At 39.4% G+C, this 71,932-nt stretch overlaps 2 protein-coding genes and 1 long non-coding RNA gene across 3 annotated transcripts; 2 read left to right on the forward strand and 1 right to left on the reverse strand.

Annotated features, from left to right (window-relative positions):
* The first annotated feature begins 1,431 nt into the window (after positions 1-1,431).
* Positions 1,432-9,894, forward strand: HSPA13 (heat shock protein family A (Hsp70) member 13). The gene is made up of 5 exons (XM_014872983.2): positions 1,432-1,499; positions 2,987-3,327; positions 4,646-4,859; positions 5,439-5,606; positions 6,506-9,894. Exons 1-5 carry the CDS (start codon positions 1,475-1,477, stop codon positions 7,174-7,176), a joined length of 1,419 nt encoding a protein of 472 aa, XP_014728469.1. The 5' UTR covers positions 1,432-1,474; the 3' UTR covers positions 7,177-9,894.
* A 2,305-nt stretch (positions 9,895-12,199) lies between these two features.
* On the reverse strand, positions 12,200-15,987 carry LOC106851204 (uncharacterized). Its single transcript, XR_015801925.1, has 3 exons — positions 15,852-15,987; positions 13,120-14,968; positions 12,200-12,605 (listed from the first exon to the last, which is right to left on the reverse strand). It is a non-coding gene; the product is annotated as an uncharacterized LOC106851204 (long non-coding RNA).
* A 5,440-nt stretch (positions 15,988-21,427) lies between these two features.
* On the forward strand, positions 21,428-37,864 carry LIPI (lipase I). Its single transcript, XM_014872984.2, has 10 exons — positions 21,428-21,693; positions 24,754-25,130; positions 26,705-26,813; positions 27,470-27,571; positions 28,601-28,690; positions 29,800-29,967; positions 31,371-31,463; positions 32,893-33,004; positions 33,355-33,528; positions 37,051-37,864. Exons 1-10 carry the CDS (start codon positions 21,645-21,647, stop codon positions 37,136-37,138), a joined length of 1,362 nt encoding a protein of 453 aa, XP_014728470.2. The 5' UTR covers positions 21,428-21,644; the 3' UTR covers positions 37,139-37,864.
* The last annotated feature ends 34,068 nt before the right edge of the window (positions 37,865-71,932 follow it).

A 71,932-nucleotide genomic window follows, 5' to 3' on the forward strand; every position in this document is an offset into this window, starting at 1 on the left:
TTGTACACCCTGTTTGTGCTAAACCTTTCTTTCTGCTCACCATCCACTGACAGTGGCATAAAAGACAAAGTGTCTGCTCATGAGTTACATGGATGAAGAAATATTGTAAACAACAACTAGGAGTTTTCCTCCACTTAAAAATGAGCACAGTTACAATGGTCCCACTTCAAGAAACATGATTAAAGTAGCCAAAATAAATTAAGAAAAGAAATTAAGTTACCTAAGTCATTAGAAAACAGTCAGATCATGACTCATTAAGGAGGCTGAATGGTTTAACCTTCTCTTCCCTTTCCAAAGAAGTTTCCACTGTCTCACACTGAGAATGAAGCACATCACTATATGCTAACCATAAGTGGAGGATGAACCCAGTTTTTACTATTAAGTTAAAGCAGTACCACTTTCTTTGCATATAAAAGAAGCTTTTAAGAAGTGAGCTCCTGGGAATTACTTCTGGGTTATGTGTTCTTCCATCACTTAGGAGAAACAGAGATGCTGGAGAACTGCAATAGGACTTAGTCTAACTTTATTTCCACTATGCTATTTGCTACCAGCTACTCATTTATGAATATTTTCTATTTAAAAAGCTTCTAACTTAAACTTCTCCCTGAAACAGAAAGCTGCTCTGCAAAAACCCGAAAATCCATTACTCCTTATGAGAGTGGAGCAGAGCAGAGGAGTGGGACAAGTGATGAAAAAAAGCCACCTAGTGCTTCACACTGCATTTCTGAGTGGTTACCAATTCTGTCCCTCCGGGTCAGGCCTGGGGGACAGGTTTCACCTGCATTCTCCTCAACTCTCTAAATGCCAGCTGCGCCAGAAGGAAATCCCTCCTCACCATCAGTAAGAGAACTAGGTAACTTGTAGCCAGTGAACTGTGGTTTGTTTGCTGAAATGAAAATTTATTGTGAAGTTTTGAGAATCGGTGTGCTTGATTTGTGGAAAGGTTCTACTCTTCACCCTGCGCAGAACAAACAATGTATCCTTTCCGAACCTGGCTTTCACCGTGTGAAAGACACAGCACCAGGCTCTCTCGAAACCCTTGCAGAGGAGGGAACTCGGTACTTTCTAGCTGAAAACCGAGCAAGATAAATGAAGGTGTCCTGCTCCGGCACTGCCACAGCCGCGGTCTCTGACGCCGCACGCCGGCGAGAAGCCGCAGAACACCATGGCACCGGGGCCGGCGAGACTACAGCTCCCAGCAGCCACCACGACCGCCCCACCCCCCCGAGCCCGCGCATGCGCCCCTGCGAGGGCACACACCACCTCCCCTGCTAACGGGTAAAGTGCCTCCCGGCCCATTGGCTGGTACCTGCCGGAACCGGCTGCGCCGCGATGTGTACTGGGAGTTGTGGTTTTCTAGCCCCCAGCAGCAGCAGCTGACGTGAGCGGGGAGGGACGGATACGAGTACTACCGTTCCCGGCGTGCCCCGCGCGGCCCGGAAAGAGCCGTCAGCGGCTGGAGCCACGGGCAGACATGGCGGGGCAGATGGCTGTGCTGGGTGAGGCGGTGGTGCGGCTGGGCTGGGAGGTTTGGGGGAGTTTTGCTTCCGCTCTCGTGTCTTTCTGCCGCCGGTGTTGCCCCGGCTTGGCTCTCCAGGGTGTCACGAGCTTCCCGTGCTCGGTGTGTTCCGCTGTGTCCAATTCTGGGCTCCTCTGTACAGGAGCGAGATGGAACTCCTGGAGCGGGTCTAGCGGAGGGCAGCAAAGGGGACTGGACATTTTAGAAGCAAAGGCTTAGGGGGCTGGGGCTCTTCAGCCTCAAGGAGAGATGACTGAGAGGGAACCTCATCAGTGTCTGTCAGTGCCTGCAGGGAGGGGTCAGAGCATGGACCAGGCTCTGCTCAGGGGTGTCAGCAATGGGACAAGAGGCAAGGGGCAGGAACTGATGCACAGGAAGTTCCACCTGTACAGGAGGAAGAATTTATTCCCTGTGCAGTGGCCAGGCACTGGAACAGATCACCCAGAGAGGGTGTGGGGTCTTCCTCACTAGAGATATTCCAAAACCATCTGGATGTAATCCTGTGCCATGTGCTCTAGGTTGATCCTGCTCGAGCACGGAGATTGGACCAGACGACCCACTGTGGTCCCTTCCAACCCGACCCACTGTGGAATTCTGTGAAAGTCAAAGTGCTCAGTGGCACATTGCTCAGAAATGCCTGGGGAGATTTGCATCCCAGAGCAAGCCAGGGCTTTCTGACCAGTCGCTTTGAAGCACTACTATGACAACCCTTCCCTGCTGGGAAAAAAAAAAAAAAAAAAAAAGAAAAAGTCATCGACTCTTTGAAATGTAATTTATTTACATTTCTTGGTGAGATTTTGTTTGTTGGTGCTTTTTTTTGGTAATCATCTAAGGCGTTACTTGATGCTAGACTTTTGGGTTTCCTGTGTCTTTTGGTTATAAATAAAATTAAAATCAACCAAACAACAAACTCTTCTGCACATAAAACTGGTCTTCCCTTTGGTTTCAAGGTACAGAAAAGATGCAGAAGTATGGGAAGATGCTTCTTTGGGAGCTACAGCTGAAATGGAATGAGTTAGTATGGGTCTCTCTCCCCTTATTTTTAGATTTCTGGTGAAGCTAGAATTAGAAGTTTGTCATTTCACTGTGATTTTGGGCAGCCCCATTAACTCGATGTCCTTTTAGGGTCCTTAATAGGCAATTTCTCCAGAAGTACTAATTAGCCTGTGTTATTGCAGAAACATGCAGAGAGAAATAGAATTATTACAGTGTGATGATATTTTTGGCTTGGCTGTCTCTTGGGCTTTTTTTTCCCTTAATCAGTTTAATATTTAATGCCTAAAATTCTTGACTTCTAGCCACTCTCTGTTGAGAAGGAAATTAAAAACTAATTAAGTAGCTAAACAGGCTCTGGAGTGTGAAATAAAGCTGCAGGAGGTGCAGTATGTCACATTGTGTCATTTCCACTGACCTGTAGGTTTGCAGAGTTGATCCCCTAACCCTGCTGTTCCCAACTCCATGTTTCAGGCTCTGCTGTGCTGGCCCTGCTCTTAGCCAGCTACCTGGCACAGCAGTATCTGCCCATGCCCACCCCCAGAGTGATCGGGATCGACCTGGGCACCACCTACTGCTCCGTCGGCGTCTTCCTGCCTGGAAGTGGGGACGTGAAGGTCATCACAGATGAGAGCGGGCACAACAGCATCCCCAGCGTGGTCTCCTTCACAGACACAGGGGTGCATGTGGGCTATGAAGGCCTGGAACTGGCTGATGCCAATCCTCAGAACACCATATATGATGCCAAGAGATTCATTGGGAAAGTCTTCACTTCGGAAGAATTGACAAGTGAAAGCAGCAGGTATCCCTTTAAGGTAAGCAGCCAGCACCTTCACGTCCTTCCAAGCAGTAAGGTGCAGGACACAACCCAGGCTGGGCATGAACAGATCCAGAGCAGCCCTGGAGAAGGATTTGGGGGTGCTGGTGGGTGAGAGGCTGGACATGCCCCAGCTGTGTGCTCTGGGAGCCCAGAACCCCCCGAGTGCTGGGCTGCATCCAGAGCCCCGTGGGCAGCAGGGCAGGGAGGGGATTCTGCCCCGCTCTGCTCAGACCGCACCTGCAGGGCTGCATCCAGCTCTGGGCTCCAGCACAGCAAGGACAGGGACCTGCTAGAGCCAGCCCAGAGCAGGCACCGAGGGCATCAGAGGGATGGAGCAGCTCTGCTGTGGGGAAAAATGGGAGAATTGGGATTGCAGAAGTCTTTGGGGTGAACTAATTGTGGCCTTCCAACACCTGGAGGGAGCCAACAAGAAAAATGGAGAGAGATTATTTACACGGGCCTGGAGTGACAGGACAAGGGGGAATGGCTTCAAACTGATAGAGGGTAGGTTTAGACTAGAGATTAGGAAAAACCTTCTTTACTGTGACGGTGGTGAGGCCCTGGCACAGGTTGCCCGGAGAAGCTGTGGATGCCCCATCCCCGGAAGTGTTCAAGGCCAGGTTGGATGGGGCTCTGAGCAGCCTGGTCTAGTGGAAGGTGTCTGCCTTGAATTGGAAGGAGATGAGCTATAACGTTCCTCCAACCCAGTTTTATGACACCTGAAATGTAGTTGGTCATCTTGTCAGACCTTGACTCATTTGGCTCAGTCTGATGTGCCTGAAAACCATAAGAGGTATCCAGAGAGAGGAAGGAAAGGATTGTGGAAGGATTGTGTACAGGATTTTTTTCTTCAGCACTTTACTATTTACTTGACCAGCAATGAGCATGGTGTGGAATTGGTTGAAAAAAAAATTTGGATACTGTAAGTGATCTTTGTAGTCTTTTTGACTTTTTAATACTGTTAAGAGAAGCTGTTTCAGCACTAAGCTGTTTATTTCCTTTCAGAAACCTGAAGGGTAACCTTATGATTAAAACAGCATCCATCTGTCTTTGAATGTGGTGTTGGAAGTTGATTGCACCTTTCTAGGTCTTAACTTCTTTTAATGTGTTTTACTGGGTCACAGTGGGTGTCATTTGTTTGGTTATACTTTGACCCCTAATAATAATCCTCCTAATCAAGGAATAAAAGTGATCCAGAAATGGCAAAAGCACGTTTAAATTTTTCCAGAATAAAGAGACTACATGCAAATAAAACATTTGGTGGGAACTGGGAAGATTTCTCACATGAGGGTTGTGTTGCTTTATCCTTCTAGATTGTCAACAACAATGGACTAGCTGAATTTTCTGTGACAACTAATGAAACCTTTCACATCACTCCAGAGCACATTGGCTCTAAGCTGCTGCTGAAACTGAAGAAAATGGCAGAAGCCAATCTTGGCATGCCCGTTTCCAAGGCAGTCATCTCCGTACCAGCAGAGTTTGATGAAAGGCAGCGGAATTCCACCATTAAGGCTGCTAACCTTGCAGGTGACGTCTCTCTATTCTAGAGCTCTTCTTGGAGACCTTGAGGTCTATTTCACTAACAGTACGGTTTTGTGGAGGATATAGAAACAGTGAATCAGTGACAGAGAGTTTTAGAAAGGATTTATTGTGAGGAACAACTGAGAACTTCTGAGTATGAAAGGTGCATCTTGCTGACACAGATATACATGGCTGGAAGTGAGTTTTACTTCAGGGAAAATAGTCTTTTTTATAATCTCCAAATAGGGAGACTACATGGAGCACCCTTGGATAATCATTTAAACAGAAATAGAGCACATGAAATAAATCTCCTTAGCAAGGTTTCTCTGGAAGCAGTGTGTTTGGACACGTTATGGTTTGTGATTTTGCCCTGGTGCTGAAACAGTGTTATTTTAGGATTAAGTAAGGAAAAGATTTCATTGGATATTACTGCTTAGGAAACTACTTCCTTTAGATCTGACACTTAACTTGAGATGAGTGTGGTTAAAGAAACCTCAACAAGTAATGGCAAATGTCATTCTGATGTAAGAACTGCAGTTTTCTGAGGCATACCTGAGTGTTGCTTGCTGTCTCTGCTCTTCACAGGGCTCAGCGTTTTGCGAGTAATCAATGAGCCCACAGCTGCTGCTATGGCTTATGGTCTCCACAAAGCTGATGTGTTTAATGTTCTGGTGGTGGATTTGGGTGGAGGAACTTTGGACGTGTCTCTGTTGAACAAGATGGGAGGGATGTTCGTCACACGAGCCATGGCAGGTGAGAAAAATACTTTTGTTTCTCAGGGAGTGGGAGGCAAGCTGCACCTGAAGTTGCTGTTGGAGGGACTTTTTTAAAACATACCAGCCATGTTACAGAGTGTTTTCCCAATGCATTCTCAGCTGGTTTTCATGCAATATTAGGTTTGTGGCTGGTTTCAGCAATTAAGACCACAAAGTCATAGGTTTTGGATGACCCGGAGGGGTAAGTTGTGTTTTCATTTTATCCGTGTCTGTTAACTTTTGCGCCCACTAATAAAGTGCTGGTGCATGTTACAGTTGCTTTGACTGGACTTTTGGGGGGCTGGGATTGTCTTCCTGTCACCTTTGCCCAAACTGGGAATACTGGCGGATCACTGATCAGTGTTTTGGTGCATCCTCGCCTTGTGTTTCGTGCCGGGTCAGTTGAGCAGCGTTTGGGAATGCACGGGCTGTTAACCCAGAAGTTTTGTGATTTGTGTATGAATGATTCATCCCTGAGCACAGAGCTTTGGCAGCAGTGTTTGGTCAGACTGTAGTGAAGAGACAGCTGTGCTTCAGTTGGCCTGCATGCACACAGCTCTGAGGTCCAGTGCCAGCTGCCTGTGTTGCCTTCAGCAAGCAAGTTCTGATGTGAGCTGCTCCAGTTAGAGTGGAACAGCAAGAAAGGTTCAGCAGCTTCACTCTGATTTAGTCAGACAGAGGTCCACTAAGTGATTTACTGTCAAAACAAAACAGTGGAAATTACCCATCATGTGTACAGTGGACAACAATTTTGTCTGTTGTCACAGCTTTGTGAGCTCAGGTGCTTGTGGTCCTGTGATTGTTCTGCCCCTTGAGCACCAGTGAAAGAGAAGCAGTGTGCTGCTTTCTGGGGCTTTGGGGGTGCTCTGTCTGATGCCTTCTATTCTCATCTTTCAGGTAACAACAAACTTGGAGGACAGGATTTCAATCAGAGGTTGATGGTGTATTTATATGATCAGCTCCATCAAATGTATGGCTCTCTGCCAACACAAAAAGAGGAGATTCACCGCCTCAGACAGGCCGTGGAAGCTGTTAAATTAAACCTCACTGTCCATGAGGCAGCTACACTGAGGGTGCAGTTGACTCTGCCAGCAAACAAGCTTACAAGAGAACTTGCAAAAAGCCAGGTAAAAACAAACAGTGCACTAAAAGGCGAGGCCTCACAGAACACAAAAGGCTTGAAAAATCTTGGAGACACTTCCAGAGTAGAGGACAGCTTTGTTGAAGTTGTGTTTGAAACAGAAATCTCTCGGAAGCTGTTTGAGATGTTAAATGAGGACCTTTTTGAGAAGATTCTTGTGCCCATTGAACAAGTTTTGCAGGAAGGGCACCTGCACAAAGCAGAAGTGGATGAAATTGTGTTAGTTGGAGGCTCCACACGCATTCCCAAAATACGTGAAGTTATTCGGGACTTCTTTGGAAAGGAACCCAACACCTCCGTAGATCCTGACCTGGCAGTTGTGACGGGCGTAGCCATCCAAGCAGGAATTCTTGCTGGGTCCTGGCCTCTCCAAGTCAGTGCTATAGAAATCCCTAACAAGCATTTACGAAAGACTAATTTTAACTGAAAAGAAACTCTTCTCAATTGCATTCCAGCTCTCCAAAAGGATCCATATGTATCTGACTGGCAATGGAACCTAATCTTAGCTGCATTCTATTCAATTTTCACTTGTTCCTGTTAGGTGTTACTGGACACCTACCTTTGCTAAAGCTTGATGTTACTTTAAAGGTACAAACGAGTTCTGAAGTGTGATGTGTTTACTTGGAGATTGGATATTGGATGTAAATGCCAGTGATGACAGACCCACATTTTCTTGCTAAATTTTATTAGCAAATCCTTGAGCGGTGTGTATTTAAATTGTAAAGAGAGTGTGACCAAAGATTTGAGATGATGTGGTACTGAGATATTCCTGGGTCCAGTGTATTTGCTTGGAAGGACTGTGAAGCAGCGTTAACGCACAGAGTGCTGGCAGTGTTCAGCTTACACTTATTTGTTAGATTGAGCCATTCAAACATTTAAGCACCTTTCCTAAAGGCATCTGGCAGCTTAAATGAGACTGAGGCATTCATTTGATTCTTCTGCTGTTCATAACAGCATAATGGTATTGCTGAGGCTCTGTGGCAAATTGTCCCATGATTAGGAAACCTTATTGAAAATGTAGCTCTTGCCAATGCAGTTTCTTGGTCTCCAAGGGCTTCATTCCTGACCTGGCTGTGATGGTTAAACACAGGTGCTGCTGTTTTACCACTGATGTTCTCCACAGAGAACGAGGGTATGTTGCCAAATATTCATACCTGCTCCTGCCTTATTTTAAAATTACGGTGACTTTATGTATCTTGAAGCCACACCTGCCTGTCTTCCCTTGAATTTGACCAACACGAATTTCATTGTTCTGCATTTACAAGTGTGTGTGACATCTTCTCCCTGAAGTACCCCAAGCCATATTGTCCCTGGGGAGAAAGTGTGGGACAGAAGGGATGGCCTGGATGAAATGTAGTTCCTGTAGCCCTAGCAAATGAAAATTGACCCAACTGCTTTGTACTTTTTGACTCATACGTGGTTAAGGTTTTGTCATATCCCCACTCTAAACTGAACAGAGGTTATAGCTGTCCTACTGGGAAAGAAGCAGTGTTGTGTGTAACTCGGGGTTTGAGGTGGCACTTCTTAGGACTCTCTTTTAGGCAAATAGGTCGCTATCCAGGTATCTTGAAAATATGTGAGGAGAACAAAGTTACTGATCTGAAAAAAAAAAAAAAGAATTGGTGACAGTTCTCTTTTTGGAGAGATTAAGCAATAATCAAACACCAGCTGAATTCTATTATCTGCTTGGAACTTCATGCCAAAAAAATACGTCATTCACTTAAGACTGGTTTCAACATCCATCAGCCCAGTCTTCATCAGGTAAGCTCTAGTAATAGGTGGTTGTAAGGATTTTCTTCTCTTCTCCAGAATAATTTTATATTAACCTTGCTAAGATAAAGTATGGGGCTTAGATTTATTATTTTAACCTATGACTATATTAAAATAGGCTTATTACTGTCCTGGCAGTAGGCCTGATTTATGGCACTGCTGTAAATCAGTTGTGCTGATTCAGCTGTTTGCATAGCTATTGTCTAAATGCATCTTTGAAGTAATCCAATTAGAAACCTCTTAAATTGAATCACAGTTGCAAACAGCCATTCCATCAGCATTGTTTAACTTGACAGAGGATTCCCAAAGTACTACTGACATATGTTTAATTTTCCTGAGTTGAAAACCAAAGTAATTTTTTTATTTGAGGATTCTTTTTTTTCCTTTGTGCCTCTTTGAAAGTGACCCCAACTAAGTCTGTATAGAACTTCCAGTAAGTAAAACTCCTGCAGAGAAAGAAGTGCCTCTTCAGTGACACCATGGATAAATGCCAATATGCAGCACAGTCCTCAGTTGCTGCTGGAGGCCTTTGCTTTGCAGATAAAATGTATGTGTTCAACATCTGTACCAACGTCTTTAGAGTCATTGTGGCCTTTCCTTCTGCCCTGCTGTAAGTTCATCTCAAAATCCTGTAACTGGAGTTACAGTAGGACTTTGGTCTTCATGTCTTTAATGGACTGTGTAAAACAAGCAGACCTATACAGAAATAGAACCACATCACAGGGAAGTTAAATGATTAAAAGCTTTTGCAGTTTTGTGACAAGTTAGGTAGGAGCTGTTAAAACTCCCAAAGCAAATAAATGAAGTACTTTTTTCTTTCACATCCTCCTTTACCCTGGGGGAGTTAAATTTACTTCAGTGTTAATCTGGGAACTGGAAGGGAAGAGCAGGTTGTTAACTTGTGAAAACTAAATTCACAAAAGGGTATTCAGATTTCTATACAGGTTAGATTTTTTAGTAGAGAAGTTACTGTACACTGGATATCACAATGCATCCTTATTTATTAAATTTTCTGAATTATTTATTTTGTATCTTTTAATACTGTATTTTGGCACAAACAAATGAATTTTAAAGATGACTCCACTGCACTAAGTGGATATTTCCAGGTATGCACTTGGGCTGCTTAGCATAAGTCTCTCTGTAAAAAAGCTGATATTTGAAGGCTGAAATCTTTCTGTAATCCTTATGATTGCCTGTGGTAGTAGATGTATAACAAATTTCTCTAGCTAAGGCTTGTTTGACAAGTTGAAATTCTGAAAGCATTAAGAGGCCTCAAAAATTATGTGTACCCTAATTATTTCCCAGTGCAGATGATGAAATGCATTTTATAAATAACATTTTAGATTTTTTTAATAAAAGCAATTTCTACCCCTTGGATCTGTCTTCTTTCACTTTCTCAAGGAAATTCTCTGTCTTCCTCAAATTCCTTTGAAGCACAGAAGATGAGGTTGTGTTTGCTGTGAGAGCGTTTCTACATTTGCCTTGTCTTGAGGAGCTGTAAAGTCTGCAGAGCCTGAACAATTACAGTGTTTCATAAATGTTTCAAAGCTGGCAAAAAGCAGAAACGTGTCTCTTGGTGTGATGGAAAGGGGGAGTTCCTGCTCTACTTCTATGCAGTTTCTCCTGTGATACTACCAGGAACATGGAGAGCAAGGGCAAGGAGCAGGGCTGAGGGAAGCAGCTCCTGAGAGGGTGGTGCATGTGCGATTTTTGGGCACTGTGGAGAATGAAGTGGGAGCAGAGCATAAGCAGGTTCTCCTCCATGCTCCTTCCTGTGAAAAGGAATGATGGAGTCCTGGCCCCTTAGGAGCCTCATTCTTAAAGTCTGCTCTCGTCTCCTGCCTGTCCCACTCTTCCTACGAGTGGTTCCACAGGACAATACTGGAACCCAGTTCCCAAATACCAAAGAAGCTCAAGGAATTCCTGTTTGGAGGAGGAAGGTCAAGGGGGGAAAGGTGTGTGCCAAGCTGCAGAGCTACCACATGGCTTTGTTTGTGCTGGTGGGTGCAAGGGTGAGTGGAGTCCGTTCTGAACTCGGCCAAACGGCCCTTCTTGGTTTCCTAGAGTGAGTCTGCAACATCAGGTGTGAGAGGAGAGGAGAGGAGAGGAGAGGAGAGGAGAGGAGAGGAGAGGAGAGGAGAGGAGAGGAGAGGAGAGGAGAGGAGAGGAGAGGAGAGGAGAGGAGAGGAGAGGAGAGGAGAGGAGAGGAGAGGAGAGGAGAGGAGAGGAGAGGAGAGGAGAGGAGAGGAGAGGAGAGGAGAGGAGAGGAGAGGAGAGGAGAGGAGAGGAGAGGAGAGGAGAGGAGAGGAGAGGAGAGGAGAGGAGAGGAGAGGAGAGGAGAGGAGAGGAGAGGAGAGGAGAGGAGAGGAGAGGAGAGGAGAGGAGAGGAGAGGAGAGGAGAGGAGAGGAGAGGAGAGGAGAGGAGAGGAGAGGAGAGGAGAGGAGAGGAGAGGAGAGGAGAGGAGAGGAGAGGAGAGGAGAGGAGAGGAGAGGAGAGGAGAGGAGAGGAGAGGAGAGGAGAGGAGAGGAGAGGAGAGGAGAGGAGAGGAGAGGAGAGGAGAGGAGAGGAGAGGAGAGGAGAGGCTGCAGACCCTGGCTGATATGCTTAAGGCAAAACTGCCTTTCCCACCCTAAGCCTGTTAGGAAGTTTGCTTCAGTAAGATATTGCTGCATGGAAACACAGCAGGAGCATTTCCTGCTGCTTCTGCCTTCACTGCACTCCTTTTTCTGAAGTTATAGTCAAATGTGAGGGGCACAGCTTGCTGAAAGAGAAGGAATGGCTTTGCTGACGCTAGTCCAGCATTTTCTTTTCTCTCAGGCTTTGCCATTGTTCAGTCTGCAGCTCTCCCAGCCGTTGCCTGAAGTGGAAGTGAAAGGTTATGTCACCCTGGCAGTAAGTACAGAAAGCCCACTCCACAAATAAAAGTAAATAAAGTAAAAATTACCATGCACTGATGCCTCTACTCTGACTGTTTTCTCTGGACCCTTTTTGAGGTAATGAAGGCTACATCCCCTAGCCTATGTGTCCAAAACATTCTCTTGGGCAAGAAATTAAGATTGTACTTGATAAATCAGGTGTCAATATTAAGCTAATATAACAGGTCTGTACCCAAGAACTTTATTCCGTTTGTTGGGCTTTTTTAAGCAGTTGATGGGGATCTTAAGATTTGATTACATTGGCTGTGTTGGTATTAAATTTCAAGAGCTTCAAGAACTGCAATAAAAACAGAAATGACAATTTATGTGGCCTACAGAAGCGGATACATCTACCTGACACTTCACGTAAGTGTACATAACCTGTCCTGCTTCTGTAATTTCTATAGTTTACATTAATATTTACTGGCAAAGAGGCAACTCCACCTGACCGCATTTTTTGGGATTCTTTCACAATGGGATTTTGTAGCACTCAATTAGATATGTAAGAAGTGTTTTTTTAGTTTTTCAGAAATCACAAAAGGAAAACTGACTTAATGGGGCACATTTATTGCCTCAAGAACTACCTAAGTATACGTGAGGATGTGCATATCCTAAAAATCAGCCCCAAGTGACATCTGTCTCCATGTCCACACAACAAGCAGTTTTGTTTTTTCCTGAATATGTAATCATAATAAGAATTATTAAATAAATTAGCATAATGTCAGAACAATTTAGTTCAAGTTAATTAAAACCAGCATGTCAACAGCAAGATTTATTTTTCAATCAGTCTTTATTAATGCAACAGTTTAAACATATGCCATGAAAATCCCCACTTCATTCTGTTTTCCCAGTGCCAATATAATAAAAACAAGTGACTTGTATAAAATCTGAATTTTAAGAAACGTGCTCAATATATACAGATTGTAGCTGTAGTAAACAGCAATGTTGCGAGGAGCTCTTGAGTAAGTCAGTTGTTTTATATGGAATATAAAATATTGCACCTATATATATGGAATGCCAGAGATCCCTTGAGCACTCCTTCAGAATTCACTCATTCATTATCTTCTTATCCCAGCCTCTGCAACCATTTCAGAAAAGGCACCTTTTCATAGTAACAAATTCTGTGGTGTATCATATTCTAGAATCCTTCCTGCATCCATAACAGGCACTCTAAAATAAAAGAGCAGAAAGATTTCTGAAGAAAAATCAGCTCTTCAGCCTCATTTACTCATTTCATTAAGCTCTCTGCACTTTGGTGGGTTTCAAATTTGTTGGGGTTTTCTTTGGATTTTTTGTTGTTGTTGTTGTTGAGTTTTTTGGTTTATTGTTGGTTTTTTTTCCTGATTTGATTTTTTTCCATTTAAATAAATGAGCACTTTTCTATCCAAATCTAATAAGGTGCTGCATGAATTGCAACACCACACTCCCCCTTCCTTACACTTATATTCTTGAGCTGAAAATAGTTCGTTCCCTTGGCTTCCCATACAGCAGAGGCCATCAGAATTTATACCACTGTGACCAGTGTTCATCTCAAAGAAGCTTGCACTACCAGAATAGTTCTACTAAAAATGACAGGAGATGTGTCATTTCTATCCTGATACCTTCTGAAGTAAATTCTCTGGAAGGATCGCATAGTTTTACAGTACTGGAAAATAACAGCATTAGCACTTTCTTGATTATGTACCTGAGATTTTCACCACCTTTTGACATCTCATGGAGGAGCTTCTTTGGCAATGACTGGACAAAATCCTTTAAGTCATATAGTTCCAGCACTTCCCACAGTTCAAGGTCAGAGTGTTTTACAAGTAGATCCAGATTTGACTGCAGTGTCCCAGAAAACAAGAATGGAACAACAGTGTCCCAGGAAACAAAAGGTCTTAAATAGCAGCAGAACGTGAATGCACAATTACAACACAATCCTGAAACAGGCTGTCGTAAATACTTACATTAACAGAAGGAACAGAGACAAATAATCTTGGGAATGGATCTTTGCAAGGGAAGTTTTAACAGTTTGAAGCTGCTGAATGGGAAGACAAAAATTGCATGCTTATCTGTGAGCTCAGTTCTTCATTAAAGTGAAATAAAAAGGGCAAGGGATTTCTTGTGCATTTTCTGTGCTCTGATTTTGTGGCTGACTAATCACCTGCCCAGCACCTGGCAACTGCCACAACACATGAATTATTACTATACTTAGGTTTGTAGAGCACTGGGGACTACATTCATGAGCACTGTTAAGAAAAATTAGAAGGCTATGACTCTAAGTGAAATATCCTTAATTTCCTATAGGAAAGGTGACATATTCAGCAACATGAATATCTGCACAGATTTATAGGCTGAACAAATGCTCCTAGAGATGGTGAACACACACCATGACCAAGTGCAGTCACAGTGGATGTGACCCAACAGGCAGGCATAAGAGGCCAACAACAGTTACAAGTTACATGTAAACAGAACAGTGACAATTTTGAGGGAGCTCAATGACCAACAGGACAGTTGAAGTGGTAGCAGAGGTTGTGCCTGTTCTTCATTTAAACTTCATGTTACTTGCACTAGAACAACGTTAAAGTAATTTGCAAATCTGTACTTTAATGTGATCCTTAAAAGCTGTTTGTATGAGATGCATTTGGCTCATGTGAAGAAGTTACATGCACACTGGCAGCTGTGGTATTTGCCATGCCCTTGTTTCTGTCCCAGATTTTTACCTTAATCCACTCTCCTGATCTATGCAGTTTAACACTCCAGACTCCACCTAGTCTTCACAAGCTTCAGTCTCCCCTTTTTCCACCTTTCAGTTCTATTCTGAACCCAGCCTGTAAGTTCACTTACAGGGTTCCTCTTAGTTTAGCTGTCTGGATGTGGATCCAATATACTCCATCCACAGTAAATCAGACTCTGCAACTGCAGTTGAGGAAATACTTTGTAAGTCACAACTGTCAGATGTTGTGCAGATTTGTAGAGCATTAGCCGCTTAAAACAAGACAAATGTTACAACCAAATATTGTGTTCTGAAGACCTGTGGCATAATCAATTTTTGTCATATATTCTCACTTTTGAGAATACAGTTATATCAAAAAGTTGTATCAAAATTAGAAATTATAATAAAAAATGGTGAATTTGCCATTCCCCTAACCAAATACAGTTCTCAAAGGAAAAGCAGCCAAGGATTTGCAGGAATCTTTAGGTATTTTCTTTTAATAATCTCTTTCTTGGAAAGACCTAATCTATTTTGGTTTAAATATTAGCATCATCTCTATGCATCGTCCGTGGGTAGATACACACAAGAAAGGTTACCAAGGTTAAAGCTCCTGAAAAGCTAAAGGAAAAAAAACAAAGCCTGCCTTTGAAAAACACCAGATAAATTAACTGCAAGTGATGTTAACAGCAAAATGTTTATACTATTACTTACATTTAGAGCACAGGATATTGGTAAACCCACTGTAGAAGAACTCACTGTATTTCCAGACAGTGCTACAAACAAGGGAACAAAGGATACCATTAAATTTCCAAAAAACTCAAGCCTGACAGATAGCCACCTGTAATAAATCAAGGCAAAGAAAAAATGGAATTACTCACCAATATTTTTATAGCCCACCGAACTTTGAGATTATATTACCAATTTACCCACTTCACAAAAGAGTTCCCATTCTACAGATTAATTGGGCACACAATGTGACATATCTGGAACTGGTAGCACTTCTAAAACCAAAACGCATGTGTCAACTCCCTTCACTCCTCATACTGCTTTGTAAAATCGAGATCAATTAAAAATTAATAACTACTGCTTACTTCCACATTAGTTCATACTGCCATTCTCAAGGTTAAGATCCTCAGCAAACAGAAAATCCTCTAAACAGCTCAGAGAAACTTTGGTCTACGAAATGAACACATGCAAAAAAAAATAAATATATATATATATGAAATATTTATAACATGCACATGCTACCTTGATGTTTAAATATTATTTTTAAAGCTTTAGATAATACGGAAAAACATATTCCTTGTCTTATCTGAGGCCAGATATAAAAGGTGTTTAGGTGTTTAAAAATATTTTCCTTAAAGTACTAAACAATCTAAAGTGATCAGTAAAGTGATCAGGGTATTTTTCCCCTGAGGATCTCCTGCTGGGTAGTTCTGACTCTTGTTTTCATAAACCTGTGGTTCAGCTTTTTTTTTTTTTTTTTTTTTTTTTTTTTTTTGGTTGGTTAAATAGTGGACAATAACTTTCTTCACACAATGAAGAAAGACAACATTTTGCCTAGGAGAGCCCAGGAGCGACTGCAGCCACACCAAGGAGTGAATTCTGTGCCCCGGTCACCACCTCCTTATAATAATCCACCTCTTTATGATAATTCCGGCCTAATCCCGGCCCAAGGACGCAGTTGCAGCCTTTTCCAGCAGGTGCCGTGAAACACCCACCGACACAACCGGCGCTCCTCTGTCGTTTCCCACAATAATCTCTGTTGTGCTTTTAGGAAAATGCCGAACGGTTTCACGACAATGCGACAAATGACTGCAAGCAGGCGATAAAGATGTATGTCCCCCTTTCCCTGGCAAGTACACCCGAGCCTGCACCTACGCGCCCTCACAGCGCGGCTGTGAAGGAGTGCCCGTGGTCGTGCCTATTCCCTGCTCCTGTCTGCGGCCTGGACATTCCTCCTTATCCATGCAAAGGACATAGCCCAGGCCACACCAGCTGCTCTGTCAGGGACAGACGAGCAGGCATCCAACGCGGAATCCCAGCGGGTTTCAGGCGGCCGTGGGGGAAGCGGGCACCACTCGGATCCCCACCCGGAGCCCTCCTCCTCCTCCTTCTCCTCCTTCCCGCTCCCGTCACCTCATGGCCGGGGCCCAGCGGCTCGTAGCGGCCCTGTCAGAGCTCTCGGAGGGACGAGGAGGGAAGGGAAGGGCGGTGCTGCGGCCCTGCCCGGCCTCAGGCTCGCCGGGCCGCCCTTGGCCAGCCCCGGCTCCTCGTCAGGGAACCGGGGAGCGGAGCCGAGGGAGCGGCCTGGGGCTGAACCGGGGGGGGTTTAGGCTGGATGTCAGGAAAAGCTTCTTCATTCAGAGCTGTTTGAGCGCAGGAACAGGCTCACAGGGAAATGGACACTGACCGACTTCAAGGAGTGTTCGGACAATGCTCCCAGGCACAGGGTGCGACTCTGAGGGATGTCCTGAGCAGGACAAGGAGCTGGACTCCATAACTGGTCCCCTTCAACTCAGTGTATTCTGTGGTTCTGTAGCTATTGTATCTGTGAAAAACGAGGCTCACTTTTTTTGGAAAATTTGAAAAAGTTTAATAAGAGACAGTAAGGGACGATAAAGTAAAAGGTTACAACGGTTGGGTGCTTGGCATTTAGCCAAGAGCACACAGTAACTTAGAAAACACTTTTTAAAATGCATTAACTTGTATATTCATAGACTTTCATGCATTATTCAAAATCACTCCTAGCTTGTAAATTAACTTTTTATTTCTTGTGGCTCTTTTTTGTTAGTGCATTTTTGATAAAGGAGATTAATTTTTTTTTTCCGTTTTTTTAATTTTGGTGTTCGTCATCCCTGTCTTCATTTAGATAGGGTAATCTAAGAATGTGAAGAATTTTTTTTATTATCTTTTTACTACTTTTTTGAGTTAGTGACATGAATAAAAGTTTTTTATGTTACTATGTTATAGTCTAAGAAAAACTATATTTATCACACTACTATTTCTAAGTTTTATTAATAGAACTAAAAGAAACTATATTTGTTCAGCAAAGTTTTCTAACATTATACATATAGCATTCATTTTAATATTTGCAAAAAGACAACAATATATACTTATACACATGGCACATTTCAAAAATACTATGACTCTTGAACATTCATTTTTTATAAAGTTCAAAGATATGAGCATTTGTCTCATATAAAAATAGAAAAAAACCCCAAAAAACAACAAACAATACAAAAAACCCAACAAAAATCATCAAAACCAACCAACCAACCAAAAAAAAATTAATCTAGTTATCCAGTATTAACGTGTTTGTTTGGTTTTTTTTGTCTTTTTTTTTTACTTCCTCTGCTTCTGGCCACACTCTCTTTGTCTTCTTTTGTTATTTTTGGTACTCTGTGTGTCATTGTCACAACTCTGCCATTTTCTCATTCTTTCAGAGGGTCTTTCCTCCACCTGGTGCCCTTCACATTCACTGGAATGACAGAGCCAGTTCAGGAGAGCTCTGTGCAATTTTAACATTTGCACCTTGATTCTGGTAAGGACAAAACTATACATTTGAAGGCACTGGTGGAGACATCTGCTGGTAAGGAAATTGTTGACCTGATGGACTCTTTACCGTGTGCTGTCATGCTAAAAAATGGCACTTCTAGAGAAACAGAAGCTTGAATTGTTAACAGTGTGAAAGTTCTGAAGAGTTTAATTTTGCACACATTATGGCTTAAAAAATTAAAAGACTGACAATAAAATAGCACGGAAAGATTGAAAATAAAGCCGATCTATTTTATTTCAACATCTAGTATAGCTGGGAAAATAAATAGAATAGAAAAAGAAATGGAAAAAGGAAAGAGTGACATGTGAGGGGATGCACGTTCTGTGGCTGTGCTGGAGGAGATGGGGAGGAGGACAGAGCAGAGTGGGCACAGATCCAGCTAGGGGCCGTGTTGTGGTGGTTGCATGACACTTCAATGTTTTAAGGGACTTAGTTCAGTTTTTCTTTCCTGTGTTTCCCCTGCTGACAGGAGGAAAAGGTTGATGTTGGCAAGCCTTGCAGTGGAATCATGCATGGCACAGGAACAAGGCTCTGGGAAGAGCTGTGTATGCCACAGGCTATTTCCTTCTCTGAGTGAAACTGCAAATGAACAGTGAATAACTACTGGGAAACCACCTAATTATGTGAAAACTGGGCTAAGAAGCTGCACTCCCCAAATGCTGCCTTCATCAGCATGGTAAAGCATTGTAATAGTGACAAAATACACATGTACAATGTTGGATGTTGTTCACTTCTCTATAAAAATTACTGGAGTAGTTTTGCTATCTTTAAAGCTGGAGTTACACCTGCCTGCACACCTGCCTGGTTGCTACAAACAGGCTTCAATTGTGTACAAATATTCAGCATTCCAAGTATATTTTTAAAGTGTTATTTTACAAAGGAGTGCATTTTCAGAAATCATCCTGATGACAACAATGTGAAAAATAACCATTAAAGAATTTATTTTCCAAAGCGTAAATGGTGTGCACTGCCTCAGCACCCATATTTTCTAATGGAGGATTAGTTACCAACTTGTCAAGTTTCTTTAGAAAGGGATTATCAATTTACAGGAATTGCAAACATCAGTGTCAAAGACGGTAAGTCTTAAATTTCTTCCAACAAGTCAGTTTCTTTATTTGCAATCTTTAGACAGCTTATTTTCATAGTTAAACATACTGTATTGCAACAGCCCAGTGGGATTTCCTCTTGCCTGGAAGGGAGCAGTGCTCTTAAGTTTATTGGTTAGAGAAGAATTTTTCTGTAGTAGTGGCTTGTGAAGTATGAGAGATGAGAGTTGTTCCGAGAATGGGATTTCCCAACACTTCGGAATCCCTGGGGACAGAGAGGAGATCAGAAGGGGAAATGCCATTTGCATGTGACCACAGATCAGCATATCAAGGCTTGTGTAAGAATTTGATTATAATCTTGAAAAACCACACTGTAATGCTTTCAGATGCTATTTTATGAAAAACTTCTGGAGATAAGTTCAGTTGTAATAGTCCCATTATTTTATTGATAGACCACAGCAATCTTTTCCTGCAGTAAAATGAAACTTTTATATCTTTTTTCAGCTTGAATACTTGGCCAGTCTTGAGAATTTTTTAGTAGCTGGCAGTCTGTGGGGTTTATTTTTAACCCTAAAATTATCAGGGTTTATTCAGCAGGTGGTACTCTTGACAGTCCTGAGCACTGTGGGGGACAGTCAAAGTCCTGAAGAGGCATTGCCAGCATCCTCCACTGGTTTGCATAAGGCAGATAACTCTGGATTTCAGTGTGAGGAGGAATGCATCCTTGTGGGAAAAGCACGAGGCATAATGAATGGGCATAACAGTGCAGCAAAGCGGGATGGGAAATAGCTGAACTTAGAGTTTGTGAGAGTGTACCTGAAACTCAGAGTCACGATGAAGGATTTATCTTGACAGTGAGCTGTCAGTAGAACCTACGGTATAATCAATAACAGGAGTTGAGATTTCGAATTTCCCAGAAGCACAAGTGCCACTGTTGATGAGCACAGTTTCCTTGTCACATGGCAGAGACGTGAGTTCACTCCAGTTCAACATCCTGATTAATACCACAAAACTTTCTGGACATTGATTTGGTATGGGAGTCCTTTCCCAACATTGGTTTCAGAGGGCTTTGAAAACATGAGGGGTTATATCAACATTACTGTGAGCTGGGCTTATTTCAGTTTTCATTTCAAGAGAAACTTAAAACGTCCTCTCTTTTCCCCTTTTTTTGTGTGAAAGAACAAATGTTAGCAGTTTATTCATAGCTGGTGGATTAGGTACGTGTAAAAGTACACGTGTAAGATTTTCTTCTAAGACCAGGTGATTGGCTCTTGGATAAGCCCAGTAAATGTTTTACTGGGGCTATTAGCAGTTTGGTTTTAGTGGTGTTGATCTCTCCATGCTTTAACTTGTATATGAATGGGTACTGTATACAGAGTGCATGCTGAGGCTCCTTGATTAGAGGTTTCTTGGGTGCACTAGGCTTTTGTTGTAACAATAATCTAGATTAAAAAGTAGGGAGAGGGAAGAGCCAGACTGACACTCTGCCATTACTTATCTAAGCAATATGTGATGTCATTAAAACTGTGTTTTTATCATAGTGGTTGGGCAAAGTGTCAAAGATTTGAGATGACAGGGAAGTGCAAAGGAATTCAAGAGCTGCCATAGTGAACTTTACTCCAAACAAAGTAACATATTTGAGAAATGGGAGCAAAAAATTAAAGGTCATTTGTTGAGCTGAGCTGATTTTCATACCAACAGACATACTGCATCTTTTTCCCCTGTGGCTTCATTCAAAGAGAAAAAGATGCCTTTGATGACACCTCCTGAAGGCTGTCTGCTGCAAAACCTTGTGCAGCACAGCTTTGATGAGCTGCTCAGATTCATAAAGCTGAAGACACTGATCACTCAAATGTAAGCAATGAAACACATTACTTAATTACTTACACACCCTTAACTGTAGTGGAAGGAACCAAAGGAAACCCAGACCTGTGTTTAGAAGCGCCGTGAAGGATATACTATGCAAAAAACATACCTAAGTTGCATTTGCATCATATTTGGATGGTTATGGTATGGTTTTCTTTCTCCTGCACTGGAAATAATTGGCACACAGATATAGGCAAACTGAGCATCCACGCTTCACACATGAATAATGCAGGGTTCTCTGTATAATCTGCCTCTTTGTCTCACCACAAACTTTAAAAACCTGTAATCTGCACTCCTGTATTTACCCAGTAAAGTGATTTGTAAATAAATGAGCTTCATAAGAATAAGTATTTTTTCATTTTTTTGCATGTGGAATACAGAGGGAATGAGGTTAAAAAACACACAGCAAGTCAATATCTGGGTGAGGTCTGTGGGACTCTATGCTCTATCTCTCTGCCAGAGAGGCTTTTGCTGACCCTCTCAGAATTTAGGTTAGAGAATGAATCATTGGAAAAGCTCAGATGATAATTTTATGGAAAAATGATCTCCAGAGATACAGTTTTCAGAATTATTTTCAAGTTTTAAGAGGAAGATCCTTCTGTCAGCAGAATGACTTTTTGTTCTAAGCTTTTTGCCTTTCTCAATGCCCCTAATTGCAGTTCAGTGAAACACTTAAAACCCCCCACGCTGTGGATCTTTAATGGGATACACCACTAATTACCTCACTTCCTAAACTCCACGCATGCAGGAGTTGTCAGTAATATACGACATCACTTGCTTACGTGTAAATCTGCTGATAGACAGAGAGGGAAATAGATTAAAAATCAGTCCCAACCCTCGAAGCCCAGAAACCACCCCATCTACTGAAGTCACTCAATAGGAGGAGTCATAAATTGCAGAAGCTAGACTACAGCTTTACTTTCTGCTTCCTACTCACTCACTTCTTTGGTGTCATTCAGTTGTGTTAGAAGTCTAGCATAAGGAAACACTCAATTTGCCACTTGTCTGTGGATACTACACATCACTTTTTTCTTCACTTCCACATGTTGAAATTGTGTTTCTTCATCTGTTTGATATTCTGGGTGAAATCAGGTAAGAACCATTAGCTTACTTACAATGTAGAACTTTCACTTTAATCAAACATTAAAAAAAAATGAATATTCCTTCATTTAAATTGGCTGAAAGATTAAGATAAAATCCTTTTAATTATGCCTAATGGAGCAGATGATCAGTAAAAAAATTCCAAAGCTTTTAAACTGAGACATAAGTTTCATTTTAAAGTAAATAGAACCAAACCTGATACTTTATCTCTGGCTTGTACTTTGCCCAGAGACCTGCTCAGGTATGTGCACTTTGTACAAAGTAGACGTAATCATGAAATAGTCTTAGTATACTCGTGTGAGTTTATTGGTTGTTGCTCATTTGATAGGTGCTTAGATTTTCAAGTTATGTGTTACATTTTAAATAGTAAAATTTAGTTACAAAAAAGACTGTGCACTTAAGATTTTCCCCTTTTCAACCACATAATTAAAATGCTTATCAACGTGCACAAGAAAGTTAAAATTATACATTAACTTGATTAAAACTAATTAAAATTAAACTTGCATTTGTAGCAGCCCAATGCCTCCGTGTGTGTTTTGATTGTACAGGAAAGAGTGAGTACTCCAACAAGAGTCCACAGAAGGCAGCTGGGTATTGCTTCCAGTATTCAATGAGAAATAGGAGTTTGAAAAACTTCCCCCAATGACTCCTTGCTAAACAATTCAAAGTATTAAATCTAGAAACCTGTTTGTAGTACTTATCTAATTCCACAGTAAAGACATCATCATTTCGGTTTTATTCTCTATTTACTTTTGAAAGAATAACTTCTGTCATTTCACAGCCAAGAGTAAAGGAGTTACTTCCCTTTGACATTTGCCAATTAGTAAATAGGTTTGGCAGTTAAAATAATTTCCTTGTGATAGTTTTCTCACTGCCATGGAACAGACTGTGTCTGGTGTATCTCACTGTCCTTCCACTGGCTTTAGAAGAAGTAATTTTTATTTCTACCAATCAGAGGATTAGAAAAAAAAATCAAAATATTTAAAGTGACAAAGAGCAAAATCTTATAATGAATCTTTTATATTTTAGATATGAAGGAGTGATTTTTAAGGATCAGTGATTAAACTTGGATTTAAAGACCACATCAGGCAAATGACAGTTTCATGTTGTACCTCTGAAACTATAATCAAGTGACTGGTTTTTATTTTCACTTTGTAGATGAATTTAATATAATGTAATTTATATTCTAATTTTATCATCATATATAAATATATGAAAACTAGAAATCGAATGTGACACATACTGTTAACATCTCCGGATCATGTCATGAGTGTGACTTTTATCAAGTTCTTGATTATTATTTTTATTAAATTCAGCTGAACAGTTCTGTTTCGGAACTTCTTGGACAAGTCCAAGCAATGAAATGAATTGCCTTCCTGTATTAGTTGTTAGTTAATAAACTGTCTAGAAATCTCAGTAAAAGTTATTTATATTATAATGTGTTTAAATGAGGAAAACAATTGTATTTATTTTGAAATATAATTCTGTGTTTTTCTCCATGTAATAACTGTAGTTACTGTCATAACATGATAATGGGCATGAAACTTTTGTCTGGTTGATTTGCAACAGGGAGTTTCAGGTTAATTTTAAAGCTGTGTAACTTCAAGCCTGCTCCTGTTTGGACTATACCCATAATTTTTTTGTGATGTCCAGCCCAGAGGTGGCCAATCTAGTCCTTGTAGATACATGGTTTGGCACTAGAAGTGATTGATCTAGTTCCCTAAACTAGTGTCTTTAGTGCCTTTATTGAATCTTTACTGCACCTTGAATGCTGTAATTCACATTGTTTAGTTTTGCTTAGACCTGAACTAGAGTATTGAACACATATTTCAGATATCTTGTAAGGCACCTACACTTGCCTTTTGCAGCTTTAAGAAGGGATGCAGTCTTGCTGTCCACCTCAGATATGGTGGATTGGATTCTGCCTGCAAGCTGTTCTCTGGGAAAAGGAGAAGGGCTGGAACTGCTTCTCTTATGACTCAAAAAAATTGAGAAATTCAGGAGTTTTTTTTTTTTTAATATTATTTTTAAGAAACTAAGAATATACTATTTCTTTTCTCACTTTCACTTTCTTGAAAGTGACTTGTTTTGCAAAGATTTTAATGACTAAAGAGTTGAGAAAGGTGCCATCAGGCACCAGGGAGACAAAAGAAGTCAAGAGATGGGCCAAAAACTTTGGGTAAAAACCTACTAACACCGTAACAAAGGTGAAGAGGCCATAGCAGAAGAACTGTGACAGGTGTTGGTGTTCTGCCAAGAGTCCTGAAGTGGTTTATCCACACAATGTGACCTCAGCAGGCAAAAGATATCTTTAAAGTGAGTACTTTGGATGTTGCTAACCAGATAGGGGAGAAATTTAGCCTTTTTAGACTCTTTTGAAAATCTCCATCCTCTTATTGACCAGCTTAACCTGGTACACCCTATCTGTCCAAGTACAGACAGAAATGCTAAATCCTACTGTTTGCCTTGTGCCATTATGTACATTGTGACCTTAATTCTTATTTTTTCAAACTCAGAGCAAGATTCTTTCTTTCTTGGTAATGGTGATCCAAAGCTAGGAAAGGATTCTGGATCATTCCTGTTTTGTCAGGCAGCTATTTTTTTATTTCTAGATGAAACAAAATAAGGTCTAAGGATTGGCAGCACAGCCACCCTCCAAAGAGGAAGAAACAACCACAGCAGCCTTCCTGTTTATACAGCACACACTTGTTGTGAAAAATTCTGAGAACCTGCCTTTGGTGGTGAAGTAAAAGATATACACTGACTACTAATTAGTACTTAAGGAGAAAAAGACACTGTTCAAGAAAAATTAGGATAATTTCACATTTGAAGGGTTTGGAGAAGCATAATGGTATCTGCAGAGTTACTAGTTGAACTTCGTGTGGTTCCTTGTTCAGTGCATGTATTGACACATCTTTACAAAAGTCAAGGGTAAAAAAAATGGAAGTTCTCCACTTTCAGTAGAAAGACATATGGAAAGAAAAGTGAGGAGGTGGTATTTCAGGTGGCCCAACTCATCAAATGACTGTCTAACATTTTCATCTTTTTCAGATGAGGAGCAAAAATGTCCCGAATTTACAGACCTTAACATAGGCAATGCTCTGTCTGGAACAGAACTCCATGTTCAGCTACTCCTATACACGAGGAAAAATCAAGATTGTTCTGAGAGACTCATTGAACACAACGTTACTGCATCTGAGTACCTGAATACAACCAAGAAAATTGTCTTTGTTATTCATGGCTTCAGGCCAACAGGATCTCCTCCAGCATGGCTGGGTGACATGAAGGAGCTTTTACTGTCTGTAGAGGATATTAATCTCATTATAGTTGATTGGAATCGTGGTGCTACCACTGTGAATTACATTACTGCTGTGGAAAACTGCAGAAAAGTTGCAGAAATACTGAAGAATTATATTGACCAGATGCTGGTAAGGCAGAGCATTGCATCTATTCTGAATAAGTGTCAAGAGCATGGTTTGAGTGGGAATGGGTATTTAAAATATATCTATAGAGAGGTCCAGTGAACAATATCAAATCACATTTCTTTAGAGAGGTATTACTAACTTTACATGCAGTTATTATTGCATATATTTAACTTCACCTGAGTTCTTGTTTCCCTTTCACTGAAATGTGCCTGAAAGTGCATCTGATTTCTTGAACCAGCTGGAAGTTTTAGTCTGGAAAGAGTGAATTCAGCAGTGGGGAAGTGAAGGGAGAGGTGTTCAAATAGCATGCAGTATAAACATTTTACAAAGGCATTGCACTACTCTTTTTACTATTAACCTACTATAAATAAAGGTTTTAAATGAAAAATGAACCGCTGGCAAAGTTACAAATATTAATTCCAAAATGGTATAAACTTCTTGTCTCTAGAGGCAGTTGCTGAAACCATAGTTGATGCCAGTGGTCTTAATTGGGCTATAGATTTATTGCTTGATCAAATGAACAAAACATGGCATGATGTTATTTATGCCATTGTCTGATTTGTCACGTGAATTTTCTTATTTTCTCATCACTTATTTCTCAGAAATTCAGAAATTTTTGAATGCTGTGCAGTAAAAAATATTGACATGGAATTTGAGAAAAACATCCAGCATTTTGAGAAGGGCTGAGGTGAAAGGAGGGAAAGCCTATCAGAATCTGTGCTCTGGGACTAGATTCAGTGATAGCAATTTTCAATTGTGCCAGTAGGTTTATTGTTATGGAATAAAAAAAAAAAAATAAATAGGACAATAAAAAGAGTCTCCAAGTGAATTGCTGTTTACAGATCTCCCTGGCAAACAGTGGCAGTGTGTGTGAGTCCTGAAAGTGGGGGAGGGAGGGGTCTGTAGTGTCCCACAGCTATCAGTTTCACACTTGCAAGCTGTTGTGATGCCTTTCTAATTAATTTTCAGACATATTAATGTTTCAGATCCTGTGTGTCTCCCCATCATTTTGCAGGGATTCCAACTAGGTCAGCTGACACTGTTTTAGAATTCTTTAGTAGGTTTTTATTTGGTTTTTTTTTTTAATACTGCCTGCTTTGTAGAATGGTCATTTTAAGGTATGCATTTGGTAACATTATTCAGCAGTTGTGTGGCATAAGTATTTATTAATGGTATTATGTTTTTAATTTACTTTATTGGAAGGATAAAGCAGGGAAATAGGGGTTATTTTCCTCATTCGTAGTTTTGATTTCTTATATCTGACAAATGTCTTCCTCTTCCCTTCCCTGCTCCCCATCTAACCAATGTGGCATTTCAGGAGAAATGTGACTCAAGCTTCCTTTTTACATTTTTCTAGGTAAAGAATTTCATAATTTCTACATTTTAACTAATATAGAACTGTAAACTGAAAGGAACTTCATGATACCTTTTTGATACCTTTTTTTTTTTTTTTTAGAGTTAGAAAGTCAGAAATATAATTTAAAGTAGTGAAAAAAGTGAAAACTAAATCAGCCTACTGATTTCTGTTCCATTAATTCTGTGTGTGACTGGCTTTGGTGTTTTTTTTCCCTTTATAGGTGGGTGGAGCTTCTCTTGACTCTGTGTACATGATTGGTGTTAGTCTTGGTGCTCATGTAGCTGGTTTTGTTGGCCAGAAGTATAATGGCAAACTTGGCAGAATTACAGGTAAGGCTTTTAATCCCAGTGTACATATTCTGTTGTACCTTGTAATGTTGTCAGAGCACTGAGACTTCGACAAACGAGAACTGAATATTTGATGACATACATGAGGAAAAATATAGCCCTGATAGCAGTTCAGGAAATTGAGCAAGTCTGCCTTCAGGACATAAATTACAGATTAAATTTTGCAACCTGGTTGCCTCTAGTCTCTCAAATGAAAATTGAGTGCTACAGCTAAATGCCACTTAAGTTAAATGATATGCTACCTGAGTGTCTGACTAGTTGTGTTCTGAAGATGAGAGCAGTTATATTGTGCACTTTGGTTTTATGAAGTGTATAATAGCTACAAGTATTTTCTGGGGAAAAGAAAAAACAAATTCTCCTGATTTGGTCCCCAAAGCTGTTGGTTTATATTTATCTGAATAAATGAGAGATGAGCACATCTAGTTATGGAAAGAAATTCATAGATATGGGTTGATCAGTCTTGTGGTAGGAATGTTTGCTTTTCTTAGCAAGCTGAATAGAAAAATTATGCTTTTTATTTAAAAAAAATATATACCAAGAGAATGAAAAGTCACTGCTGAATAATGCTCAGATGTAAGTCTTCTATACATCTGTAGAAGGAGCCCAGGGTTTATGATCCAAATGTTGTTTTTATTCAGGTCTGGATCCAGCAGGCCCCTCGTTCACTGGAGAACCACCAGAGCGCAGACTGGATGCTACTGATGCACAGTTTGTGGATGTAATCCATTCAGATATTGATGGTAAAAACATAGCCTTGACTTGCCTATTTCAGCCTGAGGAAAGGCAGGAAAGCGAAAGAGAAGGGATAAGCTGTTTCAGTAACATCCAAATAGTGCTGCAGGAGAATATTTTGTGTTACTGAGAACGTTCTTTTGCTGGGCCAGTGTGTATGAGCACAGAGGTTGTAAGCACATGTTTATCACTGAATTAATCCCTTCTGAGACAGGCTCTGCTGTATCAATTTAGTACACCACAGAGCCACTGCTTAAAATACTAAATCACATTACTGTAAGGTTAAAAAGAAGAACATTGTAAAGTCTGCTTCATCTATGCTTTAATCTCTGGTTTCAGTTTTTCCTCAAAATTATAAATAAACCTTTAATACCACAAATGTCCTATTATTTGTGTTGTTTCATATCAGTTTCCCTCATAATATTCAATTTAAGTATTTTCCTATACAAATTTAAATGTGAGGATGTAAAATACCAACTTTTGTAATGTTCCCCTATGTGAATAAAGATAATGTGTGGTAAAAAGGGAGGCAGGTCCGATTGAATTAACTCTTACTCATGGAATTTTGCTTACTTTTATAGGACAGATACAGTTTTTCCTACTTTAAATTACTGCTAATAATAGTGTACTTCAGACTCCAATGTCCTGCAAAAAATGGAAAAATTTACTCTAATGAAAATTGCACTGGGAAAGAATTTTGGTTGCTGGAGAGAACGTGAATTTCATAAATTTATTTATGTAAATAATATTTCAGTTACATCTGTCTCTGTTCTTTCCCTTTTGCAGCAGTAGGAATCTTACACAATTTTGTATACATTTGTGTACAGCATTTTACATATATATAATTTTCTTAAAGAGAAAAAAACCCTTGACTTTTATTTCATAGTATGACTTCGATTTACAGTATAGAAAGAATGGTATAATTTCCATAATTTTCTTTAAAATTTCCATGATTTTTAGAGTGAATGTGATGATAAATAATTGCCTTTGTAATTCTGTTAATGTTTTTTTTTTAATTCATAATGTTTTTACTCTAGTACTAGGTTTCAAGAAGCCTTTAGGAACCATTGATTTCTATCCAAATGGAGGAATGGATCAGCCTGGTTGTCCAAAAACATTTTTAAGTGGTAAATAAAAATATGTTTAATTAATGAGAAGAAAAATTTGAGATCAAATTTAAAAAGGTTAAATTGAATTGAATGTACACTGCACTTAGTCAGTGATATGGGACCTGAGACTGTATTCTTTTTTTCCATCCTTATGCATCAAATGAAAAATAATAAAGATATTTGAAAATAATCTTGCTATAACATACATATCCCATCATATCATTAATATTGGCGTGACTGGCATGATTCATCAGTATATATATATACATTTTATATATATATATATATCAGTATATATAATGAATATACTGATCATTATTTTTCCATGGTTGTATGGGTCCAGGCATGGAGGAAGGTGTTTGTGTCCCAGTGGTTCAGGCAGGATTCCTTGCCTATGACATGGAAGGCAAGGCTTCCACATCCCCACTGTGGTTTAGGTTCCTCCTGGCTGGCAATGATGAGCTAGGTTTTGGCATCAGATATGTCTTTTAGACTCTAGAATGGAAAAGGTTTTATGAAATGGTCTTTTGATGCAGAATTTTGCTTATTTCAACTTCCATGAGTGTTAGACAAGGTTGCTGGCAATTATTTTTGCTTGCTCTTCTGGATATATTTGTTTCTGTCAGTGTTTCTCATTACTAAACTGCACAGTGCTGCTACCACTTAGAGCTGCTGCAAAGGCATAAGGCTTCCACTTGTGTCTGTGAGTATGGGAGAATCCCTTAAGCCAGCCAAATGGTCATCTCTACAATTCCCAAAGTTTGCTTTTTCAGAAAAGGAAGGAATTTATTTTTCCAGAAAAGTAGAGAGAAGAATGTCTGAAGTGTTCCTCATAGTGATTTTTTTTGGCCAAAACTGTCATTCAGAGAGTAGTAAAGCACTGGCACAGATTTCATGGAGAAGTTGTGGATGTACCACAGGATGAACCCTGGAAGTGTTCGAGGCCAGGTTGGATGGAGCTCTGATGTAGTGTAGTGGAAGGTGTTCCTGCCCAAGGCAGAGGGGTTGAAACAAGATGATATTTAAGGTCCCTTCCAACTCAAACCATTCTATGATTTTACTTATACAACACCATTTTTCATTAATAAAAAGTATATTCTTTTTATATTTTTTTTTCTTTCCTGAAGGGTTGAAATTTTTTAAATGTGGCCATCAGAGATCTGTCTTCCTCTTTTTATCATCTTTGAAAAGCAAGTGCGACATAATTACATATCCTTGTGACTCTTACTTGGATTACAAGAGAGGAAAATGTATTGATTGTGATGCTTTCCAACCAATGTCCTGCCCAGTGCTGGGTAAGTGTTACCATATCTGTTCTGGGCTGGGTGAGATTTCCTGGGAAGTTAAAGTAGATTAGAGTTCATGAGTTTGTCTGCTTTATAGTTATCTGTGTTAGGCACAGGTGCTGACTGCTCCTACTCTTTGGTCTTTATGCTTTCTGGTCTGGAATGGATTCAGTGTTTCCCCTTCTAGAGAGGAACTGCTAGTGTTTAGTTCATCACTTCAGTCTTTAGAAGTGTCTTATGAGCCCTAGAGGACCTGTGGTTTTTATTTAAGAGTATTAATGTTTAAAGCAACTTTATGGCTTATTTCACTCTTCCTTTGGAATCAAGATTTTATTTAGAGGGGATTTGAATTGTTTTGGGGGTTTGTTGCTTTTAGAGAGGATCTGGGTGAAGTTTGAAAAGAGCTACAATAGTGTGAGCATTTCCTTGTTGGCAGGGTTTTCTTAAGAATGAAATTTAAACAATACATAATTAGAACTTAACTTTCAGTTTTTATCTTATCCTTTTTTGAGCCCTTATGCTGGGATGTGCATGCTATATTGCATCAGGTTAGAAAGAAAAGGATAGATAAATCTGTGTGCTATTTTATGATAAAAACTCTGACCACAATGAGCCTTTATAGTAGAAAAGAAAGACTCCAGAGCTCCTTCAGCAAGGTTATTAGCCATGCCTGATGCACTTGTACAGAATGCCCAAGATAGAGGTGGAGAAATATTTCTTCAGTGTGCTGCTGACTCTGGGAACTGAGTGGAGAAGCAGCATCCTTCTGCTGCAAGCTTTCCTGCTTCCTGCTTTGCAGTGGCAGCTGTGCAGCCTGGAATTAGCCCTCCTTGTCCAAGCAGAGAGATTAACAGGGAGAGAACAGGATCATCCATTCTAGAAACAAGGACTGTTATCAAACCCCAGTGACAGGAATCATGGAATTATGCAAATTTCTTTCTATGTTAAATCCTTGAGCTTAGGGGGTTTGCAGAGTTTCTTATATTTTATTAAACAATATCTACAAATAGGCTAAAGAATTTAAAAATATTTAATGATTCAAAAGAAAGAAAGGAAATCTATTCTGTAAGTGCTCCCTGCAAATTTTTGGGCTACAGTTTTGGGTTTATTTTTGTTACCTCTGCAGGATTTTGTAGGCAATACTTTTTGGAGTTAGTGTCTAGACTAAAGAGGTAACTATTACATTATGGCATTTTAGTGATACTAATATATTAGAGGAAGTAAATACTTGCATACTACAGTCTGTTTTACTCAGAGGATTCCTTCTTTTTTCTCGTCAGTTTTCTTTCACAGAGAATATTTAAGAAAATTAAAGCCAAATTTGTCACTGTGTGAGATTCATTTGTGTAAACATTTGCATATCATGATTTTGCTAAATGTCTGAAATGAAATATTTAAACTTTGGATTTCAGGTTATCATGCTGATAGATGGAAAAACCGGCTGATACCGTATAGCTCACCAACAAAAGCTTACTTTGATACCTCGGGCCAGGACCCATTCTGCAGTGAGTGACTAAAGACATGCATAAAAACGCTTTATAAAAAATTATCACTGTTATTTTTTAGCTGATCTGGAGTGAAAACATGTTAAAAGTAGCAAGTTAAGGCTAGCCACTGTGTAAGATGATGTAAAAAGCCATGAACTAAGTGTTAGTTCACAGACTGGAGGAAGAAGAAGAATGATGGTGTGTGAAGTGGGAAAGAAATGTAACTTTTAAAGTAGTGAGATAGACTGCCAAGAGGAAGAAGGAAGACAGAAAATGAGAATCAAGTGGGAGGGCAAAAGCTGGATTGATGGAACCTGCTTAGATGGGAGTGCTGCTGCCATTTTCAGAGAGCAGGAAAGGGAAGTAAGAGTGCCCTGGGTGGAGGACAAAAAAGAGCCACCTCTGTGTTCCATCCCGGGAGCAGATCACCCTACAGTCAGCAAAAGCTGCTGCATGTCTCCCCAGGAGTAAAACAGTGAAGAGAAAACTCGGCTGACAGCTTCAGGGTTATACAATTATTAGACAATGAGCTTTCATGGCATGGGCTTCAGCTGCAGCAGTTTATATATTGGATATCTACCTACCCATGTGGGTACATCCTAGATTCTCATCCAATTTCAGTTTGTATTAAAATACTTCATCACCCTGAACGAGTGCAACACACACTTCTAATCAGTTATGTTTAAGGTTCTTTCATTTAGGGTTTGGGGATAGGCTTGCAGGGAATTCATGTGAAGTTAGGTTTTCCCATTAGTTTTGTCCATCATTTTGGCAAGTTTTATGACCAGGGATACACGGTCCTAGTCATGCTTGCTGATATCCCTGTATCTTCCAAAGCATTGAGGAGAGGTGAATGAAGTGATGGATTTTACATAATTTTTTTCTTTTTACATAAAATTTACATAAAATAACACAGCTTCCCAATGTCTTTCAGCTCAACCCAAACCTGGTACTACTGTTCTCCCCTGCCCCCTCTCTGGTGGTGGTAGAAGAGAAAAAAGAGGGAGAGAAATATCAAAGATAGGAGGAGGCACATGGAGCAGAATAAGTAATATTGTAATGACAGTATAAATTTAAAGGAAAATATGCAAAATCAAGAAGAAAAAAACTATGCAAAGTCAGGAAGCAAAACAAACCAGTCTGAAAAAGATTTATTTATAAATAAATAAAGGAGAGAATGATAATAAGCAACATGCCGAAAAATAAAGGAAGTTTTACTTGGTGTCCTGACTGGGAGCAGGAAAGGTGTGTGGTTCCAGTACTGGTGATGGCTACAGAAGTCCAGGTCAGGGTTTCTGAGGGTGCAAGGCAGGTCAGCTTTTTATTCTCCTTTGAACTGGTAGTGTAAAAGTAAAGAGTCCCTATCATCTACCAGTGAATGCATTTAACACTGTTTCTTGTTGAGGTCATTTTTTTGACTCTCATGATTTCCTATTTCTTCCTGCAGTGTATAATTACATACTGGACATTACTACCTGGAATAAAAGCACTAGGAAAGGTTTCATTAAAGTTAAAATAACAGACTATGCTGGGAATACAGTAGAGTCACAGATGAATAGGTATGTTGCTCTTTGTCTTTAAATCTTTTTTTATCACTTTGTAGGACTAATTTTCTGAGTTTTCTAAAGTTTTTAACTTGTTAGCTTGTAAGTTGAAAAATATCTTGAGTTTGTTAAAACTCAGCCATGGCACCAATTCCTGGATGTGGCTCAGTGTCAGGGGCAATGCCCTTGCACTGAAACAATCCTTTCCCAGGTCCTTGCTTGATACTGGTTTGAATCCTGTGCTAGCTGTCCTCGTTCATACTCAAGGTTGATGCATCTCACAAGATTTCCCAGTTTAATGATAATGCTTAGCAATAATGAATATTACTCAGTTAACAAAAGCCTGACTAAATATTTTTCTTTAGTGAAGCTTCAACATTTCAGCAATATAAAAGAGTCAAAATACTGACTGGATTTCACCGAGACATTGAAAACATTGCAAAAATTTCCTTGACCTATTCTACAAAGACTTTAATAGGCCCAAAGCACAAGCTTAGGATTCTTCAGATGAAGCTGAAATCTCTCAATAATCCAAAAAGGTGAGTGTTTGCCATGTATCACAGCTGAGTGTCAACTCAGGTGCTCAGAATGTTTCTCAGTAAACTGTATTTCCCTGCAATATTTTTTTTAATTGCATATTACTCCTGATGATCAAATTGGTCATGTGGAAGAGCTGCTGTGTACATTGACATTTAGTGCACAGCAGCTTGTACATGGAGGTGTCACACATGCTGTGTGTCACAGCTGTGCTTTCAAGGACCAGCCTGACTTACACCTGCATGGTCAGCTTCTCCTCCATAAGATAAATTTTACCAAGCGCTTTTCTGATTTTCTCATGTGTCTGTACAGAGCTTTTCACACTCAGGTGTGAAATTGAGCACTTCAGCGACATGTGCAACTGGAATAGTTTTTTTGGTCTTATTGGTGAAGGTAAAAAGTTATTCTAAGATCAGAACACAGTCTGTGTCTGCTTCCAGTTAAAATTAAATAATCTGCTTATTTGTTCATTTTTGGTTTTTTTGTTTGTTTTTGTAATTGAGTGTAATTACTAATGTTTATTAATTCTGATTTAAAATATTTCAGCAGTATTCTACATATTCATTTTTTAAATCTCCAAATTTACTTGTACAGTAACACTAGCAATTAAATTTTGCATTTGCATCTTGTGAAAAGAACATATTACATGGAATAGGTAAGAAATATCCAGGAGTAGCAAGAATACTGTATTTGAGAGTTGTTACTTTGTTTCTTATTAATGTCAGCTTTAAGAAAGTCAGAATTTAAAATAAAAACCTAGAAATGTTTATCAAATAAGTAATATCAAATGAGTAATGAGTGAGGATAATATTACAATACTTAATAAATCTTAAGTCTTAAATCTTAAATCTTATTTTATTAACTTGAGATGTAACATTTGAAGATTTCTTATATGGTGTATGATAATAGCCTAGTAGAAATTGGGTATGATACTTTGCAAAAAATTATGAAACCTTCTTAAATTCATCTACTATTATAGATTTACCGAGAAAAAGGAGATGAATGGGAGAGAGTTAGGAAGAAACAAAACACTCAATATTCAAAATAGTATTCCAGAATGTACATACATTTGACTTTATTTACTTATTGAAAGCCATAAGTCTCAAGATCTCAGGTGAAAATGGCATGATTTTATTTGAAATAATTTGGTGATGAGAGAGAGTGAAAAGTTCTAAATCATATTCCAATTTTTTTCTCAGTCCAGTGGTGATAAATCAGAAGATATATTTTGTGTAAGCCTGTCAGCACTTGGGACTTTTTAAAATAATGATCTAGCAAGAAAACAAGAAAGATTTTCAGTGAACAGCCCTTACAGGGTTTAACTTTTCATTCCTGTTAGTCTGACTCTTGTTAGTTTAAAAGTAAGAAGCACTTGATATGCTTTAATATAGGATCCACTAAAGTCCTTCGTGTAGAGCCTCATCAGATTGCAGCTGTAGAGGCATGTTAGATACTTTTAGAGAACACTAAAAAATACTATATTGAATCAGCATGTGAAGGTAATTTAAATGCAGATGTTACAGCATTATTGCTTGGTATAATTACCTAATTGCTCATTGTAATTATACTAACCTATATTTACCTTATTTACATATAATTACAACAATTACTTAAATACAGGATGATCAACTAGAAACTACATTAAAAATATTCAAATTATTCACAACAAAGTAGTAGATAAAAACCAAGGGACAGACGCAGGGATAAAAGACAATAGGAGTCCCAGTCTCCCGAGGTCTGGGTTAATGGCAAACTGTGGGAGTTTGGGGATTATCACAGACAATTGTCTGCTGGAGTGGTCTACTATTCACACAGATGGTGTGTGAATATGGGAGCGCTGAAAGGTACATATAATTTTCATGCTTTTCTTTGATCCCTGAGATAAATCATTTCTGCTCACCCGTGAAACCAGAAGGCTTTGCTAACTTGTGCATGTCCAGGTGTCAGTTATCCCCAAAAGCTTATAAACCTGTCAGTGAATTCAAACTCAGTTAAAGGGGAAGGTGAATGTCTCAAAGATATTTCTCATCTGTCATTAGCCCAGACACTTCTGGGTTTTTTTGAAAGAAACAAGAAACAAAACAAGAACAGAGATAATATACAGAAGACCTTGTAAATACCTCTTCTGAACAAGTGGAGCATGCCCGTGCTTTTTAGTAGACAGCAGAGAATCCATTTGTGTTGAGGGGTTAAGGAAGCCTCACCAAACAAAAGCATTTTTTGTGTTTTGCTCCTTGTTGGTGAACCTGCTCTCTGCTCCTGTGAGGCATTCCTGTTACTCAGTAATCACAAGCTGAGATGGATTGCACTTCAAATGAGATAAAATATGTTGGGAAATATAAGCTTTTATTTCTAGAATTCAACATTATGGTTTGGCTAGGTATTTTGTCCTCTGTGCAAAACTACTATAATAATGAAACAATTAAAATCAAAACAAATTGTTGATGAAGGAGTGGATGAAATTCTATGCTTTGCATTGTACAGAACCCCAGAATTCATCTTGATATTTTTAGTCATAAAATTACTGTCATTACTTTGTGTAGACCTTAAAAGGTGTCATATTCTTAAGTAGAAATCTGACATCCTTTCACATACAGACAGGTCGAGCCTTAACTGGTTGGAAATCTCATATGAATGGGCAAAACCAGAAATGCCTGGTGTGCTGTTCTCTCCTTTTGCTATTTCACTCTATTTTACATCCCAGGCTGAAATGAACTGTGTGGTATAGCCATATCTATGAGTTCAGAGCAATAGAGAAGATAATTTTAAATAAAATAAGTCGCATAGCTTGTATGCAATGGAGGTGCCATTAGAGGGTGTGTCCTTCATTTGGCTGTTCACCCATCTCTCCCCATACATTAAAATAATGCATGAAGAGCAGGACTGTGACCTGCCTCTGCCTTAAAAGGCAGAGCACTTATATTGACCTCAAAAAGCATGTTTTTCATGTATATGTGGCTCCCTGTGTGGCCTCTTTATGTGTTCGTGCAGTATTAGTCAGCTGTAAGTTTTCTAGGTGTTTAGGAGACAAATGGCTCTCTTGCATTAAATTTTTTTACACGTGCTGTCATTGCAAGTGAAAGAGAAAATATTATGATGTGGTTCTTTACTTTCCTATGTAAAATAAAAGCTGAGAATTTTCCTACCAAGGGAACTCAAAATAAATTATTCAGGCCCTATGTTAACAGGAATTGCCCAGATTTTGTGTCATGCTGCAAAAGATTTAATTTGAATGCAGATTAATAGCAATAATGGATTAAATGCTGCATCTTTGTACTTCAGACCAGTGTGATACACTTCTCTGCATCATCCAGCTGATGTTTAGTTGTTTTTCAGTCTGTCAAAGCTACTCTAGGAATGCATGAAATAGGATATAAACTTAGACAAGGAGACACTTTTTATCCTAAGTACTGTCTCTGAGAGCTGGTAAATACTGGACGTTTAATAATTCAAATACTGAAATATTTTTCTGTTAAAGTTAACTTTTTCTATTATGATTATTTTTTCTTTTTCTGCTTTTGTAGGCTAAAGCTGTGCAGATTCGATTTTGTACTGGTGGAGAATACTGAACTGACCTTCAAACCTATTCCTTGCTCTGAGAGGGGTACATGAAAAGAGGGCTCCTACTAACCTAATTTCTCTCGGAGCAGTGACATTTTGATGCTTCCTCAGGATAAAGACTGCAATGAGAAAGGAAATGAGATAAACTAGATTTATTTTTTGAGAGTCTACCTGATAATGTGCAGTACTTGCTCTGAGTGCCTTAGGCTGAAATTAATTGAAAAGTTCAGACATGTATGTGCTTGGAAAATTATTTGAGTAAAGTAAATGTATCATGCTGGAGAACATGCAGTGGTCTGTTCATTACTATTTGTTAGCAATGAAGCAACTATTGAATTAAATATGAATTATCTGCATAATCCTGGCACATTATTTGTCATATGTATATTTAAATATTTATTATTTGTAATGGCTTTTACATGGAAACATAATGGTCTGTCTACTAAGTGAATTTAATATACTGTACATGTGATCTACGGATCTAATATACAACAGTTTTGCTGTGCTGTGTTCATTGGATAAATGAATTCACTTTTTCTCTTTATATGATGTCTCAGTATGAGAAGTGGAACAATAATATTTGTGAGTACATTTGTAAATTTTCCAGTTTAAATCTGTTGTCTTTATGCTCATTGTAGATGAATGCTATTGCAGGCATTCAGATTTTTTTTTTTAATAAACACTGTGGACAATGTAGTGTTGTTTCAGATACAAAGTAATCTAATGCCTATTCTGAAGAGAATAACTTAGAAGTTAAATAAATGTATTTTCATTTTATTTCTGTTTGGGCCTCTTGGAATTAGAGCTGCTCCTCGGGTTCAGACTGATGACAGCTTTCCACCTATTGGGATGTGAGCAGGTATAAATGGTACAAAAAGATTGCCTCCTTCAATTCAGAAAAAAACGTTTTCTTGCCCCAGACTGCCTTTCCTGATGGAACTGATTGGAGGACAGATGGGTTTATTTTTCTTCTGTAAGGCTGTTCTATGTGTTTCATGCTGATTTCTCATGCAAATGCATCCTGTGCACATTATCCATGTCCTTTCCTTCCTATGCCCCCTCTGTCCCTGTGCTTGACAGCAATGCTTGGTTGAACCTGTTGACCAATTTCATCTGAATGTCAGTGGAGTGGGAAGTCCAAAACCTGTGAATTGTATGTTTTGTTGTGAGTCAAAAGCTGGTTTGCAAGAAGATGGAATGCAGTGACCTAAGGCAGGCAGGCACGTTTTCACAGCTGAAGACAGCTCCAGCATGCTGGCCAGTCCATGCAAAGCTCTGAAAAATCCATTGCAGGTGCTTTTACTTGTCCAGAAAAACGAAAAATATATAGACTTTTGGACAGACATGCTTATGGACTGACCCTTTAAAAAAATTTAATTCTAGAGAAATAGCAATTACATTACTGTAGGCAACTGCCATAGTTAAGTTCTCAGCTTGAGCATTTTACTATATAATTCTTGGTTCCTTTCTTTTGAGGAAGTCATTAGGAGATAAACAGAAGAAGACATTTTTGTCTGCTTATATGCCTATGTATGAAAGGGTGGATTTTTAAAATTTCTTTTCTTTTCTGTTTTTTGAAACTACTGTTACTCTCGTTGTTTCATTCTGTCCAGCCTTTCTCTCATCTACCCTAGTCTGACCTTAACAGGTCTCTGAGTCTTTCTTTCCTCACCTTGCCTCCAAAAACCTACTACTTATATCCCTTTAAACAAGCACAGAGACCTAAGACTAGATTTCAAATGTCTGGAACTAGAATCTTTCAATGTGTGATATAGATATTCAGGGATAGAAATATATCAGACTGAGATACCTTCCTAAAATTTTTATGTTTTCCCTGTTGACACCAGAAGGTACACAGACATGACTAAGTGTTGCTCAGTTCTGTGATAAGGGAACGATAATATTTTATAAAGGGAATGATATTTTCACAGAATTTAAACATCCCTATAAAATATGTGGGATAGTAATTGTGATTTTTTTTGCCTTGATTTTCATAAGCTTTGGGTAAAAAGGAAAGAAGCAGCGGGGTTGATAACTGGAGTTCCAATAAACAGCATGAGACAAAGAAACTTTCTATTCCTGATTTCCAATTTTAGCTGGTAAATTCTGTTTTGTAAGAGGGACTGTTCCAGGCAGTGCATTTCCAGCACATAATTGCACTTCTCAAGTGGCTGAGCACTCGTGTCTCCCAGCACCAACAAAATGGGCTGTAATTGTTTGGAAATGCAGTACATTCTGTGGCTTGCTGCCACATGCTACTTTGTACTAATTGTGTCAGCTCTCAGACTCAGCAGAGGATGCCACAGTCAGGCAGAAAATGAAAATGTTCCAGGGAGTTCCCTGTTCTGAAGCAAGTGGAGGTGGTGGCTCAGTGGAGCAACCTTGGAGCTGAAGAGAGGCTGGACTCATTGCAGTACATTTGTGCATTTGTGTTCACAGTGCAAGATACCCACTAACGTTGTTCATTGTGATACAAAAAGGTGTCATTGGAGAAATTCAGACAGGGCTGAAAACACCAAATCAGCTTCCTTTGAGAAAATCTTAAGTGGTGAATTAGGTGATTTCAGACCAGTTTGATTTGGAATTAAATGCTTGCCTTATAAAACTGCCCTAAATGATCCAGTTTTCTCCTGATTCTGTATTTGGCAATGAGCCCTGTTGGGTTGCTTGGTGATGCCATTGTGCTTTGATTTTCTCACCTGTAAGATGGAAACACTTACCAACTTGTGATGGTAAATTTGTTAACTTTTTAAAAAAAATGTGCTTGTATCTAGTTTTTTAAACAGTAAGGGAGAATCTCTATACATGGGAAGAAAGATATATCCCATGAGTAAATGTGGGCTCTTTAATTAATCACTGTATTGTAGTGATACCAAAGGGATCTCATTAGTGTATACTTGTAGTAATGAGCTCTAAGTTGGTTCCATCAGATGCAACAAGCTTGGGAAATTTAATGCAGTATTTATATTTAGTGTTTAGTCACAGGGAGATTAAATTGTTAAATGGCAGGTTTAAAAAAAACCGTATAAACTTGTTTTTCCTGTGTGCATGTAGGACCCGTTTAATATTTGATAAATTCATCTTTTCTTTTAACTATACTGTTTGGACTGGCATGACAGGAAGGATATGTAAAGAAACTCATTAAGTGCTAGGAGTCACTGGACCAAGCAGGATCTTACTTGGATGAAAGTCAATGGGTATAACAGAGATGTTTGCTGCATCACCATCTTAATTCACAATGGGCTGAAATGGTCTAGATCAAAGATATGTAGGACAAGACCATTTTCTAGTTTAATTTGGGATGGCTTTATTGATTGCAGTGTTGCTAATAGAGCCAAGGCTGATCTCTGCCTCAGATAAGGATTGATTACACCTTGCAATTACTTATTTGTATAAGGTGAAGTGCAGATATATGATGGTGGAATTAAGGAGTAGGTTTATATGCAGCTAAGTGGAAAGCAATTTAATAAAGAGATGCTGAAAGGAGGTTGGGTATCGTTTTAAGAAGAAGAAAGCACTCTGAAAAGATCTACTCTTCTCATGCAAGTTTTGTAAATAGAGTTATAGGTTACTTCTGAAGGAGTATCTCAGGGAAATTAATAATCACATGAGGCTTAATGTCTGGATGGAAACTGATGGGTCAATAGAGCACAGCTGATATGAGTCAGGAAGGAAGGATTCAGACATGGGGTCCTAAAGAGGTACTAAAGGAGGGTAAGTCCACAGTCACCTTCTGCATCTGACAGCTGCCACTGGCACCACTCAGCTGCTACCTCAACTTCTTTGTCCACTTTGAAGTTTCCAAGGTTTCTTTTGAGCTTATTGGGACAGAGAAAGCACAGGATAGGCCAGGAATTGGAGTTCTCGGTGGGAGAGGGACTCCTGGGAAAGGCCTTATTTCAGGAGCTGTTAATATAGTTTTAGTACTGAATGGTCAATATGTAACTCCTAAAATTCTGTGTTCAGATGTCAATTTCAAGTGCAATTTCTGTCCTTTCTTTCAAGCTAAGAAGCAGGCTGTATGGCTGGTGCCACAAAGCTCTGGATTTGCTGCAGCTGCCAAGGAGGCTTGCACTGTGGCATCAAAATCCAGTTCTATTTTCAGCCCTTGCATCCTTTTGTGTATTGTAGGAATGTAAGAGCTGAGTCCTAACACTGATCAGAGTGCATTAGGTGTGCTCCTGGAAAGCATCTTTCTATTTAATTTAATTTGAAAGCAGCCCACTCTGCCTGTTCTGAAACCAGCCTGCAAGGCGAAGTTGGATGTGGTAAGTCAGGATTCAGATTAAAAGGCTTATGCAGATACTGCCAAAGTGCTGTGGATAAAGAGATCCATACAATGGGTGTGTCTGGAAAATGGGAAGATGACACCTGTTTAAACATTGGGGGTATAGCAGTTAATATTTCTACCACAGCTCAAAATATCAGACACCCACTTGCTCCCTGCTTGACTGAGTATGAAGAGGGGGTGATTTTTATCATGTTTATCAAATACATGCAGTTTACACATTAATTGAATGGTGCTTTCAACCTTCTCATTTCTATGTTATATCATTCTGAGTGTGAGCATAAGGAGTAGGGATAACAGTCCTACTGATACAATCTATGGAGAAACAAAGGGGAAACCATAAACTGAGATTAGAAAAATGTGTGAAGATTTTCAAAGAAAGTGAAAAATTGTCAGAAGAGGGCAGCCTTTTCCCATAAACTATAAACGAACAGCATAAAGAAAACATCTGAAATTATTCCTTTCACTAGAGTTTTGCATACCACAGTGGGGTTAACCTTGTTAAGGAAACTGGAACATGCACAAAACTTGATCACAAGAAGAATGCTTCTCTTTTGTGTTGTCTTCAAAGGACATAGGCCTGGCTTTGTAGAAATATTTTTTCCTCTTATGTTCAGACAATAGAGTTAGAAATGATTGTAAAATGAGTCAACGAAGGGAAATGAAATCATCCTTCTTTTTGTTTTTATTTTTAGTTAAAGAGAAATGACCTTTGAATACTTAGGGTATTAAGGACAAAAGATGCTTGCCTAAATATTGCAAAAAAGTAAGCCAATCTTTAGATTAAGAATGATCAAAGAACTGGAAAATTAAATGAATGATGCTTTATTAATATATGCTTAATCATATCAATCTGTCTCAGTATTTATTCAAATTCAAATGCAATATGTAGTTCATAAAGACTGTTTCAAATAGTGAAATTTATGTCATAAACAATTGGCAGACTACACTGGTTTTCCTATAGAACTCATTGGTGTCAGTAGGCTCCAGCTACAAATAGTCTGTAACAGTTCCAGTGAATTTGCCACTGCAGTGGAAAAAGTGCCAGAACTTGAATGAACCGAACTGATAAAGAGATTATGAAGATAGAGGAGGTTTTATTGTTTGGGGTTTTTTTTTTGGTTGGTTGGTTTTTTGTTTTGTTTTTTTTTGGGCGGGGAGTTTGCTGGTTTTTGTTGGTTTTGTTGTTGTGGTTTTGGTGGTTTTCTTCTTTTTTTTTTTTTTTTTTTTGGTTGGTTGGTTGGTTGGTTGGTTGGTTGGTTTTTTTAAATTTCTTTCTCCTGAGTGGAAGGAGTAACCTTTTGGCTGTGTCTCTGTGAGTAAATTGGCTCCTAACAGGGCTGGACAATGGAACAGGAACTCTGAATGGAAAACCAGGCCAGGCCAAACATCTGACTGGGAATTGGGTCTAGACACTAAGCTGAGTGAGGACTCAGCCTCAGTTAATGAAGTTTTTAGATCTTGATTCAGCAAAGAAGTTAAACTCCAGTGATGTAAGTGATTGGTTAAGATAAAAATTAAGTGCTTTAATAGAAACCTACCTAATTGCAGTCTCAAGTGCTTAAGTGCTTTTTGCTCAGAGATTAAAGACTATTTTAGTACTCTAAAACATCATAAAATATTTAGATTATGTATAATGTGCATATTATGCCATTGTTCCAGTCAAGAAGCAAGCACACATCATATTACCGTACTTCGAGATAGCTGAATTTTGGATATTTCCCAATGTTTTGACTAGCAAAACACATGGGTTCCTGGTAGGTCCACATTGCTGAAGAAACACATACAAATGGGAAATTTTCCAGGATCAGTGTGACTCTTATCTGTTAGCTAAGATGTCTCCTTATGAGCCTGGTTGGAGGTAGCAGCCTTGTACCCTCGTCTCTGTAGGTGTATGTGTGGTGGGCTGACCCCAGTAGGTGCCAGGTGTCCCCCAAAGCTGCTCAGTCACATGGGAGAGAAAATACAACAAAAAGCTTGTGGGTCGAGATAAGGGCAGGGAGACGTCACCCAGCACTCACTGTCACAGGTAAAACAGACTCACCCTAGGGAAATCAGATTAATTTATTTCCAGTCAAATCAGAGCAAGGTAATGAGACAGGAAAGAAAATCTTAAAACCCTTCCCCATCTCTCCTTTCATCCGAGGCTTAACTTCACTCATGAGATCTCTCCCTCCTTCCCCAGTGGCACAGGGGGAGCAGGGGCTCTGTCAGTCAGTTCATCACAGATTGTCTCTGCTCCTCCCCAGGGGAAGGACTCCTCACACTCTTCCCCTGATCCCACCTGAGGTCTCTCCCATGGGAGGCATTCCTACATCACCTCCTCCGCCTGAAGTCGTCCCACAGGCTGCAGTTTTTCACAAACAGCTCCAGAGTGGGTTCTCCACAGGGCCACGGTGTGCTGCTCCAGCGTGGGCTCCTCTCTGCACGGGGTCACTGGTCCAGTCAGGAGCCTGGTCACACAAACCCAGTACAACACAATGGAAATTTCTCCCCTCATACAAATTATTGCTGGCTTGTCATTACGACTCCTAGGCCATCCTTTCATTGTAAATAGCTGGATTTAATTTTTTTTTTTACTTCCTCCTTTTTCTACTCCTTTCTTTCTGGACAAAGAGAGGAGAAAGTTGGTTCTGGTCAGCAAAATCACCCAATTTAAAATCATGTGTCTTTATTGTGGAAAGATTACTTCAAAAAAATCTTAAACGAGAACAATTTTCAGAATAAATGTAGTAAATATATAATACATAATGGTGAAGTGTTTAGCTCTATCAAGTGTAGGGCTTATGCTGATTTATATCCAGGTAAATCCATCCTGCAAATGTTATTACTGCTCCGTCTACCTCAGTGTACTCTGTTTTGTGTCAAGGACCTCGTGTTTCAGCTGCTTCAGCTAAACTGTGTGAGTTACCTTTATTGGGATAGATAGGGAGCTTGCAGCTTTGAGGGCATTTTAACTACCAGAAGGACAGAGGTGACAAGCCCTAAAGAACAGAGCTGAAAAATAACACAAATCATCATCCTGATCAGTTGTGTAAAGTGAGAGAAATAAAGGAAAACCAAGGAAGCCTTTCAGAAGGAAAATATCGTCAAGATAATGACAAATACAAAGTCTGGAACCTGTCCAGGGAAAAAGAGGGAGATTTCTGGATGCATTTTTACCTGGAAAAAGAACTTTGAAATGCTAAAAACTGGGGGGACTTTGTTGATAGACAAGGTTCCATCCCAGGCTGAGCTGTATGGGGTTCATTCCAGTTCAGATGAGTGGGTTTTAAAGTCAGAGCTGGATCCTGAGCTGTCAGCTGAAAAAGTGCAGCTCTCCATGCTGGTACACTTTTTTCTGGGAGCCATGCCACCCAAAGTTGGCTCAGCAGTGAACTCCTTCTTCCCCTGCCCACTCAAACACAGAACAAGAAGTCCCCATCACTGGAACTGCCTGTGAGTATGGAAACTCACCCATTCCTGCACCTCCCTCCAGCAGCAACTTTTCCTTCCCAACAAAAAAACTTCACAGGACCACAAACCCTACTTTACTGCTTGGTTCTTAAAGATGATGCTCAGTGACAGAGTAACCTTGGTGTTTAAAAAATAGAAACACCTATCACACAAAAACAATCTCAATAAACATTATTGACAATCTTCAATGCACGACAGCTGAAAAGAGGAAAAAATGAAGCACTACAGTATCTGGCCCTGAGTGTCTTTTGGGTTGCAATTAAAGGACTGAAGCAAGGTCATAGCTAGTGCTAATACTTCCCACTCCATGCCTTCTCTGCTCTACATTTATTAAATTGCAAGGTACTGTATTTCTTTCTTGTTTACTAGGTCTTGAAGTATTCAGCAGAGTCAGTGGAAAAATTCCTCCTGATGGAAATGAGCTTGGATGAGCCCCCCTCCCAACCTACTCCACCAAAAAAAAAAAAAAAAAAAAAAAAAAGAGTGATAATATCAACATCAAATCTAAAGCCAATGAAGGGAAAATGAGGTACAATGTTAATGAAACTTTGAAAATGCATTCCATTCTAAAATAAAAATATAACTAGAGCTCTTGCAGTAATTTTATCCCATTATCTACAGGGACATAAACATTGCACTTGATTTCTGTCTCATGCAAGACTTTGAAGAAGAGATAGTGCTTTCAGGCATACAAATCACTAGAAGAACGAAGAAGCTTGAAATGATTTTCAAGATGGAGATGCAGATTTTGCCTACAGCTTTAATATATTACACTTTGGCATCTCTAAAATACAGCTGTGAAGAATGCTGTGAACTTGCTAATTAATAAGACTCCTTTCCTCAGACATTTCATTAACCTAAACTTTTCGTTTTCTGCAGATGAATGCATGCATGCCTGTTTTTAACCTTTGTACAATGGCTCCTCATGTTATAATTAATTTATTTCCACTAGCAAGATGAGAATATTGGGTTATTAAAGTAATTCAAAATGAGTCATGCATAATTTATACTGATCAATATTGTTGAGTATAGTGTTTTATTTTCTGTTCTGGCTTTCCATTTTATAGAAATAATGTATTGTCAAAAATACAGAACTCTAACATTTAATTTATCATCTAGCTTTAAACAATGGACAGGTAAATATTTAGGAGGGTCCAGAGACCTTCCAGATCATCTAGTCCAACCATCAGTCCAGCACTACAATAAACGCTTAAGTGGAATCTGCAGGTGCCACATCCAGATGCCTCTTGAGCACTTCCAGAGACAATGACTCCACCATCTTCCTGGGTAATTATTCCAATGCTAAACCATTCTTTCAGTGATTTTTTTTTTTTTTTTTTTAATGTATCTAATCTGAGTGTCCCCTGGTGCAACTTGAGGCAGTTTCGTCTTATCCTTTCACCTGAGTCATGGCAAAAGTGACCCACCTTGCTGTTTGTGTGTTTGAAAATTCATGCCTGAGGACTGCTGCACTCTGAAAGTGAACAAAGGGGGAATTTTCTCTTATTAGGAGACTGGGCTGGTCAAGTTTCTATGGTTTGTTCTGCTTTGATTTTTCTCCAGATGTATCCACGGTAGAAGAACCACAAGTTCTTGTTATCTGATAAGCCAGGTGAGAAATGGGCTGTCAGGAAGAAGGTGAAAGGCATTAAAATACCTATTTTCTGTGAGGTCACAGGGTAACAAATAAAAGTGATCAGCTCTCCTTTGATTCTTAGCCAAGGAGGGACTGAAAGACTGCCACCATATCATCAGGGTGATGAGCACCCTCCCAAATTGGAGCAGTCATGGGTGGAGCAATTTACTGCTGAGATATGATCCCAGATTTAATGAAGCTGTAGCTTAATTAAACTATAGCCTTTGCATCTTTTCCTTCTCTTTTACCTTATTTTCCTCCTTCTTGTTGGTATTGCTGATGCCATCACTTTGTAGAGAGGGGAATTTGCCAGTTCCTTGGCTCCCTGCACTCACAGGCACCCTGAGGCTGGATGTCAGGTTGCAACAGTGATGCTGGATGAAAGGAACGGAAGGATTTCTGTCCTACAAATAACTCTCCTATGAAAAGCCACCTGGTAAACTCACATGGTTAAAGTTTTAAACACTCACATGGTTAAAGTTCCGTTTCCTGTGACAAGTGCAGCACTAAATACAGCTACTGGGGTCCTTCTACAGGACAGATCCCAGACGATGTGAATTTTACTATTGATTCAATAGTAAAATTGAATTCAAGTAAAATACAAGCAAATTTGTGAAATTAGTTGTAAGTCCTCGTGAGAATGAGGCCTTTATTTACCAGGCAAAGTGAATGAGAACACTCCATGTTTGGGAAAATATGACCCTTCTATAGCTGTAATAGTTTTAGGTACAGTAATTAAGAACTTAAAATGTTAGTAGAGAGGAATGTGAGACAGGTGGATTGATACTGGTTAGAGAAAGAGTGTTGTAACTATTATTGTTATAAGATGTTGCTGTCCATGGTCTGGATGCCTGTGATCAGGCCAGTCACAGGAAAAAGACTTTCAGTGAATCTCCATAGGCAAAATAAACCTTTTCTTGTTATTGCATCAGGTTGATTTTAAAGCATTTAGGTTCAGTCTTGGCTGTGAGCAGATCTAAACTTCTTATTGTAAACAATTGATTATAGGCAATCCTTCCCAATTTCTTTGTTGTTGTTGTTGTTGTTTTATTTTTACTTTTTAGTGTCTTTTGTGATGCAAAGTTATCATGTAGTGCCTATATATTAATTTCATCCCAGTGGAGAAGTTTGTAACAAGGATGTTGTTCTTATGACATCCTTTTCCCCTCTCTGCACAGTTTGGTAATAAATATATTTTCAGGTATGCAGTCATAGACAAACTGTTTTGAATTCATAATATTTTTTAGTGTGCAGATAGCTTTGGGTTCCCTGCTTTAGTATTCATTATGTTATTTCCCTTGTGATTATTCTGGCTTACTTGGTGTTTATTATGTAGCACTCTCCTAATTATATGCTTGCACACTCCAAAGTTTAGGGATTTGAGTGTCTATTATGTGGCTATTCCACAGCTCTTCATAAATTTCTTTCAATATGCTTTGACACTGCAGTCATTCCAGAAAATATCATTAAAACTACCCTTAATGTCTTACTTACTTGTTGAGGTTGGCACTTCAAGTTTGTTTTCTTTCTCATTCTTACTTCATATTTTCCTGCCAAGCATTTTGGCAAAGTGAAATGAAAATTACAGAATGCATGGAGAGTGACCAAGCCAGTAATTACCTACTTTGTATGCTTATGTTATGAAGTGTTCCATCCTGAGTATTTTGAAGATTTGTGGATGTGTGCTTATTCAGAAGCATGTAGGGTTACAACATTTTTTTTCTCAAGAAATGGTCTTGAGCCTGCATCAATCTGCTTAATTTGGATCTTGTCTCACCTAATTTTTTTGAGTAATTTAAAATGAAAGAAGCTGAAACTCCTGTCTAAGGGATGCTCAAACTATGGTTTCACTACATGGCTGAATTCAACCAGGGAACACACAAGCTTGAAAATAATAGCAACCAAAGGAGGAAAGAGTTTTGGCACAGCCCAATTCGCAGATATGGTTTGTAGAATCCTCACATACAGACTCATTCTAGCTCAACTGAGTCCCTGGCTGCTGTAACTCCAGTTACTCGTCCTAAAGCCAGCTAGTTCTGAGTCTACCACAGCTGTTGAATGGTCTGCAAATCTTCTGAGATTTGGGAAATTCTTGCTGTGGTTGGAGCAGTTTTCCATCTTACCTATTGAGCCAGACTTTCTGCACATCAGTCTCTTCAGCACTTAAGCTTTCTGGTCTGGCTGCTTGTCTTAAATTGAGAAGCTGTTCTGCAACATCCTTTCTCCACTTCATATTTTTTCCCCTACCCTCATGATCTATTGCTTTCTAATTTCTGTCAGCACAGTGCCAAAAGGATGAACTCAGCAATGCAAAAAACTGTGTGGTAAAATAAGCTAAAAGACACCTCTCAAGCATTTGTAACCCAGGAAGTTACAGAAATACATCTCACTGTGCTGACTTCCAGCCAATAATATAGCTCAGGGAAGATCTAATAAAATGTGAGTGTGAGAACGGTCTGCTTTTTATGCAAGAAAAAAACATGTTTTAAAGCATTCCTTTAAAAAGCATTGTGGGTTTTCTTTGAAATCATTAAAGCAAGATGGCAAATAGCAGGACTTTGGTGTATCAATACAAAGGAGCTGAGTATGTGCCAGTGGCAGTGTTTTCATTACAGCAGACACAGGAGGCATATTTCTGAATAATATAATAAATCTTCTTGTCTTCAGATCTGAAGATAATATTCAACTGTTTGTGTTGGTTTTGGAAAGAGAACATGACTAACAGAACATTTCAATTATTATGACATGTCAGTAGGAGTTATTGCAGCTCAGATGTCATATAATGATAAGAAAAGAGCATAAAAAGAACATAAACCCAGAAAGGAAGCAAAAAATGATTTTATTTCATTCTATTACCACATTTTAGTATTTTCTGGATCAAATTTATAAAATTACCATCAGCAAAGTCCAATTTAAAACCCCCAAATCTGTAGCAGTTCTTATTGAAGCCAATATAAGTAGATAAATACTTGTTTACTGTAAACACCTTTTTAGCAGGTAAACTGTCACAATATGTATAAGGAAATACCATCCTTCAGATATGATATTGGAATTCTTCTGTTCAGTATTGGTCATTGTGCAGGTATCAGTGATCAGCTGGGTTATCTACTAAAATAATCTATGTAAGTTATGGTCTCATGACATTTTCCAGACTCGGGGCATTACAGCTTGTAGAGATCACAATAGATCTACTTATCCCTAAATTTTATCCTTTCCAGTTGGGCTCCTTATAAGGTGCTTTTCTTGTAAAATAAGTAGCCTCCATTCTCGTGTCCATGCTTTTCATATGTAAAAGCTTTCAGTATCAAAGTACTTCAGTCTTCTTCAAATTTCTGTTAAAACAAGTAGGAATTTTGTCTGATTGCAAAGCACTGGGAAGGACCTTATCTGAATGCTGCATAACAGCTCCTCTTATCTTTCAGACTTCCCAGATTGAATTGCTCTGCAAGAGGGTTTGGGGTTGGTTTTTTTTCAGTTAAAAATAAGTACATCCTTTTCATTATTCAGTTATCTGTCATACATTGGAGGAGTTTCAGTTTAGGAAAGAGGAAGAAAGCAGAAAACATGGTTTTCTATTCAAAGTGGGCATTCGTTTTATCTTATTAGAGCCATACAGAGTGTTAAAACAAAAGGATCAAAAACTATAAAACAAACTCCAAGGGACTGATCATTATAATCAGGTTTTTTTGAAGTTGAAGTGATAAAATTATCAGTACCCCAATGACTAGCTCTGACTACATCTGCTTGTATCAAGGATTCATAGGCAATGCAGTTTTATGAACAGTTTAAGTAAGTTTGTATCAGAAATAATGAAGTTATTAATGCAGTTAATTCATTAAATCTTTACAATTTTTTTATCTATTAGAAAGACAGACTTCTGAAAAATAAAATGTTTTAACCTACAGAGAAGGAGACCAGATGACAGAATACAGAGGAATCAAAGAAGAGTTTAGAATCTGGGAGTGTAGGAGAAATATTATCTGTGCAGATACACTATAAATGTGACTGTATAAATCTGTGGAGAATATGATTCCATAGAAGGTGCTGCAGGAAAAAGCAATGGAAAAGTCAGCAATATTTTGTTTATGTAATCTTTTTGTATTATTTTTTTCTGTAGAGGAAAAAAATGTTCATATATTCTGGAGTGAAGTAAAATGTGGAAGAATAGAAGAATTCAGGCTCATTTAAGAAAGTCCAGAAAAAAAAGCAGCAGTGGACATATTCTGGTTCTCCCTACTGCTGGTGCCAAGTTTTCATTGATACTGATGACTTAGGACAGTTTGGCCACAGAAATTGTAAGTAACTAAGACTTTTTAGCCATTTCTTCTGGCTGCTCCCCAGAATAGTTCTGTGGAAAATCCTGCAGAAAAAATCTGTATAGAATATGTTCCTTACTTGTCCACCTGTTGGCAGCCGAAAAATTATGCCTCTGCCTCAGCTCTCCATCTGTAAAATTAAAAATAATGGTATTCCTCTACATTCCAGAAATGTTGTAAATCCACTAAGACTTGTGAAGAACTTACTATTCAGCGATGCAAAAGTATAGAGGATGGGTTGCCTTGTAAAAATAAGGTTTTTTTTGTATTGAGGAATTCTCCATAGCATTTATTTCAGTTTAATAATCAGTTTTAACTGACTGTTTTAGGACCAGAGATTTTAGACAGGTCTGCTGATTTTGTTTGGTTGGTTTGTTGGCTGGTTTTTGGTTTGGTTTGGTTTTTTTTTGGCAGGTGCTATATTTCCAGGTTAGACTGAGCTGTGCTGGTGTACTGGCAAATTAAGACCTTTATCTTACAAGATTCCTCTGTTTTTGTGATCAGCCTTTAATTGTGAATGGACATTCTGTTTACACAGACAAATTGCTTGAAACAAACTTAACCCCAAAAATGCTTGACCATCCCTAGAGTGTGGTTTTAACTTCTTTTTGTATTGAGGAACCAATGGAAATAGTAGCTTGTGGCTAGTTCTGTTGGCTGCTGGTGTAGCTGGAGTTTTTACAAGGAGGAGTTTAATTCCCACTGTAATGGGAAGGTCGAGCCTGTGGCCATTCCCACCCTGGAAGAGTGGCTGGACCCAAAGCAGCCCTGCTGAGCTGGTGGAAGAGCTCTGCAGCTCATCCCTGTCTCTGCTACCTGGGTGCTGTTCTGGGGAGGGTTATGGTGTTAGGCTGTCAGGGGCAGCACAGAATCAAAGCTTTAAAAGCCTAATAAAACCCTACACATCAGCTGGTTTCCCCTGGGGGAAATATTGGTGTCCAGGCCTTTGGTGCCTTGGGGGCTGCCAGCAGCAGCCGACCCCATCCCATCCAGGAGGGCTCTCCCTGGGGCAGTGCCTGGGGATGGCTGGGCTGTGGCTGTCCCCAGCCACCTCCCCTGGCCCCTTGGACCTTGCTGGGGAGGTGACTGGTTGGGCAGGAACCATGGCCACTGTGCCCAGGGTGCCCAGAACAGTTTTATCCACTGGATCTGATACAGTTCCCATGAATTGTAATGTCACAGACTCATTGCAAATCGTGCCCCCAAGGGTTTGATAATTTCCAGAGGATCTGTTCAGCCTGCTTCCTAGGCAGCAGTGCCTTGAGTTCTGTGGTTTTGATATATTCCCATGTAGGGGGAGACAGCAGTGAGCAGGGGATGAGCAGCTCCAAGTGCCCAGAGCTGGTAGGAGTGATGTGTGTGTCCTGCCAGGAGACACTGGGGCTCTAGTGCCAGGAGCAGAATGCCACAGGGTGTGGATCACCTGGCTGATGGCTCTGGAGGGATGCAGCACCGAGAGCTGGGCCGTCTTGGCTACTTGCTGGGATAGTACTTTATGAAACATGCATTTCCCAAATCCTTTCATGAATAAATGTTCTCCATGCAGGATACAAATCTAAGAATGAACATTTCAGACCATCCACGCTATTACAGAACTGATTCTCTAAACTTGAATAGCAGGAATAATTTCTGGTGCTTGAAGGATACGATGGGTGCCCTGACGACCTCTCACACAAAATCTTTGTGATGGACAAGCCCTGTCAGGAATACTTAATGAGTAAAGTTGTCAGGGTTCAGTCTGGTACCACGTAGATTTAAAAGCTAATTGTACAATCAAATAATGGCCTAAGGCAGGAGGAGTAGTTTTGAGAGGATTGCTCTGGGCCATGGAGCCAGCTTTAATTTTGCCTCATCTTTTAGGCTTATTTGGTGAATTATTTCACACACACACGAGGCTTTGTACGGCAGTGGGCACCCAGCATATCATTTATATGATTAAATAAACAGATCAAAGATCCAAATACATGGAAATGCTTCTCAGAACAATATGCAGTCTAATGCTTCACATGGAATTAAGTAAATATAAGCCTGTCACCTTAAATATATGGAAATGTCTTGACTCTAATGATACAATTGCAAGACTTTCCTGCAGCCACAAAGCACAGGACTAATCTGGAGTGAGTCTTTGAAGTGCAAATTGTACATTTCCCACCAAACACTTGAAGTAAAAGATGGGAAACATCAATTCACACTACTGACAAAAAAAAAGACTTCAGTTTGTCACAAGAAGAAAGGTTTTAAATTTGCAATTTTCATCTATAGTATAAGGTGTTAATGAATTTTATATTTTATCCAGATGGGTATGTAAATTCCTTCTGAACTTTGTTCTGAACTACTGAAAAGGGTAGAGAGTGTAGTCAATTGAGGGGGAAAACACCTAATTTACCTTGTCCTGATTTTTTTTTTTTTGTTCTTTTATGGATCCTGACATGGTATGTTTCTCAAATGCTGTGACTGATATCAGTGGGAATACATATTTTTTTAGTTTTTAAATAAGCTTCAGATCAGACCAATTTTGGAAGAGGGAAGAAAATTCCTTTCTATTTTTGTCAGAATAGACAATGTCTAACACTCTTACTAATTCAGATTTTTTCAGATAATAAACCACATTCAGTAAATTAAAAGACATTTCTTGGGGGAGAAGTGCTGGATTCACTATAGATGACCTTGATCCTGTGATCCACCCATGGCAGACAGTGAGTGCTGCTCCACTTTTTCTGTAGAAGCAGAATAAGAGCTGTAGAGCAAGACTTCATTTCCTGAAGACAGATCTGTTTCAACAACAGCCCCCAAGCTGTCGAACTGTGAGCTACAGAAAAATTAAAGGTCTTCTGTTAAAGTTAGAAGACTGCTTTATATCAAGAGTAGCTGAGTAACTTGCAACAACTTAATAGGAATCTTAAACATTTATAGTTATAGCATTCCCTTTATGTTTGACTGGAATATTCTGTATTGCAATTTGTGCTGCTTATTGCTTCTTCTTGTGTCACTGGACACTCCTGAGAAGAGTCTGGCTACATCTTCTTTATGCCCCTAACGCCTGTGTAATTAAGATAAAACTGTTTGAAGTGTTTGTAGCTCCAAATTAGAGAGTAATGTGACCAACAGATTTTTGGTTTGGATTTATTACATTTCCTTCTTCAACTTTGTTTCTTAGGTATAACTTTTGTTTTGGTTTATGAAATTGATTACAGGTACAGGAATGCTGCACCATGAAGTTGAAGCCTTTGTTAAAATGTGAGGGGCAATCACCTTTACAGATCTATTCCCTAAATGTGAGTCCTAAGAATTATTTAATATCTGAAACATGTACACTTTAAGTCTGCATACATCTGGGCCTTTGTAGTGGTTCCATCCTTGACACATTTAAAAGCTTTTTTCCCCTGGAAATGCCCCTCAGACATGAATTCTGTCTCTAATTACCAGGATTTTCTCAACTAAAGACTATTTTCGAAGTGCAGAATTGAGTCCATCCTAGATCTCTCCTATCTAGGGAATAAATCACTGGATGAATTTCATGCTTGGCTACAGCAGCATAAATGTAAAGTAGATTCATTGAGGTCCACTGGGTAGCTGCAGATTTATGTTGCCATTAGTGAGACGTGATTTGCTGGAATTGTTTGCTTTTTCACTCTTCATTCCTACAGTGTCTATAGGAGTAAAATTTGGAATACCTATTATTTACTCTTAGTAGCATTCTAACAGTTAAATTTCAAAGAGATAAAACTTGCCCAAATCAGGTATAAACAATAATATAACAAAAATGTTTATTTCCTGAAGGTAGTAGGAAACCTGGGTTTCCTAGGATATAGGTTATGATATCAGGCTGCTTTTCCACCCAGAATTCCTTTGAAAAATCTAAGTCTTCTGTTAATGCAGATACTGTGGTCTTGGAGACAGCAGCTTTTGCATTTTCTGGAAGTATGTGCTGAGAACAGACAGACACTGTTAAATTCCCTATGAGGGAAAGAAAGGCTGAGGTGAATTAAGTCCTTGCTAAGTACCAGAGAAGCCATGAGGGAAAAAGATACTGCCAGTGCCTCACTTACAGAAAGACTTTTCCCAGAATTAATTTTTACACATCAGAGATTTCAACATCATACAGCACCTGTTTTATTGTTGCTCCTGAAAATCAGCAGATTTGTAAATAGGAGCTTCTCTGAGCTAATATTATTTCCCTTGTGTAGCTGGAGGAAAACAAAAACATACCAGGGAGGTATTGGACTGTTTGAATAATCCATTCTTGTAAAGTTCTCCCTGTTCTAATATGTTTGAACAGTAGATTGCCCAGCTGCCAGCAGCACCAGGTTTGAGGCTCTGTTGCAGGATGTGTGGTGGGGAAAGAATCCTGAGGAACTTTAGCCTTCTTTTTTTTTGGGCCAATGTTTATGGTAATGGCCATAAAATGACAGAGCCCTCTGGAAGAAAAAAGGGCAATGTAAAATTATTTTTCAGGCCCATCTGAAATAAGTTAGATACCAACTTTTTCATGGGCATCTCAAGAACTGCTGCGTCCTTTAGCATTGACCATGGTAATAGTTATCAAGCCTCATAACATTGTACTTTTTCTGTGGCAACTCTCTCTATTTCAGCAAATGCAATGGATCAGCCTCCCAGCTTTAATTCAGCAGATTGATAGTGTACTTTAGTTTATTGCAATATTACTGGTCTGCAATGTATATCTGCCCTTGTAGCTACCTTCTCTTCTTTGGAAAAACACTTTCAATCTAGCAATTTATTGCCCAACACACTTCTTAAAATGTCACATAAAATTGGATCTTAATATACATGGTTGGTAATAATCAATGACCTTTTAGAACATGCTGTGCCAATAAGTGGTTACAGACTGTCTTTCCTGAAATATCTTCAATGATCCTATTCTTTCTCCAAATATCTGAATAATTCCTCCAGGAATTTAATGAAACTTCACAGGCAAATTGATAGGGCAAATAGTCTCTCTTGCCTTGTGATCTGGAAAAAGTATTCTTGCAAACAGAACAAATACATGGAATAAATTGTATAATTTTGTGTTATGAAAGTCCATATACGGTGTCATCACATGTAATATAGGTTATGGCTGTACTGAGATTTTAAAAGCAAAATTTCTCTCAGCCCAGCCACTTTGTGGTGGGTTTGTCTGGCTGAGCAGAGATACAGGTTTGCCTGGCTGAGAACCTCCCCATAGGTTCCAGGTGAGTTAATATAAAAGCTTAAATCTGCCCTCTTATGGTTAGGTTGTTTCAAATACCCAAATTAACTAGATTGAAGTTACAGTACAATTACTGTTTGGATTGTGTTTCAGGCAAACACTGGAAGAAGGATTCAGGTATGGGTTTCTGCACCAGAAATATCAGTTTATGTAAGAGAAATTAATGGTGTGAATTGAGCAGTGTGTGACTGCCTTTCTCAGGGAAACAATTCTCTTCACTACAAAGGTGACACTAGGATCAGCTTACATAATAAACTGCCAGCTGCAAAATGCTTAGCTTCATTAAAAGCTCGGTGTTCTGTGTAGCACATTTCACTTATTTAAATTGTGTAGTATAGACAGCTTCAGAGAGGAGGGAATTGCTCTCCATATGGTGTCCTTCAGTTCTGTCCCTAAGCGAGGACCTTGATCAAGACAGGGCAACAGGTTGTTGGGCAGGCAAGGAAGGATACAGGAAAAGACAAAATACGTGGAATAATTTGAGCACCCAAGCTGCTGCTCACGCCCTCTCCTTGTGATGAGAAGGCTCATGTGTCAACATGAAGACAGTTTGATAGGTGAGGGAAAGAGGCAGGGGAAACAAACAAAGCAAAACTGAGGAAAAATAGTCATGAACTGCCTGCTGCCACCAATGTGATGCTCAAAAATCTCTGAGCACCAGCCACCTTGAAAGCTAACCCTCCCTGCCCATCTCATCCCCTCAAACTGCCCAGCCCTTTCTTTCTGTATCCCACAATATAATGGTTCATAGAATCTCCCTTCAGCCAATTTGGGTCTTTTGTTCCAACTATGTCCTTCTCACTCTTCTTCTTACCCATGTTCTTTTCTGCAGGGAAAACAAACAAAAAGAAGAAAAGCTTGACTCCATGGAAGCACTTCTCAGCAATAGTCCAAATATAGATGTGTTATCAACACTCTTCTAGTCACAAATCCAAAACATAGCACCACATACAGGTTGCTCTGAAGAAAGTTATCTCTGCCTCAGCCAAATCAACTACAGAAAAAACCCACAATGAGGGCAAAAAGCAGAAGTGGGTATCTATGGTGAATTTTTGATGTCCCTTGTGTAGGAGAAACTCAGCAATATTTATCCCTAATTGAGTCCTGTATGAATAAAAGAAATTCAAAGCCCAGTTCCTGATGTTTTCTACCTCAAGTGTATGAATCCAACAGAATTTTAATTGTCATATGTTGAAGTGAAGATGACGTATTGAAAAGCATCTTGTGGACTCTTCTGGACAGAGTTTCAATAGTTCTCTGAATATTTTTAGGATTTATCTGCAGAGATTGTTTATGAAGATGTTGAAGAGCTCAGAGCTGAGGATGGAGCCCTGTGGAACCCCACTGGTGACAGGTCACCACTCTGATGCCCCCCCAGTCACTGTAACCCTTTGTGAGCCAGTCACTCACCCATCCCATGAGGTGTTTATCCAGCTGTGGGATGGATATTATCCAGAAGGATCCTGGGAGAAACAGGAAATGAAATCCAGAAATCTTTCTGAAATCCAGAAAGATCACATCATGTTCACTCGATCAGCTGGGTGGGTTACCCTGCCACAAAAGGAAACCAGGTTTGATAAGCAGGACTTTCCTCTCATGAAGCTGTGCCAGCTGTGACTGATGGCTGTGTTGTCTTCCAGGTGTTTGTCAATACCCCCCAGAATAATCTCCTCCATAACTTTACCAGGCACTGAAGTGAGGCTGACAGCCTGTAGTTTCCCAAGTCCCTCTTTTTGAAAATCAAGACAATATTTATCAGCTTCCAGTCAGCTGGGACCTCTGGTTTTACAAGACCACTCAAACAATATAGACAGAGGTTTGGCTTAGCCAGCTCTTTGAGGATTCTTGGATGAATCCCATCAGACCCCATAGATTTGTCTGGATCCAAATGGAGCAGCAGATCACACACAATTTCTCCTGGGAATTGGTCATTCAAATGGGTGCAAACTGTTCAAAAATATGGGTTATCCTGCCTTCAAGGGTAGAGGTTCTTTGTTTTAAAGGAAACAGCCAAATTTACACTAGTGTGTATATCAAGACAAATGTGCCTAAATCCTTTTTATAGGATATGTAGGTTATTTATTTAAGATTGTGCAACAAATTCTTCCCTGGAAAAGATAGTCAGTATCTTTTTTGCCATTTAATTACAAAATATGCGTGCTACATCCACTTCTTATCTGTCTAGCACAAATAATTGTGTGATAATTAATGGCTTGCCAAAAAGCTTTATTTTTTATAAACAATTTATTCAAAGGGAATTTTAAGCAGGCACTTTCAATCCTCAATTGAAAGTATATCTTGGCAGACACTATTTATCTGCCCCAGTATTTGAAATATAATAAACAAAGTTTGATGCACTGCAAAGAGAGAATGGAAAAGAAAGTCCAAAACACTTAAAGGAAGTATTGAAATGCACTGAACTCAGCAAAATGCTTTGAAATACATCACATTACCAGTAAGGTGGCAATGGAGGGAGGGTCCTAAATAAGCAGTAATACATTTGTAGTGAATGGAATACTGATTTTTTGTTGCAGCTATAATCATGTATCTTAGGATAGCAATATAAATCCAAATGATGTTATATTTACTAACCATAGATACTTCTGAGTAAGGGAGGGTTGTCCACATATAATCTCAAAGTTGAGTCCTTGCATTTATTTTTAATGAAGTTGAATCTTGGTGTAGAGTTGAGGTCTCTTTATGTATTCAATTATTCATTTTTGTGATGAAATAACACTGATGTTTATGGACTCTATGAAGTAACATTTGATATGCATGATAACCTTGACCTGTCACTACTGGTTTGGTCCTGCAGCCCACAGAGTGGATAGAGTTCTCTTAGCTTCATTGCAGTGGATGATTAAAACAATTAGCAGGATCAATTTTGTACCTCTTTGCTTATGCAGATACAAACTTCTGGAATTTTGCCTTTTCGATGAATATCTTCCACGTCTTCCATGCTTTGACTGACAACGGGAGAGAGTCCTTTTGTTAATTCCATTTTTATCCAGATAAAATCTGCTCTTGAAGGGCAGATTAGCTATCAGGAATTCTATGTTCTATGACAGCTTCTGCTATTATTGCTTGGGTTGTTATTTTTTGGTTTTTGTTTTTTTTTTCCATTTGTCTGGTTAGGGTTTTCTGGGTTTTTTTTCCCCCTTAATTTTCACTGTAACTCAACAGCTTTGGAATTCACTTTCTGGCGTAATAACATATATCTGTCAGGGCTGCTTTCCTGATGAAATCCTCAGCATTCACAGAGCATCATGTTGCATTGGTGAAATAATGGAAATTATTTTACATTACTGTAATAATGAAACAAGGACATCATAGAAATAAAGTCTCTGATTTTTCATTAGGATTCAGAAACATTAAGTAGCATACCACATATGCTCTTTGAACTGAAATATCTGACCTACTTTTCCTATATTCAACCATATACACCCTTCAGAGCTCAGTTGCCTGATTTAAGGTGTGGACTCCTCATTGTTCAGCAAAAGGTAGTGGAAATAAGAGGAGGTGTGGATGGTGGGATGTTTCCTGAGTGTTTAGAAAGAGCTTGGGCAACCTGTATTTGACCCTTGGTATATATAAAACTGAAATGTCACAGTCAGAGGAACTGAAACTGAGTATGAAGGTGCTAGTGAAAGTTGTTTAACAAACATCTCTTTTGATCCTGCCCTACTTTAACAGCAGAGAGGAATCAAGGTGAGAAAGGAACTGTTGCTAGAAGTTTAAAATTTAAATTGCACCGCTCCTTACGAAAAGCAGCAGAAGCTTTAGCACACCATCATGATTCCTTTATAAATAATAGCAACAGGTTCCTTCTTCCCAGCATGTAGTACAAAAAATAGATGCAATAATAGAAATTATGGCTACCTCTTCCTCTGCTGGCTTGGTTTTTTTTATTTATTTTTTAAATTAATAGATCAATTATTAACGTGCATATGAGGATGGTGAGGCACTGAACAATTTGCTCAGGGAGGTTGTGGATGTTCCATCCTTGGAAATGTTCAGGGCCAGGTGTAAAGGAACTCTGAACAACGTGTTCTAGGCCCATGGCAGGGGATTTGGAACTAAATGCTCTTTAAGGTCGCTTCCAACCCAAATCACTCTACAATTCTATGGTGTGCAGTATGGACACTTCTGTACCCACTCTAGTTAGTGACAGGTACTTGCTGAACAACAATTAATTTGTTCCACCACATTCAGTTGCATTTTCAACCAATGGCTTCATCTTCTTTCTCTTGCTGTCTGTAGTTTTCAGGTGATGTTTCTTTGCATGGCCTTCACTCCACTTTTTCAAAATTGGGCAAATGACCTGCAGAAAAGGACTCTTTGTGAGTACTTGCTCCTTAAGCCTATATCTCTTTAAATTTTTTGCAAAATATAAGCACTGAGAATTAGAGAGCATCCTGGAGTCAACTTGAGTTAGTGTTGCCTCACAAGAGGCAGGAATTCTGAAAATAGAGGTTTGTCTATGTAAGAACCTTTACCCTTACAGTTTGATTCTAGTATTACCAGGAGCCTTGCTGTACAACTGCAGCATACTCAAAATTGAAGGATTAGTTCCTTACCACTCATAATATCAGTATGGCATTTTTATTAATAAACCATTCCTTATCACTGGAATATATTATTATTAGTAGTTCTTCTTTTGTAGGGTTATGTCTAGGGCAGTGTTGAATGAGCAGTGCTTTGAATATAGTCCTTGGGAAGGCTTATATGTCTTATATGTGTTTGTGCTACAAAAGAAAGTGCACTTGCCTCCTACTTCTGCTTTTTTTCTACATTCTTTTGAAGTAGTCATGTCCATCAATACAATTGCCATTGCTGCAATTTATATAAAATGTATTAATTCAGTCACATTTTTAGACTCAAATAGCAAAACTACTTCAGCAGCCTCTGTGAAGCTGAGAGAGTTGCATGAACCTATCTAATTTAATTTCAGAGTTCCAGCTGCTGTGAGGTCAAGGAGGACAGTGAGTGCAATGGAAGCAACAACAGCAGCAGCAGAAAGTAGGAAACCATTAACTAATTGGAAGAGAGAGGTGTCCGTCCCTTGGTCAGAAAGAAACCCTGATTAAAATATGTCAAGGGTACAGCTGAAAAGTTATTGGGAAAAGGAGAGAAAAATGCCTTCTCAAGCACTGTGGTGTGAAAGGGAGGGTTAGAGAGATTGCCTGAGGCGGTAGTACAGAATTCTTTTTGAAACAAGGGAAGGCAATATTGCAGGCTTATACAACATAGCTGAATACTAGAAATAGATAGATTATATAGGTATGCACCAATGTTAAAAGATAAAAAAAAAAAAAAGCTGTGAGAGCAGCATAAAGAATGGATTAAAGAACTGAGGAAATAGCATTTGTATTTTTTCTTGTCAGACTGGAAATCTGCAGCTGTTTTCACAAGGTTTTCATAAAGGTTCATCTGACTTCAATCTTTTTAAAGTATATGCTCACGAGAAGTAAGGGCAAAGTCTGAAGTTCCTGTGGTTCCTTTCCTTGCTTGTCCAGAACCATTTCTTACAGGGGGGAGAATGGAATAAGCTCAAACCTCTCAAAAATATGCAGAGTGGATCATGAGGTACCCACTGGTTTAAACCTAAGTGGCTGCAGGGTAGAGTTAGCATGTGAGCACCGAGGAAGAGCAGAGGACAAACAAAAATTTTCTGCTTCATTTTCTGAATTTTTCACAAAATTTTGAGTTCTGCCCTTTTCCCAGAGCAAAATGTGAACTACCAATTCTGCTCTTTCCAAGAATAAAAGAGACAGGTGCAAAAAAAGGAGGTCAGCAAAGCAAGGGAGGATTCAGGAAGAGGAAAATACAATGATCATGCATGTAAAGCATGCATCAGCCACAGTGGCATTTTCGAAAAGCCATTTAAGATTTCAGGAATTATAGATATCACCAAGGATGTGATCCTGAGGTGTTTTTCAAGGTGTCTGAGTTCTCATTTATCCTTTTGGAGGCTTCCCTGTCCAGTCTAATTTAAATTGCTCAAAATGCAGTGCATTCTAACAGTCCCTGAAAGGCTTCTCCCAGGTAAGGACTGCTGGAGAGCAACTTTTTTCAGACTAGAAGTTTCTAGATGTGTCATCAATACCTGGGGAATCCCTAGTTAGTTATTTACATTTCTGTTTGTCTAGTTTATATATCTTTATACTGAGACAAAGAACAGGTGCTATGGAACAAAACATAGCTCAGGACATCCTTTTTAAGGTGGCCCATCTGGCAGTCCAGTCGTCCAGTCCTGATACTGGGCCAGCTCAAGGCAAGAAGAACTCACTCCCTTTGTTTCTTAACATCAAGGCCAGAGCCAAGACACCACAACACCAAAATCAAAGCCATTAAAGTGATTTTTACACACATTTTAATGCACATATTAATGTGCTGCAAAGGGAGAATTTCAGAAAATGTGTTGCTATACATATGTTTGTCTTCTTTTAACATGAACTAACAAGAATATATAAAAGAGGTGCTTAAGAAACTAAACAAAAACTATTATATTAAATCCCATTAGATAAATCTATTTAAACTTTATTACCAGCACAAGACGTCTTCTCTTCCATATTAGCTGTACATCCAATAAAACACAAATGTAATCAGGAACAGGAACAAAATGATAGGAAAACTCTTCAAAAAATACCCGTCACTTGTTCTTAGGGATCATTCTCCTGACCTATGGAAGGAAAGGTACATTGCTTAATCAAATCTAAGCAGAGCAAATGAACTGGCTTCCTCCTTAAGCCAGTTAAGATGCCTGACCAGTATATTCACACTTGGCAGTAGAAATTCCCTTTGGAATTCAAAGAAGACATATTCATAAAACTTTCTGGGAAGTTGGAGAATAGGAACAACGTTAAATCATCATTTCCAAATAAGAGAATGTGACTCAGTAGCTTTCTGCCCACTTTTATCTCAGTGTGCTGTTTTTAATGATGCACTTCAAGCAGTAGAAAGGTAGTTAACAAATATGAGAATTACAGCATTTATCACTGTCTTGCCTTGATTCAGGAGAAGACACGATTTCAACTTACAAAGAGTTTGTAGGTAAGGTGTAGTTAATGTAGCTGGCATCTCTGTAGTACTTGGTTGCTGCCTGGTGATAAACCATGACAAGGATCAAGTAAAGACTCTCAAATCTGCACAAATTCCTGCCTAATTAAGTGAGATGTGACTTCTCAGCAGCCAGTTTCTTCCTATCAAGGTCATTACAAAGTGTTGTGGGATGTGATGGCATTTTTTTCATTTCATGATGACTGGTTCCATTGTTTTTGTCTGCCATGTACAAACCATTCATTTTTTCTGGAGAATATATTAATTTATTCTTGTGATACCTTCTTCAGAGTTTTCTATTGATTTATGCTTTTCATCTGTCATTTATAAGTAACCATTCCAGCCCTCGTGATTTTTTTTAATCTATTCCCTAGATTCCTATTGCTATTGATTTCTTTTTCTACTTTTGTGTGCTATTTTTCAGAATTAATCCTTTTGCAACCTTTTCTTTTCTCTTTTCAATATGTATGGCAAGAAAACCTGGAGCAATCCATTGACTTTTTAATAATGGACAACCAATAAGTGTGGTGCTTATTTCAAATTCCTCATCTTTCAGACATATATTAATGTTTTTTGAGTACATCAATTTCAGAACAGTAGCAAAAGGAATTGAGGTTCCTTTGAATATACTAGCTCATTCTCTTTGCTGCCTTGCCTAAAAGTGCTTTAGAAAAATAATTGAAAAATCTCGTTTCAATTTTGGGAGTGATTTCCACACAGAGTTCTCTTCCTCCTCTTAATTGTCCTTTAAAATTCCTATTTCTACTTATTTTAAATTCTGCAAGCAGGCTGGTGGCTTGAGGCACCTGTAATGGACAATCATACTTAAAATCTGTGCATAATGTGTCAGCAAAGACAATTGCAGGTGTGTAAGCATTCAGTCACTTGCAGGTGTTTTGATGGTTTAAAAGCCAGCAGAAATGCCTCATAAACTGGTACTTTAATAAGTTAGGTAAGCTGGAAGCAATAATTATAATTTTTATTTTCCCATAAAGCTCAAGCAATGTAGAGGTACTCATCTGTGTACTCACTATACTCTTATGTGCTCTAAAAGGGAATTGGAATCGTTCCCTTCATACATGGCAAACAAAGATATTATTTAAAAAAAAAAAAAAAAAAAAAACAACTATGGTGTACATGAAACTCTTTCTTTTCTATGATTGAAAGGAACTAGCTAGCATACAGGTACATGACTTGCCTTGCACCAAAGGAGGAAAGTCAATCTTCCCAGCCTAACACAAAAGCCAAAGAACACTCCCTCTCCTGGAAACACAGTTTGACCTATCTGGAAGTGTAAGCAGTAATAACGGGAACAATAATAGTCTGAAATAAAATCTTAAAAAAAGAAAAGTAAGTCTATTTTGACTGCCTTTACAGAGTCTTTTGGTTGTCCTTACATTCCTGTGTGTGTGAGTTTGGTCCTAGCAACATTGCTGAGGTTTCAAAATGCCTCCTATAAAATAAAGAGTTGAAAAGCAGATTTTTGCATTTTTTTAGTATTAAAATTATTTGTCAGAATCCTTGTCACTGAGGTGATTTATTTTTTCCTAATTCCGTTTTAATTGGGTTAGCCAGGGAGTAATTTCCTTCATGGAGTGCTGCTTGCTGGAAAGCATCAGCAAGAGCATGAATTCCTTCCTTTTTCTTTCTACAAATTCATGTTTTTGCTTCTACTGTGATGTCTAAAATCACTCCACTTCCATGACAGGAGGGGTGTAGTATTTGCTTCGACTGCACTTTTTGTAGGAGCAGTCATCAGTCTTTTCAGCTCTGATTTTCCCCACCTATCCATATGCTCCTCGCAGTGTGTTTTCCCAGCACCAGACCTCCCAGGCTGGGGGAAGCTCTGGAGTTCTCTCCCTCCCACTGGCATTTCCCCCAGCGCTGGGCTCTGTCACTCAACCCACAGCTGTGCCCTGACAAAGGCATGGGAGAGGTGTTCCCTTCAAAGGAACCAAAGGTTTGCTTTTTTCTTTGCTGCTCAAAGTTGTTTTTTTTTTTCTTGCCTCTCAGTCAGTAGAGAAAGGGTTTGAAGTGTGGGGTTTTTGGTTATTTGTTCATTTTAAAGTATCCAAAGTATCCGTTTAGTAACTGTGTAGTTTTGAGGGCAGGTTACTGGCTGATAAAAAAACAGCACTGATCTTTGATTTTTTTTTCTAAAGCGAATTTTGCTGCTAAAGAGCTGAAAAGATGAGCAAAGACTTTCAGTTCAGTCACTCTAATTGTTTCCAGGGGGCGGGAAGTGAGAAATAGACCTTATTTATGGATGCTACTGATAAAAAAAAAATAAAACTAAACCTTAGTTATCAGTAAAGTCTAAAAGGACTCCTATGTACTCATTCATTGTTACGAACAAAGTGTTCAGAAGCCACAAAAGACAGGTAGATGCTGTGATGTCCCCCTGGAAATAAGACTCCCTCAAGCCTCAAAATGCTTTTATTGCTCATCAGTGGGAGGTTGATGTGTAGAGTATTCTTTCATTGGGGGAAAAAATCCATCCACGGTCTCAACTTCACGTTTAACAGCCTTGCTTCTGGTATGAAAGGCACTTGGCAAGTGAACCCATTACAATAATCAGGAGTGCTGCTCTAACAACTGCTGTCAGGCAAAGAGCTTCTGTTCTCTCTCCTATCTTCCTACTCCTTTGCTTAACAGCTATATTCAGTGAACAGACTCAAGCTGTAATAAATAACTCTTAAAGAGACTGGCACTCGAGGGGATGGCCTTCAACTTCTACACTTTCTTCTCTCCTGTCTCCTCTGAAATAAAAAAAAAAAAAAAAGACTTGGATTTTGCATTCCAAGAAGTAGTGACATGAATAAAAAGAGCATTATTGCTAAACACTTCCTTCCTGCTTTGATTCCAAGATATAGGAGGGTGGAAAATGCCCATCCAGTGTGACTGCAACTCTATCACCTTGGTTTACTCTTACAAAGTAATGAACTAACCTATAATGTTCTGTGTGTGTGTTGGGCTTATAAAAGACTTATACAAGACTAGTTGTGGTACAACTATTTGGGCAAAAGACCCCTGCTCTCACCAAAATAGTTGGGCTACTCTAGTAAATATGTACAGATTCACTTATGTATTTGAACTCTGTCCATTTACAGATTGTGGGCTTATTCAACATGTGGTTTTTGGCTAAGCACTGATTCCAAAATTGGTATCTCTGAGACTAATTAAGATTATTAGCATACTATTGAACATTTTCAAAACAACGTAATTGAGACCAAAATTTGATTTCTGTATTCCCTGCAGTTTTATTTGTGGTTTTGCTTTCCATTTGGAAGTCGAGCCAAGGTCACAGAATATTTCAATGACCTACAGTGGATGGTTGCTAAATGTCATTGCCTTGAATACAATTACAACTTAAAAAAAAAAAAAAAAAAAAAGTGCATTGCCCATTTGCTCTAAATGCATCTTTGATGGATGCTTCTTTATCTTTGTGATAGATTTTTTTCCCCTCCCCTCCTCTATAACTCAATTGGATGAAGTCTTACATAGCTGTAATAATCAATAATGATATAAAATCAATTAGAAATTGGTCTGGCATTATGAAACTGAGATTCTGGGTCAGATTCCAGGTAGGAAGTAATCAAAGTGCTTAACCTACTACAGTACAAGGAGTTCAGGAGCTAATTTTCACTCAAAAGCATGGTTATACTTGTAATTATGCAATACTGTTACAGCAGTATAATATTTTTGACACAACTCAGATCAAATCTTAATTTTTAAGATGAGCAATTGGAAAAAGGTGAATGACCTCTTAGTTCATCCTGATAATCCAATACTTTATTTTGTACTCATGTCTGATACCACAGTGATGGGTTTGCTCTTATCTATCACATCTGTTTTCTGTGTCAGAAATCCTTCAAATTGAGCAACACCTTTGGGCAAGTAGAATGACTTTTAAGTTGAGACTGACTGGGGGAAAGAAAGGCATGAGTAGATGTGCTTCTAAAAAGAAAATGTGAATCACGGTAGTGATGGTAGTGATTTGCTTATATTTCATTATAGGTTTAATTAGAGATGTTGCATTTACAACCTATTCTCCATCCTCCTCTCATTTTGTTAACACATTCATACCCCATACCTACTAAAATTGTTCAATATAATTCTGATTCTGCTGAAATCACCACCAAAACACTAACTAATTTCAATAGGACAAGTATTCATAGAGATAGAGAAGAAAGATGGTCACTCTAATTGATCTTCCTATCTCAATTACAGGAGGTGATTTCCTGCTCTTTTTTGCTACCTACCAGTAATATTAATATCTTCAAAATCCCAAACACAAAAGAAAACCCCAAACAATAAACTGAACCACCGCTAACAAAAATAACAACACCCAAACCAAGAAAAACCCCACAAGCTGCCCAGAAAGATACACTTTACAGCAGAACTAGGATGAATCTTATATGAATGTTCTTGCATTGAATCATAGAATGACTGAGTGATTTGGGTTGGAAGAGAATTTAAAGATCATCTTCTTCCAATCTCCTGCTGTGGGTGGGGACATTTTCCACTAGATCAGGTTGCCCAGAGTTCCATCCAACCTGGCCTTGAACAGTTCTAGGGATGGGGCATCCACAAATTCTCTGGGCAACCTGTGCCAGTGCCTCACTGCCCTCACAGTATAAGTGTGACTATATGTGTTTAAAAAGACTACATAGCACACAATTATTACAAAGAGATGAGTATTTCCTGTTTGCTCTCAAGAGTGAGCTGTTCCTTTCTAAATCCTCTTCCTTCAAAAAGACTTGAGCAATAAATACTACTGCTCCCAAGTGGCAGAGCCATAATGTTAGTTATTGCCTGGATTTTATTTCTCTTTCTCTCTCATTTGTATATTTATGGTTGTATTGTTGTGTATTTATAGTTGTATAGTTGTATAGTTGTTGGATGTGAAAAAAACCAAAATGAAAGCCATCTACTTATTGCTATTTAGGTGATATGATTAGATATGTAGATTTTCTCTATAGTCAACAGAGAGATTTTCCCAGGCAGCAATTCAGATGACATCAGTTGGAAGGCATGAATACCCACTTGGAAGTTTACATTTAATTAGATGCTTTGTACTCCTTAAATTAAACAACTAGAGAAGAAAATTAATTGTGCCCTATAGTAACTAATATTTTTGAGCCTGAATTAGTCCTCAGAGTACACTGTAAATTTGGTGTTGCTTGGAGCATATTTTTGGGAGGGAAGATGATAGTTTGTAATTATGAACAAATATCTGCAGTAGTTCAGTATCTTATCTAGTTTCAGTATCCCTCAGGCTTTTCCTTTTCTTCATATTCAAATCCATTGCATTTGCTTATATCATCCCAAAACCAGTTCAAAGCCAAGATTTTGAGGTTTTTTTTCCTTGGCTCTCCCACCAATCTGTTTAACCGTTTTTAAGTGTCTATCACAGCAGTCTCTTTCTTACCCTGTGCACGTATTAGGAATCATTAGCTTTGTCACTAGAGGATAAGCATCCACATGGAAAAGCTCTGTAATGCACACAAGGTGCAGTCTATTGACATTACATCATATGCCTTGTTATATTACCAAAACAATTAAGTTATCTGTGTATCAACACTGCATGTACACATCACATCATTTTTAAATCAAAGCACTTAGCAGCAAAGAAATGAATAATTAAGAACACATAAAACTTATGCTGCCCACACAGTAAGTACATTATTCTTCTCCAGACTTTTACCTTAATAGGCTCCAAGCTCTTCAATGAAGGAAGATTTTTGCTGTTGCTGTCCCTTACTTGTCTGTCTGACAGAAGAGGACCCTGTCTGCTCTATAGCAAAAGAAGATGAGTCCAAAGATACCTTGTCTTAAGAATGTGTACATGCATCTTGTAATTTTAATTCCATTCTAAGCTGATCATTATTCAGTCCTTGATAATTTCTGATCATAACTGCTTGGCCCTTGTTTAATTTTGATTTTTCACTGTCTGAGAAAACGTTTTGTCTGGTGGAAACTGCAGTGAGACCATGGATGCCAAAAACTTGTGCCATGTCAGAGCAGTGCTACCCACACTGCCAAGTGTTAACCATGAGGATGGTTTTGATGGTCCTGTAAAATAAGCATATCAAAGTGGACACTACCATAAATGAGCTTCCTGACTGGGAATTAGTGGTTAGCCCAGGGCAGCAAAGCAAATCTTCTCTGCCACAGCAGGAAATGTCATTGCTTCATGCAGTTGGTGCCATTCAGCTCATGACTCCTGCCACCAGCATTTTAGCTCTCTTCTTCCATGCTTCATCTCTCAGGCCATCTGTGAGCAGCAAGGTGACTTCTGAGTGTGAAGCCATAGCAGCCTGAGTTTTGACACAGTCATATCCCTAGTCATGGATCAGTACTGGATATGCTCCAAGACACTTCCACTAAAGAGGGCTGTGTCTTCACTGCACAATCTGTGAGGAGCCTAATTGGCACACCTGCTTTCAGGCTGTTGTTGGGAAAACTTGCACCATGCAATTTTAAGTGTGTTGCTACTCTTAAACCCTTCTTCTAAGCTTATGCTACTGTCTACATCTCAGATCCTGAGATTTCAAAGCCTGTCTTTCCTTCGGTTTTGCTCCATTTTGCAAAATGTTGTAAATGCCTGGCACACGGTTTTGTCATATGTGTGTGTGTGTACATATATATAATATGTAAATTTTTTACTAGCTAATAAAAGGAAGCTCAGTAGAAGAAGAAGACATTTTAGAATGTCCATTAAACAGTAAACAACTTGGGAAGGCTGTGAAGAATTGCATGTATCATTTAAAAGAAAATGCATATGTATTAAATAATTATTTAATTACCTTAATTACTTCCATCTGTCCAGCTTTCCATACTCTCTTCCATTTCCACAGCTGTAGTTTGTATTCTCATGCCATATAGATATTTGGAAAAGGTGAGCACATAAGTAGATAATATAAATGTTGATGAACTAAAGAGTCATGCATATATTTTCTAAGATAACCTTACCTACCCCCTGTCTTTCTTGATCATTGATGAACTTTCCACAAGTCTGCCTTTATTTTTTTTCAATCACTAAACTATTTCCAACAAATAACAAGTGGTCAGTTCTTTTTGCTTCTACTTCATGTAGAATTATTAGCAAGGAAAATTTCCTTTCTCAATATAATTTTTTTTCTCCCAAAAGTTACTTAGCAATGCTCATGTGACGATGCTGAAACACAGCTTCTTTGGTGTCCTGGAATGTTTATAATATTTCACATACTAGAGATAATAGGCATTTAATTTCTGGAAATTTTAGTTTGCTGAGGTTTACAAAAGGTGAATACTCCCCTTTCTGCTTAAGCGTGCCTAAAATGTGAATTCTTAGCCGACTTGCTTCATGGTTATCTCTGTGTAGATAAAAGTTCTGGTTCTGTTCTCACGCTTCTTATTAGTTGTTTCTCACAAAACTGTGCTGCTTTATTTTGAGTTATTACATTCACAATACTAATTTTCTGGAGGACATCAAGTCGTATTTCATTGCTTGGGGCAGTTCAACAAACACTTCAAGTGTTGATAACCAAGCTGTAGTGTTGTTGAAGCACTAGACTTAAAGCCGCCCAGAGAAGCTGTGGGAGTGTCCAAGGTCAGGCTGGATGGAGCTCTGGGCAACCTGAGTCTAGTGGAAGGTGTCCCTGCCCATGGCAAGTGAGTTGTAATGAGATGATCTTTAAGTTCCCTTCCAATCCAAACTATTCTGGGATTCTCTTGATTCCACAATTAAACACAAGAAGCAAGATGGAGAGAAGGAAATGATCTGAAGAGGAAAATCATCCCACAGGTTAAATACATGCAGATCTGGATTTATACAGGGATCTGGCTCTGTGTATGAAACCTCAATCTTTTTTTAACCTCCCTGTTCCAATGTCCTCAGCTGCAGCATAAGGTTAATAATATTTACCAGCCAGTGGTAGTGGATCACTAATCTGTCAGAATGCATGCAATAAAGTATAATTTCTATGTATTGTTGGGGGGGATATCAGTGATGCTTCAGGCACTCACGACCTGATCCTTATTTCCAGAGAGTGCTGGCAGGAGCCACTTGGCATATTCCCAGGAGGGATAGCATGCCATCTCCAGAGAGTGACAACAATTTACGGCTGGAGCAGCTTTCCCGGCGCTCCATCCCCGGTCCTGCAGGCGGGGTTTTGCCGCACGTGTTGCTGTCCGCGGTGCTGGAGCTCCGGAGCTCCGGAGCGCCGCAACTTTCGCTCCCCGCCCGGCCGTGCGCCCACCCGGGCACGCTTCCCGGCCTCTGATTAAACTAACTCCTCCCTTCGGCTGCGGGAGCCCGTAGGAACGGGGGCCTTCCTCTCGCTCTCCATCCGCTCCCCTTCTTTTTTTTTTTTTTTTTTTTTTTTTTTTTTTTTCACCCCCTTTAACAGAGCTAAGCGAGCTTGCTCCGCCTGGGCTGTGCGCGCCGCGGACGGCGCATCCCGGGGCTTTGATTCCAGCGGGATCTGCCCCCGCCCTTCCCCGAAAAACTTCGGGCGCCTCCCGCATCTCTGGGAACTGCATTTCGGGGCTCCCGCCGCCCAGGTAAGAGGGAGAGGGCAGCAGCTGAGAGATTACAACAGGGGAGAGGGGCGGAATCCTGCGGTTTATCCCCAGCACAGCCCGAGCCGGGCCGGGGCTCACTCCGGGGACGGGGGTGGGCGCGGCGGAGCATCCTCATCCTCCTCCTCCTCCTCCTCCTCCTCCTCCGGCGCATCTCCCGGGAGCGGCCCCGCACCGCCCCCCGCCCCGCTGCTCCCTCCCGCCAGGTAACTTCCCCAAGTTTGGCCGGGGATGGAGGTGGGGGAGCGGGAGAGGTCGGTGGGCAGCGGGGATAACGCCTGGAGCAGAGCTGCGCTGCGCTCCCAGCTGGGCTTGT

This window comes from Sturnus vulgaris, chromosome 2 (assembly GCF_052056855.1).
Source record: "Sturnus vulgaris isolate bStuVul1 chromosome 2, bStuVul1.hap1, whole genome shotgun sequence".
Lineage (NCBI taxonomy): Eukaryota > Metazoa > Chordata > Aves > Passeriformes > Sturnidae > Sturnus > Sturnus vulgaris.

Excerpts from the sequence above, each read along its gene's own strand:
- LIPI (XM_014872984.2), top strand. The coding sequence starts at position 21,645 with ATGTTGAAATTGTGTTTCTTCATCTGTTTGATATTCTGGGTGAAATCA. Across the intron at positions 27,572-28,600 it reads AATCCATTCAGATATTGATG|TACTAGGTTTCAAGAAGCCT; the intron begins GTAAAAACATAG and ends TTTTTACTCTAG. Across the intron at positions 33,005-33,354 it reads GTAGAGTCACAGATGAATAG|TGAAGCTTCAACATTTCAGC; the intron begins GTATGTTGCTCT and ends ATTTTTCTTTAG.
- HSPA13 (XM_014872983.2), top strand. The coding sequence starts at position 1,475 with ATGGCGGGGCAGATGGCTGTGCTGG. Across the intron at positions 1,500-2,986 it reads GGGGCAGATGGCTGTGCTGG|GCTCTGCTGTGCTGGCCCTG; the intron begins GTGAGGCGGTGG and ends TCCATGTTTCAG. Across the intron at positions 3,328-4,645 it reads GCAGCAGGTATCCCTTTAAG|ATTGTCAACAACAATGGACT; the intron begins GTAAGCAGCCAG and ends TTATCCTTCTAG.